The sequence below is a fragment of the Chelonoidis abingdonii genome, chromosome 6 (assembly GCF_003597395.2).
Source record: "Chelonoidis abingdonii isolate Lonesome George chromosome 6, CheloAbing_2.0, whole genome shotgun sequence".
NCBI lineage: Eukaryota > Metazoa > Chordata > Testudines > Testudinidae > Chelonoidis > Chelonoidis abingdonii.
In genome coordinates, this window is record NC_133774.1 from 88,935,775 (window position 1) to 89,007,863 (window position 72,089).

Sequence of the window (72,089 nt, forward strand, 5' to 3'; positions counted from 1 at the left end):
AACTATCCTTTTTAGTTAGAAAGTTTTTCCTAATATATAACTTAAATCTCTTTTGCTGCAAACACCTTGGAGCCCGGATGAATTCATCCTTTCTGTAGGATAAGCATATTAAATTATGTAATGAAGATCCCAAAGTAGAAACTCTCTATGATTACAGAGTCAGGCAACTTAGATTAGAGTCTGAGCAAATGGTTTTCCACCTTTCTGTTTATTGCTTTGAATAATTGTAGAGACAGTCACAGAACAAAGTTGTGCCCTATAAATAACGTCCTTTGCCATCCCGTTGTTTAATATGTATGTAACAAATGTTTTTGTCTTGTATGAGATTTTATATGATTTGCTCTGCTTTGTAATTATGCAGAGTAATGTAGCTTGAATGAAAAACTAAATTGACTGCATCCACTTGAAAGGAAACAGTTCCAGTGGCTGAGTATGTTTGTCATAACATCAACGGAATGATTCCTCTTATCTGCCAAGCTATTTCACTCTGAACTGCACAACCTATGGTTTGAAGTCAATACCACAATATAGATATGCAGAATATGGAATCGAGAATGATTGGGTGTTGGTTTTCTTAAGAGCTTCAGATGAGTGGAAAGCAGTTTCCCTTGAGCTTAAGTCACAAAACAGCATAATTCCCTTCCAGATGGTCTCTATGTTTATTTAAAGGAGAACAGTTATTTTAAGCAGCATACCTACTTTAACTATATTCCTTTTTTTCATAAGGTTTGGTAGTGCTGTTATTTTAAAACATTATTATAATTTGTTATATGTGGTTACGGTATGGTTTTGTAATGCATCTCAGAAATTATAACTTGTCAAGTGTAAGCAGAGGCTACACAATCTATGTTGCTCATGGGGATAACTCAGATGGAAAGGAATGTGAAAGAAAAAAGGCTTCTATATGCAATACTTTTAGAAAGAAATAATGTGCACTTACTGTCTGACTATCTAAACTGATTCAGCAGTAATTTAAGATAATTAAAAGCAAGAGTTTTTTGCAGTCCAAAAGTTTGTACATTTGAAACAGTAGTTAGCTGCACTTTTGGACTGACTGCAATATTAGAATTGGTAGCTGCAGAAAATAAAGTTAGTGATGTGTAACCTTTTGCGGCAGGAGGCAAATGTGGCCTTTAACATTCTAGAGATGCATACTGTACCAAAAAGAGTCAGAAGAGACTTGCTGATGGCACAAGAGGTACTTTCAGATGCTAAAATACATTATGAAGTGCTGGTCGCAAAACCACAGTTAATGTTCAGTTGTATTTTACAGTTAAAGTAGGAACTCAATCTCTTATGTATGAAAAGATTACAGCATTTCCTCCACAATACTTGCTATTTGAGTACAGAATGAATTTTCTGAGAATTTACCAGTGAATCTGTATTAAATTAAAAGATTAATTAAAAACTGAGTTCTTTATGAAGTTTAGCATCTGTGCCAATTTTTTTATATGCGAGTTATCTTGATAATGAAACAACATAGACTAATCAAAATTTACATATAGCTAAAATTAAATGACAAATTGGTGACACCACAAGGAGAGGGAATATGAAAAATCCTAATGTGTCTTTAAAAAACAGTTTAACCCAAGGCCACAGACACTAAGATGGGGTTGTCATAAACAGATAGCTAAGGGTTAATGTTTCTTTTACCTGTAAAGGGTTAACAAAGGGAACCACACACCTGACCAGAGGACCAATCAGGAAACCGGATTTTTCAAATCTCAGGGAAGGAATTTTGGGGTGTGTGTCTTTTGTCTGTTGCTCTCGGCTCTGAGAGTGAACTTTCTCTCTTCAAGCTTCTGTAATCTTCTGTTTCCAAGTTGTAAGTACAAAGGTAGAAAGAAAAGACATAAAAATGGTCTCTGTATCAAGATAACAATATACAGGGTCAATTGCTTAAAAGAAAAATATAAATAAACAGCCTTATTCAAAAAGAAATACAATTTAAACATCCCAGCAACTACACACATGTAAATACAAAAAAAAACAATAAAAGCCTATTGTTTTTCTACCTTTGTACTCACATATTGGAAACTGAAGATTGTAAGCTTGAAGATAGAAAGATCCCTCTCATAGCCAAGAGACAGACAAAAGACACACACCCCAAAATTCCCTCCCTGAGCTTTGAAAAATCCGGTTTCCTGATTGGTCCTCTGGTCAGGTGTGTGGTTCCCTTTGTTAACCCTTTACAGGTAAAAGAAACATTAACCCTTAGCTATCTGTTTATGACAGGGGTAATCGTGATCATCTTGTTATCACATGGCATCACTTCAGGGCAAATTTAAGATTGAATAGTTAAAGTACCCAGACATTTACATAAAAGAAATGCACATATTTTAACTCTGAATCTCCTGAGTTTGCACTGCTTGCTCTTGGGATATTTACAATATTCTTGTAATGCTTTTTACCCTTATGTTACTGATATATACTTATATCCTGCAGTCTGTTTTAATGTAGGTATTTTGTTGTTGTTTTGTTTTGTTTTTAGGTTTGGATTTCAGTTTAGAAGAATGAGTACAAGAAATAGTAGTGCTGCCTTGCTAGGCTGGTTATACAGCAAGGTAACATGAGATATGATCCCTCCCTGTAGGAAAATACAGTAAGATCAGGAAGTGGTTAAAAACTGGTAGGCCTTTGTCAAATAAAACTTGTCAGTTAGCTTGAAAGATGCATTCGCAGAATGGTTAAAGACATGCATTTTGAGCCTTATGGTAAACACGCTTGTGATGAGTGTAGAAAGCCAAAGATAGTTAGATCAAAGGTGTTGAAGACCAGAGGTGGATTAAAGTTTCTTGGGACCCTGGGCCAGAGCAAGTGGGGACCCCTGCTCCACCTGCTGTCCTGCTCCTGTTCTGCCCCCTCCACCTGTGGCCTCGTCCACAGCCCCATCCCTTTCTGCCCCTTCCCCCGGGGCCCTGCCTCTTTCCTACCCAGCATACATCAGATCTCCAGCCCAACTAAGCTGTAGTTACTTTCAAGTAATAAATCATCTGAACTCTACCTCAAAGGATATTCCAAAGATTCAGGTACAATAGTCAGAGCTCTGAGATCTCCATACACCACTTCTAGGAAAAGTACCATAGAACAAGAGGCCTGTTTAGGTGATTGTGGGATCACCTCAAAGAGGAAACCAGAGCCAAAACAAATGGAACATCTGAAAAATAACTGCAGAAATAGAGCCCAAGCATACTGTAGTCAAATAAAACTGATGTAGTTTGGACTGAGACTGGAAAATCCATAAACCTCACCCGGACCTAGGTCAAATCCAGATTAAGAAAAGGTGACTGCTTTAGCTGAGCATTGCAGAGGTAGATTATAGACAACATCCAATTTTTATGAAATATTTTCTGGCAAAGGGGCTAACAGCTTGCATATTCAAGGCCATTAGTGTGTAAGCATTCAGGAAGAAACTCTCCATAGAAAGAGTTAAAGATGCCACCCATTGACCATACTCCAAGACTCATTAAGGCCATTATGATTAAAGCACTCTTGTCTGGTCTGTAAAACTTTTTCAGATAATTCTTTATGTTGTGGAACAACTTCACAAAGAGGGATTTCAATACCATGTGATCCTAAATGAAGAACCTTAGACTGGGGTCTCCCAAAGTGAAAGCCCAAAGATTTACAGCAAGAACAAGGAAAAAATTAGCAGTTGGATTTGAGTGAGTCTCAAAGGAAAACCGGTGCAGCTGCACTGCTGCAGCGTTGCTAGTGCAGAGACTTTAAGTTGGTAGGAGAGAGCTCTCTCGTTGATTTAATTACTCCAGTCCCTGTGAGCGGTGGCAGCCACGTCAGTGGGAGAAGCTCTCCTGCCAACATAGCGCTGTCCACACTGGCTTACATCGCTGTGGTGGGAGACTTATTCACATCCCTGAGTGACATAATTTATACCAACCTAAGCTGTAGTGTGTACAAAACCTAAGAAAGTGTGGTAGTGTCTTGGCTAAGGTTTCTACAAGAGGGAATTGACTGGTCTGGCTTCTGTGTTTCAGGAAATAGGAATTGTGTACATTCTGTAAATAAACACATTACTCTATCATACCCTGAATCTGTCTCATTGATTTCTGCTTTAATAGAAAACTGACCTGCATGGTACTGAATTCTGCTACTGTCATCAGTGAGAAATCACCATAACTTGCTCCTATCCCAAGCACATGAGAAAACTCTGCTCACCCCAGATATCCCTTATATGGGAACTGTTAGCAAATGCAAAGCATTTAATGTCAACCGCTGCAAAACTAGCACTATAAAAATTAGTGTTTTTCCATCTTTCCCTTTGAACCTAATCTTTCATTTAGATATCATAGGGACCAACATCTGAGAAATGTCAACCTAGCACCATTTTAAGGAGCTCTGTAATAAAATCCAGCCCCCTAAAATGTGGAGGATTGGGGGAATTTGTAATATAAACTGTCCTGTACTTGTTGGTTATAACAAGGCTGAATGAATAATAACAAATTAGAGTCTGTACATTTGCTTTAATATTCTGAATAAAACCTAGCTTTTATCATTGTTCTTTGGAAACATGGAAAGCTAACAATTGCCTGAACAGTACAGAGAAGGCATCATTTATGATAAAAAGGATGATCACATACACACTACACATGGGGAATAAGATTAGACATAATGTTTGGCTATGAATATCTCTTCGGGCCTCATGGAAATTTAATTTCAGCTGTGTGATACTCTGAGGTCTAATGGCTCTACAAGGGATTTGGGCTTTTAGGAAAAAATATAAAAAACCTAAACCAGACAGCAGATAAATACAAATTCTAGATTTAGTCATTTTTTATTATAAAAGTCAAAAAGCAGGACTTTCTGTCCATTAGCAGTATAACATGACATTGACTGAGTGCTTAAACTTGTCCCTCACAGGATAAAAGTTTATAATGTATCTGGGATGCAAGGTGTCTTCAGAGTGGATGGACTGTTTTGTTCCAATAAATATGAAAATATCAGTGTTCTTGTCCAATTGCAGGTTTTAGGGTGGCTCACTTAGGGCAGGTCTACACTGGGGGAAATCGATATAAGATACACAACTTCAGCTATGAGAATAGTGTAGCTGAAGTCAATGTATCTTAGATCGACTTAGAATCACTTACTTCACGTCCTCATGGCGCGGGACCGACGGCTGCCGCTTCCCCGTCAACTTTGCTTCCACCTCTCACAGAGCTGGAGCTCAGCAGTCGACATGTGAGCGATCAGGGATCGATTTATTGCATCTACACTACAAGCAATAAATCGATCCCCAATATATTGATCACTACCTGCCGATCCGGCAGGTAGTGTAGACATACCCTTACATTATTTTTATTAATTTGATTTTAAATACAATTATTTTATCTGATTTAAATGCACTGTTTGAGTCAAATACTTTGGTTAAATGCCAAAAGAGACTTTTTAAAAAATACTAAGTCCAACAGCATCAATGCAAAAGGAAAAGCCCATCTTTATAGTTTTAAGGGGGAAAAAATCAGTAAAAGTTAACGGCTGAAGACCTTACAATAAAGTGTAGCATGAAACATTTATGAATGTTCATTCACCGCATGAGCTAAGTAAGAGACAAATCACCAGGTCAGGTCAAGGAATGGCTATAAGCCACATTTTCACTTGCTCAGTCTGTGGCCCAAGCCCTGGCATAATTTGTAGCAGTTCCCTGGCTACAGCAGTCTTGGAAAGACCGCTCTGCTAGTTGGGAATGGCTGAGGCAAAGACACTTCAGTCTTTCATCTTTCTGTCCCTGAAAACATTCTCAACCCACCTAAGGCAGAGCACTATGTAATGGTGGGGCAACAGGTGATGAAGAACTAGTTTAGTGTAGCTCTGTGTCAGCCAGGGATTCTCTTTATGTCAGGGGAAGTCACAGACAGCTTTTTAGAACAGCTCTCCATCCATCACCTGTGCATTATCAGAGCAACAAATGATAAGGCAAAATGCCAGAATTTGACCTGAAATATTCATAATCTTAGACTTTATAGAAGAGAGGGTGCATTGTACAATGGAACAATGGTTTGTTTCATTATAATTGCTCCAGCATGGAAATAGGAAGCATTTTCTAAATTAAGTTGAACCAATGACTTTATAATAAACGTAAAACTTTGTGCTGAAGGTTGAGAGTCTCTCAAACAATAGTGTGTTCCTGTCATCCCATTTTGGGCATCAGAAATAACAGTTTAGCTTTTATTTAATCAGCAAACTTAGCACTTGATCCAAACAGACACATTATCTTTCTAACAGAAGTACTCTCAGGATAACACATTCATAGCAAAAGAACCTATACAATATTACGAAGTAATATCCAAACACGTTATAATTTAACAGCTATGTTAGCCCGATATATGGGAAAATAAGGCCAAAGAAAGTTCAGATAAGATCCAATACATAAATACCAGTGACAAATCAGCAAATACTTTTTAGATCTATGGCAATAGGAAACCATTTATTTTTTGACATATGGCAAAAATATGGTTTCTGTGATTGCTATCTCAAGTGTATTTTAGAACTTCAGAGAGATGGGGGAAGAGTCTGTGCCCTGGTAAACTACTCTTCTTTAAGACAGAAGGAAATAAATATCTCCAGATACTGGGAATGGAGCAGCCAAGGATCATTAAGCCATCCAAATGATGATAGCTGGACCCAGCATTTTCTTGGGATTGGAATAATGGTCTGGAGCATGGAGAAGGAGGTAGTAACTGCACCTCCTTCCCACCAATATACTCACAGCCAAATCTTGGGCAATATATTAACAAAGTTGTCACCTGAAAGCCCTTAAATCAATAGAAATTGAGCTTTGTAAGGAAAACAGCGACGCAGACAGATGCCTGGGAGTGGTAGAAAAAGAAGCAAGATGCTGTCTTGTCTCACTGGTGGAATAGGCTGAGGTTTGCCTCCTATGGCCTTGTGAAAACTTCATTGGTAATTCTCCTCTCCCCCCACCATCAAAAATGAGACACCCTGTGTAGTTTAATTTATAGAATCTTAGCATTAGAAGGGACCACACAGGCCACATAATCTACCCCCCTGCCAAGATGCAGGATTTGTTGTGTCTAAACCATCTAAGATCAATGGCTATCCAGCCTCCTTTTGAAAACCTCCAGTGAAGGAACTTCCACAACCTCCACTCCTCTAGGTTTATCAAGGATAAACTTAGATATGGGGTGTTTTTAATGGCAGTTCAGCCGCATTTCTCCATTGTTTAGATCTTTAATAAAACTTTTTCTTAAAGTCCTGCTGGCTGTTTGGGGAATTCATTAAGTCTTGGAGAAGAACAACCACACAGGTACTTTCACATACAGAGCCTGTCAGATTCAGAAGCTTGTAGACCTAGAGGCTCTTGTTCTAACTGAAAGATGAAAGACTGGGAGACCCTCTCCCAGGAAAGCCTATGGTAGACGGCTAAGGTGAGTAATACATGGTGAGACACCAAGTGCCAGGAAGAGTGAGAGTTATAGGTAGCATGTAAAAGGTCTCAATTTTGACCCATGTAAAAGGAGAAAGAACTTAGAGAAGGTTTTATTTTATAGTGGCTGAATATCATGAGCATAAGAGACAGAAAGGACAAATGGACCCCACACTTTGCAGTAGAGGAGAGCAAAGAATGGTCCAAAATTATGGAAGGATGATATCCCTCCCTATGAACCCACAGAATCTTCTGTGTGTAAGTTATACGGGTTTGAGTTTCACAGGTTTTCCAGGGCATGTGGAGGTCCCAGAATGACAGAAGAGCCCCTCAATGTAGCATGTTCCCTTGCAATCTTTGGTGGGGAGAGGAAATCACTGGAACATGGACTGAACTTGTGTCTCCCAAGTGAGCACTGTAAGCATTGGGTTACAGTCATTCTTTCTCTGGCCCAAGGACCCTGCCTCTGTGAGTTTTTTAAAGAGCTTAGCAACCAAACTCCAGGAGAGGATTCACAACAGTGAATTCCAAGTGGAGATAGACACTTCTCTTCTGTACAGACTTAGGCATCTAACTCCCTTTGAGGGTGGGGCTTAGGACATCTCTCTCTCCTTGGAATTTCCTAGTGGCTAGCTTAGACAGCTCCCCCTCAGCATGCTGGCTTTTGTGGATTCCATTCCTGGGCACATGTCTCTCCCCATGTATTGCATGAAGAGTCTGGGCACCTAACTCAGAACTGTACAGTGCTCCAGGGGGCAGAGTGCCTAAATATTAGGTACTGCAATGCTGAGTCTAAGTTATCTTAGTAAATCTAGCCCCATATGTTGTTGTAATATTTCCTACAAAAGTAAAATATTAGACACTTTAGACTTGGTATTTTTCAGTTATTTCCAAAGTACAGTGTAAGGAGTATATTTTCAAACATGCTAAAAGTGATTTAGAAGCCCAAGTCCCATTGGGTTTTCTTAGGCACTTTTGAAAAATTGCCCCCCTAAAGCCTGGATCCTGCTCCCATAGAAGTTAATGGTTAGAGTCCCATGAATTTCAGTGGGAGCAGAATTTGGCACTGTTTATATGCAGACCTTTGTATGTATTGGCTTCAGTGAAAGTTTCATTTACAGAGAGTATAAAAGATCAGGATCTACCCAAGAATTCTCCCCCAACTCCCACCATTACCATATTTGTCTTGACAAAATCATGCACACTTTTGGCACTGTACAAATTAACAGCATCATAATCTATTTTCATATGCGCAACACTAGTAACTCAGGCTGTATTATTTTTTTATTTAGTTAGCTAAAAATAAAAGTATTATTCCATCCACTATTAGGAAAGTAAAATAGTTGACCATTTTAAAATAATTTTCTGTAAGAGATGAGAATAAGTTGATTGGCTTTCACTCCTGGTCTGCATTTCTACCATTATATATGCTGACACATGATTGATAGTATTTCAACCCAAGCTCACAGAGTGTACTGATCATCTTAAATCACAGACAAGTAAACAACTATATATCTCTGCTGCAAGAGTCCCAAGGAACTCCGCAAAATTTATGAACTAATTTTACAGACATATCTTCTAGGACAAACTGCAGAACTCAAGTGTCTACATTTTGGCTCTTAAACCTATATTTAGGCTCCTATGTAAAGCCAGCTGGTTTTCAGATGTGCTTAATACATCTGCAGTCTATATGAGCTGCATGTGCACATTGTATGTGAAAACCAGTTTATTTATTAAGGAGCCTATATGTGGAATAGAAGTTAGTCAGGTTTGGAAATTATGGTTTACTTTATTACCACAATAGGCTATGTAGACAGCTTATAAAAGCAAACCAAAAGGTGACAATTTCCATTTTCAATTACCTATCAGTTAACATTACTTGTGAATGCTACTATCAAAACCTAAGTAAATACACTGCATTCATATGTATAGCTGTAAAACGGATTTGACATAGTGGTGGTATCTGCATATGACTTACTTCTCCCTATCCAGCTACATGGTCTTGCCTCAGTTTCATCATAGGAGACGATCTCCCTCTGGCACATTGGAAGCTTGGCACTCTAGCCAAATTACAAGTCCTCCGTTTACAGGATAAACAAAAGCCCAGACAAACAAAACAGGCCTTCCACAACCAAGGTTCCTAGGGATCACAAAATGAAATTAATAGGCAGCAGGTTTAAAACAAACAAAAGGAACTGTTTTTTCACACAACACATAGTCAGTCTGTGGAACTCTTTGCCAGAGGATGTTGTGAAGTCCAAGACTATAACAGGGTTCAAAAAAGAACTAGATATGTTCATGGAGAATAAGTCCATCAGTGTCTATTAGCCAGGATGGGCAGGGATGGTGTCTCTAGCCTCTGTTTGCCAGAAGCTGGGAATGGATACCAGGGGATGCTTACCAGTTTGTTCATTCATTTGGGAGCATTTGGCATTGACCACTGTCCGAAGATAGGATACTGGGCTAGATGGACCTTTGGTCTGACCAGTATGTCAGTTCTTATGTTCTTAAGCCCTTTAGATTTGGGGGTTACATAATCCTTTGCCTTCTCAAGTTAAACAGACTTTTTACTCCCTAGGTAACAGATTTCCCAAAGTCCTTCACCATTTGGTCACCCAGGTGGCACAATAGGGGTGTCTGGGCCCTCCCTCTATCCCAGGCTTCCATCCAAGGACCCTAAACCAGGAAATAGTTGTCAACTTCATTTAAAAACTCACCCTACTTCACTGTTCCCCAGACTACGTTCTATGTTCTCCCTGTTTACATTTTCTCCCCAGCTCTTCCTATCAGTCCTCCATGAAGTGCCTCTTTTTCTTCTTCTCTGGAGCCTAATATTTACTACTGTTCTCTTAGGGAAAATTGCCAGCCCTGTCCCTGTTCCCAGTTCCTGGAATAAGACTCTGACCCCAGTTCTTTACTGAGCGAGCTGCTACTCTTTCCACAGGCCTCTTCCCTATCCTTCATAGTGAAACTTTCAGAAACTTAATGCTATTTCTGATCTCCAGCTTAGCTCAGCTTTGCAGATGAGCACAACTGATCCTTCCCCCATCACTACAAAGTATCCTAAAACATTGTTATTCCTGTCAAGTAGCCCCTCTAACTGAAGCAGGGGAGCTGTCTTTCATCCTGCTTTTCTCTTCCCCAAAGGCCTTGCTCTCAACTTCCTGTCACTGGATTTAGTGGTTTTCCAGACTACAAGTAGGAAGAAATCAGGAACAGGTGGGATCTAAACCAAGACTGTTCTCAACCTGATATGTAATTTAAACACACTTTTTCATTTTATATGATCCTATCATGAGAATTGTTCTAGGACTACAGTTAAATGGTTTTGGTGCTTTCAATATGAAATTAAATATGATCCTATTTAACCTACTTATCAAGACATAAATATTACAATATATTATATTAGTAGACAAAAGATTGAGTTAAATAGGAGATAATGTTGAAAATATACACCCATGGTGGGGGCAGGGGACAATAATAGAAAGCTTTTTAAGATACTAGCTCAGTAACACCTTGAAAGATATTATTGACTTAGAGCTTTGTGGTGGTTGATACACAGTTTGGAATCTTCATGTTGTTGGGTCTTAGGTCTGCTATCTTTCAGTGAGGCACGAGGTTCTCTACATTCCTTTAATTCCGGAACTCACATTCCACCAAGTCAGAGCTATTGCTTCTCATGTTTCCTTCAGATCTGTGCAGCCAGGTCTGTAGCAGGCAGATGATGAGAGGGTTTCACTTGGTCCTCCACTTTTTCTCTTGACCATACTCCCTTTCTGATGCTCCATATTGAAGCATACAGATGTCTACATTTATAATGCACTTAACACCACTGCATGCATTAGGTACACAATTAAAAGAAATATCTAGTCCAGTAGAATCTGCTTCTTCTGTGGATCCTAATATCTGTTACTCTGCTCATATAGAATACACAATGAGGGGTAAGAGGTAAGTGACATGGGCTGGGTAGCTTGTTCTCTATTCTTTTAGGTATTGTTGATCGAGGAAGTATCCAAAAAATTACCATCATATCAAATGCATGTAGTATAATGTTAAGTGACTTTCTTAGAAAATGCACCATTAACACATTTGCTCCTTATTCAGTCATACTTACTCAGTTTAGTGACAAAAATAAGTCATTACTTTTCAGACCCAATATAGGAATGGGAGAATATCCTTGAAGGCATCATCAACAAGTTGGTTGACTAAGTTCTACCCACCATTACTTATGGAGTAAGTCTAGGGCTTGGAATTTCATACCTATTTAAATACCACTTACACATATAGCTCTACTTAAATGCATCGTATTAAACAGAATTTATGCTGTTCAGCTGTGGGTTTGCACAGGTATAAATGAGAGTAGAGTTTAAGTCTGCAGTTAGAAAGTAGTTAGTTCTTTTGTTGATAATGCACTTCCAGTTTATGTTCACATAGATACATTGGCTCTGCAGTGCTTTTAGTTGTTGTTGTTACTATACAAAGCAGCTATAACTTAATATGGAACTTAGAATTTTGCACTGATTTAACAATTAGATAAATACAAAATGCATCCCCACTCAACAAAACTTATGCCAATACCATCCCATTTATGTGGTAGTCACTACCATTCACTACCAATAGTACACTACCAATATTCACTACAGTTCCCACCTGGTGAAGTGAAGAAACAGATTGACAGAGCCCGAAGGGTACCCAGAAGTCACTTACTACAGGACAGGCCCAAAAAAGAAAGCAACAGAATGCCACTAGCTATCACCTACAGCTCCCAACTAAAATCTCTCCAGTGCATAATCAAGGATCTACAAGCTATTCTGAAGGATGATCCCTCATTCTCACAGACCTTGGGAGACAGGCCAGTCTTCGCTTACAGACAGGTCCTCCCCCCCAACCTGAAGCAAATACTCACCAGCAACTACACACCACACAACAAAAACACTAACCCAGGAATCTATCCCTGCAACAAACCCTGTTACCAACTCTGTCTGCGTATCTATTCAAGGGACACCATCATAGGACCTAACCACATCAGCCACACCATCAGGGGCTCATTCACCTGCACATCTACCAAGGTGATACATGCCATCAGGTGTCAGCAATGCCCCTCTGCCATGTACATTGGCCAAACTGGACGGTCTCTATGCTAAAGAATAAATGGACACAAATCAGATATCAGGAATTGCAACATTCAAAAACCAGTCGGAGAACACTTCAGTCTCCCTGGACACTCAATAACAGACTTAAAAGTGGCAATTCTTCAACAAAAAAAATTCAAAAACAGACTCCAACGAGAAACTGCATAACTGGAATCAATTTGCAAACTGGACACCATCAAATTAGGCCTGAATAAAGACTGGGAGTGGATGGGTCACTACTGAATTTAATTTCCCCATACTAATTTCCCCCTACTGTTACTCACACCTTCTTGTCAACTGTTCGAAATGGGCCACCCTGATTACCTTGCCCTCATTACCACTACAAAAGTGATTTTTCCTCCCTTAGTATTCTACTGTTAAGAATAGCCCACTTCCACTTTAATTGAATTGTTTTATTTGCACTGACCCCCCTACCAACTGCCATCTTTTCATATACTGTGTATATATGCCTGTCTACTGCATTTTCCACTCCATGCATCTGATGAAGTGGGTTTTAGCCCACAAAAGCTTATGCCCAAATAAATTTGTTAGTCTCTAAGGTGCCACAAGTACTTCTCGTTGTTTTTACCAATAGTTAGGCTTGGCAGAATTCATATATAATTTTGATGGATAATATTAATGTTTATTTTAAGCATTTTTTATCAATTTAAATTTTCACTGTTGCATACAATTATGGGTTGTGAATATTTAAAAAAAATATTTTTATCAATTTACATTTGCAGGAAATTATGGGGTGGGGTCAGACAATTATTTAATGACAATAGGTGTTGAGATTTTAAAAGTTGAAGCTTTATAACCATTAAAGCACATATTGTCAACATCACATCAAAATATACAAAGTAAATAACCTTAAATAAAAATCTAATAAGTCTTCAAGCAGCAATTTTCTTACTTTGTCCATCTGTACGTTTCAGTTATTATTGATAGAAATAATTTTGTTGCAGTTTGTATGTGTACTGGGAAATCAATATTTGCCCACATATATTGATAAAATTCTAACCCTTCCAAGTCTGCCAAATAGTCAAACAGTTTCCTGGAATATATCCAGTAAGGCAACCATTCATCTTCAGTGTGTCGCAATGATTATTGTAATAATATTTTACTTCTATATAGACTTGTTATTCCAAAGTACTCTAACTTTTTCACGATAAATACACATACGGCATCACCATACTGCTTCTGGTGTGGAACACAACGGACAACCAAAATACTAAAAAGAACGCAGACAATAGTGAATGAAGAGAGGGAAAACAGCCTCAGTTTTTTAAAATAATTTGAAAAATCCACAAACCATAGTTAATGTAACTAAACTTGTCTACTTTGAAGGTGGAGGGTGTGCCCAAATTCTGCCTAAACTCAAGCCTGTGGAAGATAAATGAATTATTTCAAATCTGATATTTAGACTGTTAAGCTGTATCTTCCAGCTGAGCCTCCAATATCCATTACTACTGTGTGTATTGTCTCTAGTGTTTTCTTTGAAATATTGCTCCTCTCTCTCTGCAAAAAAAAAAAAAAAAAGATCTTTGCCAAACAGTCTCTTTTCCAATCAATTCTCAGTTTACATACCCTGAGAGTATCAACACTCCCCTCCAGCATTCAGCTCTGTGAAAAGCAGTAGAAATAGCATACAAAGAAGGATTTTGATTTCTCCTGAGCAGTACTGCTCTCTGCTCAGCCAAGCTGTAGTATCATCTACTAATCATACTTACCCAGCGCTTTATATATTCGAAGCATTGTGCAAATATTGAGTAATGAATCAGTGCAGAGAAACACACAAGTAAGTTATTGCCTCTGTTTTACAGCTGGGAAACAGAGACAGCGAGATTAAAGGACTTGCTTAAGGTCAAATAGCAAGTCAACATTGGAACAAGGATGAAAACTCAGGGCTAATGACTTCCAGTTCTTGTGCCCCAAGTCACCGAGTCTCAATGTTCTCACTGCAAGGCTTCAGCACAAACACCATCTTGGTCCAACACCTGTAGGAAGATTATCTCCTTCTGTTTTTACAACAGATTACATATATATGATTATCATCCTGGGAACTGCCCAAATACACTTGGGCAGCCAGCTGAAGTAACGGATGAATTTGCACATAATGTGAGTGGTCTAACAACAGTTTTGTTTTTGTAGTGAGATGAATTCACTGTCATCCATAACTCTGCATGGTAAAATATGGGAATGACAGTAAATTGATACTCACTTTGCAGTAATCAAAAGGCTATGTAATTGGTACTTGTGTGAGGTAAGTATTATCTTATCTGGAGAAAAGATAAAAACAGATTTATGGACTGATTTTCAAAGGTGCTGAACAAAGAGAGCTCCCACGGACAAATGGAAACCATAGAGACTTAGTAACTATGAACATAGAGAAGAAGGATGGTCTTATGATTAAATCACTCTAAGGAGGATCTAGTTTCAGCTCTTGTTTCTGTTATGGACTTCCTTTGGGACCTTCTGCAAGGCAATAATCTCTAAGTGACAGGTTTCTAAGTGGTTTAGTTGCCTATTTGTAAAACAGGGATGATCATTCCTTACATGAAAGGTGTGTTGTGAAGGAGAAATTAATATTTGTGAGTTGCTCAGATACTATAGTGATGGGGACTATGGGAGACCGAGAGAGAAGACTTTTCATTGTACTATGGTACGATGGAGCAGATCCTCAAGGAATCAATTCTGAAGCACCTAGGAAAGTGATCAGGAACAGTCAGCATGGATTCATCAAAGGCAAGTCATGCATGACTAACCTAATTGCTTTCTATGATGAGATAACTGGCTCTGTGGATGAGGAGAAAGCAGTGGATATATTATTCTTTGACTTTAGCAAAGCTTTTAATACGGTCTCTCACAGTATTCTTGCCAGCAAGTTAAAGAAGTATGGGCTGGATGAATGAACTATGAGGTGGATAGAAAGCTGGCTAGATCGTCGGGCTCAATGGGTAGTGATCAATGGCTCCATGTATAGTTGGCAGCCGGTATCAAGTGGAGTGGCCCAAGGGTCGGTCCTGGAGCCAGTTTTGTTCAATATCTTCATTAATGATCTGGAGGATGGCGTGGACTGCACCCTCAGCAAGTTTGCAGATGACACTAAACTGAGAGAAGTGATAGATATGCTGGAGGGTAGGGATAGGATACAGAGAGACCTAGACAAATTAGAGGATTGGGCCAAAAGAAATCTGATGAGGTTCAACAAGGACAAGTGTAGAGTCGTGCACTTAGGACAGAAGAATCCCATGCACTGCTATAGACTAGGGACCGAATGGCTACGCATCGGTTCTGCAGAAAAGGACCTATGGGGTTATAGTGGACAAGGAGCTGGATATGAGTCAACAGTGTGCCCTTGTTGCCAAGAAGGCTAATGGCATTTGGGGCTGTATAAGTAGGGGCATTGCCAGCAGATTGAGGGATGTGATCACTCCCCTCTATTTGACATTCATCTGGAGTACTGTGTCCAGTTTTGGGCCCCAGACTCCAAGAAGGATATGGAAAATTTGGAAGGAGTCCAGTGGAGGGCAACAAAAATGATTAGGGGGCTGGAGCACATCACTTATGAGGAGAGGCTGAGGGAACTGGAATTGTTTAGTCTGCAGAAGAGAAAGCTGCTTTCAACTACTGAAAGCAGGTTCCAAAGAGGATGGATCTAGACTGTTCTCAGTGGCACCAGATGACAGAAAAAGGAGTAATGGTCTCAAGTTGCAGTGGGGGAGGTTTAGGTTGGATATTAGGAAAAACTTTTTCACCAGGCGAGAGGTGAAGAACTGGAATAGTTTAGCTAGATAGTGGTGGAATGTTCTTCCTTAGAGGTTTTTAAGGTCAGACTTGACAAAGCCCTGGCTGGTATGATTTAGTTGGGGATTGGTCCTGCTTTGAGTAGGGGGTTTGACTAGCCTTTCCAGCCTTGATATTCTATGATGCATAAATCCAGGTCCAGAAAATCTGAGCTCTCCTCTCCCATTTCAAAGGCCTTCAAAATTGATGAGCTATCTCCCCAATACAACACCCAAGTCATATTTTCCAAACCAGTTTGCAATGCCAGTTGGGGAACACAGGTTGGGAGGAGAGAAGGGGAACAAAAAGGAATGGATCCATCTAAGAATCCAAATGGAACAAGTAATTATCTGCATTTCCTGTTGGTCCTTAGCAATCAGTGATCCAAGAAGAATGACACAATTGTTTTTCTTCAACATTTTAATGAAGAGATTACTAAAAGTCCATTACATGCATAATTTATTTCACATTTTGAAGCTCTGTAGTTCAGACCTAAGATCAGGACCAAGTCCCAATGTTACCCGGTGTTCTTTCAACCCAAAGCTCTTGGTAACTTTTACTCTGTGTGAGGTGGTGTCAGAAAATAAATCAGAGGAGACACAGCCATCTGACCGATAGATGGCTGGCACAAACAGGACAACACAAGAGTGCTTTCACATAAAGCTAACTTTACTTAGTCTCAAGCACTTACACACATCCGCAACAAGTTAGTAAAACATCCTCAACCCTTGATAATTACCTAAGTTGAGTGTGGCTCTCAAGTGACACAGCGGCAGGCTTCAGGTAGCCAAATCTTCTTTCTGTTGGTGAGGACCACAAGATGTATCCAGAGGGAGAGTCCAAAAAGAGTCCAAAAGAGTCCCCAAATGAGTCCAACTATCTCAATTTTTTCCCCTTATTTATACATTAGTAATAGAATGACATGTCCCTTAAAGAAAACTTGTTAAGTAAGCAGTTCCAACGGTGAAGCAAGAGGTTCCTTCCGATTATTGATTAACAGGTGTGGGTTTCTCCAGAGTTTGCAGCCTTGAGACCCCAATAGACATTCCTGGGGCACATACTGCTCTTTTAAAATACATGTATCAGCAACTTCAACACAATTCTTATCAGGAAGGACGAGAGGTCAAGCTGCCCTTACTGTGGCACCCCAACCCCCCACCCCTCCTGCTTTGGTCAAGCTGAGACTGCTTAATAGGTTGCTTTTAACAATAAGCCGTAGTGGTTTCAGGCACTTTACTGGTTTGCCAAAATCTCCCCATACACCAAGTGTTATCATAAAAGTAAAAGTGATGGTACCTGAAGACAGAATGCACGAGTCACATTGTTTGAAACAAAAAGACAACAAGATGATATAAATGATCATTTTGATTTAAGGAGAAATATATTGTTGATTTAATTATCCAATGCAAATTTTGCAACAAAAAGAAATGAAGAGTTTCTGAATGAAAAATGTCTTTGAGGCTAACTCATGAAACCAATATGGACTTTTTGGAGAGAGTAACCACAGGGAGCTGAATCAGAAGGTCTGTGTTTATTAAAAGGCCAAACAATTTGCTGGATAGCCCAAAAGGAGATTTAAAATGAATAGAGGGAAGGAATAAGCGACACCGAGGTGAACTACTAAAAAAGTTTTTTGTTTGAAAAGCATTATTATGATATAAAGGAACCCAAAGCTATAGTGACTTTAAATGTTGTTGAGTTACTCCCAAAAGGGATTTGCATTCTGAACTGTAAGCATATGGTGACTAATGTACTCAGAGCCTTTAGCTACGATTTCTCTTGGTGTTGGAATCCTCTTCTGCAATCTGTCACAGTTCAGAAATCATTTTGGTTTTTAATTCTCATCTTAAAAAGTAAATTTTTAGTTTTAAAGAACAGTCATTTCCAGCAAAACACTTTTGGGATACAATACTGTTCGTGAAAAGATCTGCAAATATTTTAGGTGGTTGACTGTGGCTATCAGATACTACAAATTTCCCTGGCACATAATAATGGAGAAGCCCCAAGAGAGAATCATGATGAGGGAACAAGGGTTTGGATTGATTTGGATTATATGAGGTTGATTGTGGCAGGAAGAGATCACATGCACTGAAGAAGTGTGCTCTTCCCTGCAGGGAATTGCTGCCAATCTTCTAAAAAATGTGGCAATGTAATGTGCTGTTTTCTGCTTCAGATGTGATGGGTCTTCAGCATTGGAAGAAGTGATTTTTCTCCACATATGATTTGTAAACTGCTTGGAAATCCTTCCAGCTGAAAGGCGCTATATAAAAGATATTTGTATTAATGAATCTTTATTGTCTTGCAGAACAGACCCCAAATCCTGTAGTGTTCTATTCAGACCTACCAAATGACTACAGCATGAATAATATACTTAACTTCAATGGTGCATGTCAAGAGCAGACACCAAAGAGAGAGGTACCCAGCTCCAGAGACCACTGAATTATTTTTTCCTAATGATAAACTTTGAAACATTTCCAAAGCGATTCTTTAAAACTTAGACTGAGCATCCTAACATTTACAATTGCTTATGAGACATAATATTACAAATTCTTTCAGACTTGTTAAACAGGCAGACTTAACATACGTCATTAAAAATGCATTTGTTTTGTTTTGTTTTTCCTCCTCAGGAGTGAGACAGCCTTAATTTTATGGTTTTGCAATTAGAGCTATACTAAGCCATATTTTGTGGGAAAAATATCATACTTATATTTTAGTTGCCTAAGAATTTCATCTGTTTTTGATAAACAAACCACATATGAAAAAGACTGGAAAGAGTGAGCTTTGATGCCTTGATGGTGCTTATGCAATGCAATTCTTCCCAAAAAATCCCCATGTAATCTACAGAACTGATTCCTCATAAAGTAGTATTGCTATGTACTGTGGATTTGGTGAAGACATATTGAAGAAGTCCTTTGAGAAATTAAGTAAAGCACCTTTAAACTGGTAGTCCAGAGGGATGACAGGGCTAAAGTGGCTTTAAGCCACTTCTGCATGCTCCAATCCTGGGCTGTTCCAGGGACTACTGAGGCTCCTGGCATCAGTTCATCAGTGCTGGGAGCCTGTCTTAGTTACGGAAGCATCCCTGGGGTGCTCTATGGGCTTCAGAACTTTGTATCCCTGCATGATGCTGCCCCATCCTGCTATTCCTCTCTTGCTCCCAGATCTACTGCCGGCAGGGTCCTTATCTGCTTGAACTTGCTATGGAATCCGTGGACGTCAACCTTATGGCTATCAACTGCAGTATCTTGTTGGGAGACTCCTCCTCTACTCACTCCTGGGGATTTTAGGGCCTCTTTGTGCTGCTCCCCACTTTTCAGCCAGCGTAAAGTGCCCAGTGTGGGCTGAGAATCTCAACCCAAACATTGATTTTAAAGTTCTGAATAATAGATCTCTGTTCTTCTGAGATCAGCTGGCTGTATAAACAAACAATAGTTTTGAGTAATATGAAGCAACAGGATAACTAACAGGGTAACTAGATACTGGAGAAGAAACACACATATTAGTGCTGTGCAAAAGTGGCACAAATATTTCAGTGGAACTTTCACAACACAAATAATGTTCCCATTAATTCCATGATAGTCTGCCCATGAAATTTGGCCTGCGTGCCTGAGACTTTGATTATGAGTATTTTGTGATGACAAGAACATGAAGAAAAGAACATGGAATTTCTTATATTGGGGCCTTAGCATAAATTTAGAAGCAAACAGACTTCAGTCCAATTACTTCCCTGGTCATCTGAGATAATTACAAATGACAGTGGCCTAAATATACTATATGCTGTTTGTATTTATGTGCTAGGCTGCAGTTTTGGACTTCAGCTAACACCCCACCATTTAATCTGCTAGCCCAAGTCCCTGCGCTCGTATAGAGACTTATTTACTGTAATACAGTTTTCACAGGTTGAAGATGTTACAGTATTGAGCCCAGGTCGCTATAAAGATGTAGGCACATCAGAAGAAATTCTCAGAGAAAAATTGCCCATGGAATATAACTGCTGAGAAATATAAAATACTGTCAATAACAGGAAAATGCAAGAGCTCTCTGGTTATATTAGCCTTGAGGGGTATACGGCTCTTTGATCTTTCTTTGAGACTATAATAGCTGCTTTCCTCTTGTAAAACTGTAAATAATCAAAATCAACAGGAGGCTTATGGATTCTCCAAGAACCTGAACAACAAATAGTTCCCAGAATGTGCATTATTTTAATAGGAAATTCAAGACAAACAATACTTTTCTGTCTACCTTGCAGATGGTAGCTTAACTAAAAACTTTCTCTGTTACATAATTATTTTGTTTTAAACAAAATCCCTCTTCGGAGCACAAAGGGGGATATTCAGCTTGACAGAGAAGCCGGACCAATATCATGTGTCTAGTCCCAACCAAACCCAAATCAAACTAAAAAAAAATGCACTCAAAAATCTGTCTTGAAATTTTTGTAGCCATCCAGTGCAGAATTTTTGCTGCTCTAGAAACTTCTACAGAAAACGCTGTGCTTTTATGGAAGGACCACAAATTTGTAAAGGGACAAATTTAAAATGTCTTAATTATCCTGATAAATAAATGTAGCTTTTTCCACAAAAATAGTCATTGATTAGATGTTCTATCTAGTTAATAACTCCAACATCTAATGAGATTCCTCAGAGCAAGTGAGAGTGCTTATTTACTGCTCCATTGACACACGTTCTCCTGGTGATACCCTACTGCCCTTATCTGTTGCCAGCACTCTGTCTTCAATGTTCAGACACAGTAATGTTCCTGAGCCTTCAAGACTGATTGGTCAAACTTTGCTATTCTATTGGCAGCCAAAAAGATGGTAGACTTGGAATCATAGAATATTAGGATTGGAAGGTACCTCAGGAGATAGACTCATAGACTCATAGACTCATAGGTCGGAAGGGACCAATATGATCATCTAGTCTGACCTCCTGCACAAGGCAGGCCACAGAACCCTACCCATCCACTTTTATAAAACCCTACACATGACTGAGTTATTGAAATCCTCAGAATTGTGGTTTGAAGACCTCAAGCTGCAGAGAATCCACCAGCCAAGTGACCCATGCCCACGCTGCAGAGGAAGGCGAAAACCTCCAGGCCTCCTGCATCCGCCCTGGAGAAAATTCCTTCCTGACCCCAATAGTGGCGATCAGCTACCTGAAGCATGTGGCAACGACTCACCAGCAGACCCAAGAAGAATTCCTATGACAGTACTCAGTTTCCCATCCCACCAACGAGCTCCCTCACAGACATTGAGAGACCTTATCTGCTGATAAATCACAGATCAATGGCCAAATACTATCCCATCATAACATCCGCTCGCATAACTTATCAGCTTAGTTTAAAGCCAAGATAGTCTTTTGCCGTCCACTATTTCCACTCGGAAGAGCTGTTCCAGAACTTCACGTCCCTAATGGTTAGAAACTTCGTCGTTAATTTCAAGTCTAAACTTCCTAATATCCAGTTTTGTACCCATTCGTCCTTGTGCCTTACATAGTAGCTAAATCTTAAATAATTCCTCTCCCTCCTAACGTTAATACCCCTGATATATTTATATAGAGCAAGCATATCCCCCGCAGCCTTCTTTTGGCAGGCTATAACAAAGCCAAGCTCTTTGAGTCTCTTTCATAAGGCGAGATTTTCCATTCCTCGGATTCATGCACAGAGCCGCGTCCTCTGAACCTGTTCAGTTTGAATTCATCCTTCCTTAAAACATGGGACACCAAACTGCACACAATATTCCAGGTGGGGCTCACCAGCGCCTTATATAACGGTAACTAACACATTCTTAATCCTTGCTGGAAATACCTCGCCTGATGCATCCTAAAACCGACATTTGCTTTTTTAACAGCCATATCAACATTGGCGGCTCATAGTCATCCTGCTATCACAATACCCAAGGTCTCTCTCCTCCTTGTCGCTTCCACTGATCGGTCCGCAACAGTATATGCTAAATTCTTATTATTAATCCTAAGTGGACTGACCTTGCACTATTTCACTAATTGATATTTCATCCTATTCTTTACTCCAGTTTACAGATGTACATGATCTCCTGAATAGTATCCGGTCCTCCCGTGTTAGCAACTACCCTCAGCTTTGGTGTCATCCGCAACTTTATTAGCAATTCCCCGCTCTTTGTGCCAAGGTCAGTAATAAAAGGTTAAATAAGATCGTCCCCAAACGATCTTGAGGGACTCCACTACGTACGCTCCTTCCAGCCTGACAGCTTCACCCTTAGTAGCGACCCGCTGGCAATCTCCTTTAAACAGTCTCCTATCCACCTACAATTTCATATCATCCCATTTTTCCAATTTAAGCTAACAGTTCCCCATGCGGAAACCAGTGTCAAACGCTTACTGAAATCGAGGTAATTTAGATCTCGCATTTCCTTTATCTAAGTAATCCCGTCACCTCTCAAAGAAGGAGGATCAGGTTGTTTGGCACGACCCCCCCCCCCCCCGCCCCTACCTTAGTAAATCATGTTGCAATTCGTCCCAATTACATTGACCTCTATGTCCTTAAACTACTTTCTCCCTTAAATTTTTTTCCAGAACCCTTTCATAACTACTGGACGTCAGCTAACGGCCTATATTACCCGATCACTTTTATTTCCCTTTCTTAAATAGGAACTACGTTAGCAATTCCCCCCTCCAGTCCCCCGACGGTCCCAACCCCGAGTTTATCGATTGCTAAAAATTCTCGCTAACGGGCTGCAATTTCACGCGCAGTTTCCTTTCAATATCCTCGGATGGACGATTGTCCGGGCCCCCGATTTTGTCCCATTAAGCCTGTCAAGTTGGCCTCTACCTCAGATGTGGTCATATCCCCTCCATATCCACATTCTGTTTTATCATCCCTCCATCATCCTAAACTCCTAAACTAGTCGTATTAAAAACTGAGGCAAAGTTCATTATTTAGATATTGGGCCATGCCTAGGTTATCTATAACCTCCTATTCCATCCTCAAGGTGTATAGTGGCTCCCACTCTTCTTTCTTTGTTTTCTTCTTATTTATGTGGCTGTAGACCTTTTACTATGTTTTGATTCCTTTGCAAGGTCCAGGCTTTTAGCCCTTCTCACTTTATCCTACATGTTCTGACCTCATAAGGTAAGCTTCCCTTGCTAATCCCGCTTTCTTCCACTTCCCTGTAAGCTTTCTGCTTTTTCCTATCCCTCTCTGAGTTGCTTAACTCATCCTGCTTGGACCTACAACTCCTGCCACTTGGTTTTTTCCCCTTTCTTGGTGCAGGCTCTCGACAGTTTTCCGCAGCTGCGACTTAAAGTAATTCAGGCCTCCTCCCGCATTTAAATCCACAGTTCCTCCGTCCAATCCATTCCTAACTAATTTCCTATACATCTTTAAATTAGCCCTCGAGAAGTCGACAAACCCCTAATCCCAGATTACGTTTGTCTATCCTTCCATCTAGTTTGAATGAATCAGCTATGCATCACTCGAACCAAGGTTGTCCTAACCACCATTATCTTCAGAGGCTCCTCTGTCACCAAACCAATCTAAAAATGCATCCCCTCTCGTAGGTACTTCACTACGTTGGTGAAGAAATCCTCGTATCACATCCAGAAAAATCTGACCCCTATTATTCTTGCAAGCACTCGTCCTCCAGTCTATATCCGGGAAGTTGAAGTCTCCCATAATCACACATTTCCCTTTTGTGTTTACTTCGTTAAAGACATCTCTATCCATATCCGATCCCGGCGGTCTGTAGCACACCCCAAGCACTATCTCAGGGGAAGCTCTAGTCCAACCCCCTGCTCAAAGCAGGACCAATCCCTAAATGGGCCCCTCAAGGATTGAACTCACAACCATGGGTTTAGCAGGCCAATGCTCAAACCACTGAGCTATCCCTCCCCCTTTATAGAGGCCTGTACCTATTGGGTTCCGGGCTGAATAGGGGCCTGTAGTGAGGCAGACACCCCGCTCCCTGGCTAAGAGGGGATAAAGCTGGGCTGATTGGGAGAAGCAGCCATAGCTGGAGCCACGCCCCAATGAGGCCACAGCTGGTCCTATAAAAGGCCAGTGGAGATGGCTGGGCCTAGCTGCTTGGGAGCTCACAGGGTACCTAGAGTGGAGCAGGGCTGGGAAAAGGCCAGGGGAGCTGGGGAGCTCCAGGCTGGAAAGCCCCCAAGGTGCAGGCCTCAGTAAAGGCTGGGAAGGGTACTAAAATCTACCTCCCAGCTAACAGATGTTTATATAAAAAATAACTACCAAACTCATGGAAAACCATGACCCTGGCAACCTAGATACTTCATAGGAAATAAATTCCAGTATGCACACAAAGTTGCTCAATTTGTTTAAATACAAAAAGGTGGCACTTTGAAAATTATGCCTACGGGAAAGGCACAACTGGTTTCCTGAAGCTGCCAAAAATGAAAAGAATAAAAGCTGTTGAAGAAAATACGAGATAGAACTAATGGGTTTGAGCTTCCATTGATTCATAATTAAAATGTAAATCTTAAATAAATTAAAGTCTTCATAATTTATCTACAATCAGATGATTGTCTCAAAACAGAAGGGTGATGATGATATTGCCAAGTTCTCATAGTGTGCACAATACAAAACAGAACTTTTCTTCATTACATACAATAATATGTGAGATCACCCTTTACATCTGGTATCAGCCTATATACACCTACCAGCCATCCAGTATATCCTGTCTCACTGGGTAAATACTACCACATATGTTTGGAATCCCCTGTTTGACCCAGTCTTCTGTGTCCTCACATATTCTCCATTAAAAAAACGGTTTTCACAAAGCTCTATAATAACCAGCCTTCCCTCATTGACGTGTTAAGTATACTGATGTTAGAAAATCAATTACAATCAAACAGTCCTGGAACTACCATGACACATGCTAAAATTCTCTCTGCAATTTTTCTGCTTTCTGTTGCCTCCTTTCCCAAGTCTTTTGTCTGTTTATTGTTTATTTAGACTTCTATCTCCTTGGGGCATGAATGTTGTCCCTTTGTCTCCAATTAGGGTGACCAGATGTCCCGATTTTATAGGGACAGTCTGGATATTCAAGGCTTTTTCTTATATAGGGGCCTATTACCCCATAACCCCATCCCAATTTTTCACACTTTCTATCTGGTCACCCTCTCTCCAATATACCTAGCACACTTTAGCACATGTTAAATAATGAAATTAAGCAAAACAGATCAGCATGGGCTGTGTTACAAAAAGTTTGCTTTTTATATAACATGAATATAATATCTGAAGAGAGACCTTTTTGGCCTGAGAGCTTGGGAGTTTGAATTTTCTGTTTGGTCTAATAAAAAGGGGATCCCATTATCTGCCTTTCCCAGTTCTTCTTGAGACATAAGCACTATGGTGATTAAAACTTTCTGCATATCAAATAGTTCCAGGTACTTATGATTAACAGAAGGTTAATTCTCCCTCATACTAAACTAATTTAAAATCAAACCTATATATACACACCTGTGTTTTTAGCCTCTCACCTAAGTGGCAGCACTTATAACATTAAGTTGCCCTGGAAGACTGTCTTCATGCTAGAATCTACTGAAAATGAATATCCTGTACAGCATTTGGAGATTAGTGGTTCATTGAACACATTTTCGCCCAACCACAGTTGTTTAATAAAGTCATTTGGTTAATCTTCTGAAGTTATTTTACTGCCATCAAATTATTAAGAGGAATTTCAGTCCAGTGGCAGGGACCTAAATGCAACTATTTGGGGAGGGATGACACTCCAGCCTGGGAATTATCTGTGACTGTCTCAGATAAAAATAAAGTTTAATCTAAAGATGAAAAAATTTACCCACTCTGGACTGTAATATTTTTCATTTTGTAAAAGTTACAGCCTCAGCCAGTATCCAAACGGGTGTTTTCTTCCTTACTTACACAGAATCTAGTTTTGTTGTTAGTGGTAATTAGATATTTTTGATCCTATCCCCAAGGTCTCCCAATGAGTCCATCCACCATTTATAGTACTCTCCTGAATAACTACAAATCCAAGAAAATCCCTCTTAATCTAAATACATGGTAGAAAGTGTAGAACATGCTTATTATAAGTATTAAAACACGCCTGAGCAGTGTTGTTAAGCTGACTTATGTCCCCACGTAGAGAGTGCTAGCCTACAAGAGAATTCTTCTGTCAACCTATATCATCTCTCAGAGAGATGGATTACCTATGCTGATAGGAGAACCCTTCCAACTGATATAGGTAGTCTCTACACCACGGGTGGGCAGACTACAGCTTGCGGGCCACAGCCGGCCCGCGGGACCATCCTGCCCAGCCCCTGAGCTCATGGCCCAGGAGGCTAGCCCTCGACTCCTCCCCTACACCCTCAACTTGCTCACTCTGCTGCCGATGCAATGCTCTGGGCAGTGGGGCTGTGAGCTCCTGGGGCAGTACAACTGCAGACCCAGGCCTGACCTAGTCTCTGTGCTGCGTGGTGGTGCCAGCAGCATGGCCTGGCTCCAGTCGAGTGGTGCGGCTGTAGTACCACCAGCCACTGGTGCTCCAGGCAGCACGGTAAGGGGCCAGGGAGTGGGGTGGGGAGTAGGACAGAGGGCAGATGAGTTTGAGGTGGTGGTCAGGGGGGAAACGGGGTTGAATGGGGGCAGGAGTCCCGGGGGCAGTCAGGAAGGAGGGGGGGTGGATGGGGCAGCAAGGGGGAGTCAGGGGCAGAGGTTCTGGGGAAGTAAGGGGACAGAGAGCAGGGGGGTGTGGATGGGGCAGGGGTCCCAGAGGGGCCATCAGGGCACGGGGGGCTGGGAGGGTTGGATGAGGCAGGAGTCCTGAGGGGGGGGTTGGATGGGGCAGGAGTCCCGGGGTGGGGCAGATGGGAGCTGGGCCATAACCTCCTCCCCTAACCGACCCTCCATACAATTTATGAAACCTAATGCGGTCCTCATGCCAAAAAGTTTGCCTGCCCCTGCTCTACAATGATGGTCTATAGCAGTGCAGCTCACTGTAGTGTTTTGAGCGTAGACAAGCCCTAAGACTGTGATTTATCAATGTACTTAAGTACATGTCTAGCTTTAAGCCTGTATACATGAAGTCAATGGAACTATGTACATGCTTAAAGTTAAGCATGTCTGTAAGTACCTTGATAAAGCAGGGACTAAGGGGATTGGATATAACACTATACAAATATCTGAAGGGTGTAAACCCAAAGAAATTAGAGTAACTCATTTAGTGTAGTCTAGGGAGTGGAATAGTCTCCCAAAATGGAATTTTTAAAAATTACTCATCTGCACACCCCAAAATTTTTGTGATTTTTGACTTTTGGTCCTAAATTAGGATGATTTTTTCCCCAAAATTTTCCATGGGATGGATATTCCATTTCCCAGTTAGCTCTAAATAAAGTCTTATTATGTGAATCATTTTAAACTAGACTACATTAGGTGGGCATGGATAAGGTCATCTGAAAGGTAGCTTTCTTGATTTCTCATGTATTCCAAGGCAGGCCTGTACCAGGTTCTAATTTCAACTGCCTTTTCCCTAACAATTATTTTTCCTTTGAGCCCACAAGAACAAATTAATAACCACTAAAGAAGCCTTTCTTATATATATTTCAATAATATATCACCGGCTGTGGGTCATGATCAATTAATATGAAATTATTTGAAGTAATAATACAGTAGCTGCTACTGTAGATGAAAGGTACGCTGTCATAATTGAGAATGAAAACATAAGTATCATTTGAAAATTGTCTTTGATATGGGGACTGTAAAAAAAAAAAAATAAACAATCTATCCATGGCATAATATGTTTCCATACCAATAGAGGCAAACAGCAGAAAGGACCCAAGTAACAATGTCTCTCATTTATTTTCTCCCCATTATATTAAACGACAGAACAATCAAAATATTATATTGATTTAATTGTTTTTCTAAGCCTTGGTCTTCTTCAGTCAATGTGCCAAATTCAGCACCAATCATAGTGATAAAACTCTACTGAAGTCAGCAAAATAGATTAGGAAACAGAAATTAATTAAGAAAGAATATTCTGAGTCCATAGGATATTATTCAGGATAAAAGAAATTTTGTGTGGTAGAAAAATTAAAGGATAAAAAGAGGAAGTATGGGCACAGGATAGCTGAGTTTATCATCACGTAGCTTTGGGTCAAATTAGCACTAATATATGTGATACAGCATGGCCAGAGGGCAGCATAAGAGTGTTAGCAGGGGGCCTTATTCCCTGCCAAGGGAGGAAGGTTTGCTTTAGATTAACTAGAACAGCTGTGGCCAATTAGAGCACCTGACTTCCAATTAGAGGCACCTGCACTTCGAGTGAGAGCACCTGACCCAGCTTAGAGCACCTGACTCCATCATGGGTATAAAACCCTGCTTCAGTCAGACGGAATGGGGGTAGTTGAAGGAGAAAGGTTGGATTGGAGCAGAGTGCAGGATTGCAGAAGAGAAAGAGTTTGTCCAGAGAGAAATAGAAGGTTTGGAGGAGTGCTGCGGTGGATTGGGAAGCCCAACAGAAACCCTAGGTAAGGGGCACCAGGCTTGTATAGAAGAGAGGCGAGAAGCCCTTCACAAGCTGACGGGTATGAGAGGGAAGTAACCCAGGGGAAAGAAACCGCTAGTCAAGTGGTTCACCACAACCCCAGGGCCCCTGGTTGGGACTGGAGTAGAGGCGGGCCCAGGTCCCTCCCTCTCACTCCCCTCCTCCAAGGACCACTAGGGAGTGATTAAGAACTGGTTCAGAGGCAAGCAATATCGCCCTGAACCTACCCCAGAAGAAAGAGAAAGCGTGACCCAGAGAATAGTACCGGCAATTTGCACACGTGGTGTCAGGAGTGGGATCTGCGTGCTGGGGACATACTCCATGGCGGGAGACATAACCCTCCCACCTTTAAGATGGACGACGTGGTCAAGGCCTTTTACATGCCACCTGTGCGGCCCAGCAGGAGGCTACCAGGGTCCAGGCAACCGCCCAACAAGAGGCGACTAGATTGCAGCAAGAGACTAATCAGCTGCTGCTGAGTCAGGCTGCTCAGGACCGAGCCCTGCTGAGAGACCTAATAAGCCAGATGAAGACCCTTATGGAACAGAATCACCACGGGGAAGGGACCCGACCATACGGGCTAGCCATTACTTACAAAAAATGACCAGGGAGGATGATGTGGAAGCATACCTCCTGGCTTTTAAGAGAACAGCCCTGCGGGAGGCCTGAACCCGAGAACAATGTCCCTGTGGGGAAGCCCAGAAGGGTCTATTACATATGTTCTGGCAGAAGCTGCAGCAAACTATTCCCAGCTAAAGCTAGAGATCCTGGCCAGGTCGGAGTGACAACGGCACTACAAGCCCAGAGGTTCCATGAATGGGCGATATATGGAGGACAAGACACCCCGACGGCAGTTGTTTGACTTGATCCACCTGACCCGGAAATGGCTGCGCCTGAAGCCCATAGCTCTGAGGAGATGATGGAGGTACTAAATTGGACACCGGTATATGCGGGGTTTACCACCAGTGGACTCAGGACTTTGGGTGGGTCAGAATGACCCCTTACCTATGAAGTTGGTCTCCCTCGTGGAAAGACAACTGCAGCCCGCGAACCTGTTCCAGACTCCAAGCGGGGAGACACGGCATGCACCCCAGGAAGACAACCCAAACCCAAACCCAAGAGGCCCCGGACTGTCGAGACCTCTAGAAAAACTATAACGTGCAAGGAACGACAGTGAGGAATCGCTCTGAGGCCAGAAAGGGACCTGGGTTTGGGAAGAGTGGTGGGGGGCCGGCCAACTAGCCCCAGGCAGGGGGTGATAACCAGAAGAGGGGACGGTGTTATGAATGTGGGGAATTTGGGGCATATAGCAGCCAATGTCCCCAACAAGGAGGTGCCTATGCAGTGTATCTGGGGCGTTATGGGGAAGCAATGTGGCCTGATCAACCTGGTAGGGTTTGTGGTACAGCCTCCTGTCCAGATCTGGACTTTAGCAACAAAATCTGGTGCTTACCTGAAAACTCCCAAGCTCACTACCTGCTTGGTGCTCGCTGCGTCAACTAGGACATTGGGGTTCCTTCTTACCCCCCCCGAGTACCCCCAACTTCCCCTGGGGACCCCCAAGACCCAGAGCTGGGTCTCGCCTCTTCTTTCTCTCCAGCTTCCCCCCTTCCCTGGGTTAGCCGTGCGAGACTAGACTTCATCTTTGAAATACATAACCGGAGTAGGCATCTAGCGTCCCCGAGGTTATCGGCATTCACAGCTATCACAGCTAGCATGAACAAGGAGATTCCCTCCCTGGTCTCATAGCAGTAATTATGAGAAAAACTTGAAACACAAGAGAAGGTAGTAGATTGCCACATTCTTTTCCTGGTTCCCGTAGCCTGCTCTTGAGCCTGGAAACAATAGGAAAATATGCCCACAGCCTGGCTTTTTCCTTCCTTTGCGGGCTCACTAGGAAAAGAAATCCACCAGTTTTCAAAAGGACTTTATATACAAAGAAAGAAAATACAAAAATAATCTTGCATTTAGAAAACTTCAATAGGCTCTTGCTTATAAGAAAATAAGAATAAACCGTCTGATTTAAAAGATAGCCCATTAAACCAGTCCCGCAAATCAACATACATGTAAATACAACACAAAGCTCATCATAGCGCGAATTACTTTGCTTTCCTTTGTACTCACAGATGGATTTGGAGAAACTTTGAGATAAGATCGTTAGGAAGATACTTGTATTACCCATAGCGAATTGGAACAAAAAAGACCTCCGATAGTACAAATTCCCTGGCCCTGACTTTAAAAATCAGTTCTCTGATTTTGTCCTCTGGTCAGGTGTTTGGTTCTCTTTGTTCCCCCTTTGAAAAGACACTATTAATCGCCTTACATTACCTATTCTTTATGACACCGGGAATTTTACATTGACCTCACATGGATTACGGATACCAGTAACAGAAAAAATGAATGGTATAAAACATAGCATTAATAGATACATTCGGGGAGTTGCTGTCACGTTGGTCTCGGGAAAAGCTGGTGGAACAGACCAACTAACTCGGGCCAAAGCACAGGGTGGTAACATGCGTACATGCACCGGTGAATTTTTACCCTACAATTCCAGTACGGATTGAAATCCAGGGGAATACCACAGAGCTTTCTGCAGGAGTAGTCCCCAAGCTCCTTTATCCTGTTTTGATTCAGGAGAGACTTCCCTGGTTTGAGAACTTACTGACCCGATAGAGGCAGGAGAGGGTAGCAAACCCCAGGTTGAGACAGAGGCAACTAAGATAGCCTCGCCCCAATGTTTGCTGAATTTGCTCCAGATTGTTCTCATCCCCTGGAAAACCCCCGCAGAGGCTATGGCGAGAACGAAGGGCGGCTAAAAAGTTAGGGACTGTGCAGGATTTCTGGCAGCTAATCAAAAGACTTCCTTGTGGTAGGCGAACCCGCCCAGGAGACAAGGAGAAGGTTCGGGTCACGGAGGACTCAGAGGAGGTTCCTGGCCCAAGTGGGAGCCACCCCAGGGGGAAGAGTTGAAATAGGCCCCCTGGAATTAGTCAGTTCAGCACTGCACGTGAGACCTTTGGGCAGGACCAGGCCGAAGATCCATTATATGCAAACGTGAGGGAGGAGGTAGTGGAAGTAAATGGAGTGCCTGTAGAAGGAAAAGTCAAAGGCCAAGGCCCATATTACGTGCTCAAACGTGATCTGTTGTACAGAATAGAGCAAATACGAGGGGAAGAAGTAGAGCAACTCCTAGTCCCACGGAAACACATAAGGGCCGTACTAGAGTTAGCTCACAGTCATTTATTTGGGGACATCTAGGGGTAGACAAGACGCTGGATAGAATACTAAGAAGGTTTTATTGGCCAGGATACGAGCAGAAGTCCAGCGTTATTGTGCCTCCTGCCTGAATGCCAGCTGCATAGCCCCGACCCTCACTTGCGGGCCCCACTAGTACCTTTACCTATTATTGATGTCCGTTCGAGAGGATAGCTATGGACATAGTGGGCCACTAGAAAAGTCGGCACGGGGCCACCGAAACGTACTAGTCATACCTTGACTATGCCACATGATATCCAGAGGCCATCCCTTTAAGAAACCCCACGTCTAAGGCAATAGCTAAAGAACTACTACAGGTTTTCGCCAGAGTGGGCATCCCTAAGGAGATCCTGACAGACCAGGGAACCCCTTTACGTCAAAACTAATGAAAGACTTATGTGCCCTGCTCCGTATACACAGCCATTCGGACCTCCGTCTACCATCCACAAACAGACGGACTAGTCGAAAGATTCATCGAACCCTCAAAAGTATGATCCGGAAGTGTGGTAGCACAGGATGGAAAGGACTGGGACACTCTTTTGCCGTATCTAATGTTCGCTATACGGGAAGTTCCCAGGCGTCCCACGGGTTTTTTCTCCCTTTGAACTCTTATATGGACGCCCCCACGTGGGATATTGATATCGCCAAGGAGGATTGGGAGGAACAACCACCCAGGAAAGAATATTATTGAGCATGTGACACAGATGCGAGAGCGGATAACTCGAGTAACCCCGATAGTACGGAGCATTAGAAAAAGCACAAGAGGCACAGCGGACATACTACAACCGTCGGGCGAAAATGCGAAGATTTCAGCGGGGAACGGGTGATGGTGTTAGTGCCGACCACAGAAAGCAAACTCCTAGCCAGTTGCACGGACCATATGAGATAGTGGAAGCCATTGGAGAAGTGAATTATAAGGTTAGACAACCAGACGCGCGGAAGCCAGAGCAATGATACCACATCAACTTTACTGAAGCCCTGGCATGACAGAGAGACGTGTCTGGTCACTCGAGGAGCTCTACCTCAGGCAGACGGCTCGCAGGAGCAGGGTAAAGATATCTCTCCTGACTTAACCCCAGAACAACGGATGGAAGTCATTGAAATGATCCACCGGAACCAGGACGTATTTTGTACCCAACCAGGTCGAAGGCACTAGTCCAACATCATATATGTCACCAGCCCCGGAGTAAGGGTGACGATAAGACCATATCGAATACCAGAAGCTAAAAGGGAAGAAATTAGGATGGAAGTGCGAAAGATGCTGGAACTCGGGGGTCATTGAAGAATCCCACAGCCATGGTGGTCCAGTTCCGATCTACTAGTCCCCAAGCCTGATTGGCACCCTGAGGTTTTGTAACGACTTCCGGAAATTAAATGAAGTATCCCACTCGATGCCTACCATACCAGGCATTGACGAGCTGGTGTTGATCAGTTAGGCAAGGCCAATACCTAAACCACCCTAGATCTGACAAAAAAAAAAAAAGGATATTGGCAATACCCCTGGCAAGGATGCCAGGGAAAAGACTGCTTTTTCTACACCGATGGCCTGTTCCAGTACACTGTCCTCCCTTTCGGACTCCATGGGGCCCCTGCCACATTCCAAAAGACTGATGGATAAGTTATACGACCCCATGCCAACTATGCCGCCGCCTATCTAGATGACATAGTTATACATAGCCTGATGGGAGACACACCTGGACAAAGTGGAAGAGCAGTGCTGGACGCTTTGCGAAAGGCTGGTCTCACCGCTAATCCTCTGAAATGCGTGTTAAGTGGACTAGCTGAGGCCAAATACCTTCGGGCATGTCGTAGAGAAGGGGTGGTGAAGCCCCAATGGAACAAGGTGGAGGCAATACAAGATTGGCAGCTCGACCCAATCCGCAAGAAGCAGGTCAGAGCATTTTTGGGTATATAGTTGGATACTATCGGAGATTGATCCCTCATTTTGCCACAAGAGCGGGCCATTGACGGATCTGATAAAAGCTCGGGCCCGAGATAGTGATGTGAGGTGACAGATGCTAGACGTCCCAGGAGCAGCATTTGCAGCTAAGCTATTTGCGGACAGCCCTATCTGCCATCCGGTACTCATGGCCCCAGACTATTCGAGAAGGATTCATCTCTGCATGACGGACATTGCCTCGGTAGGTGGGAGTTGGTGCCGTCCTTTCCCAGATGGTTAGGGGAGGAGGAGCCACTACCCATCTTGTACCTCAGCCGAAGCTCTCCCCAGGAAAAAATACGCTGTTTGTTGATAAAGTGGAATGTCTGGCGATAAAATGGGCTATGGAGACTCTCCGCTACTATCTCCTGAGGTTGGGCGGTTTACCCTATTGGTGACTGATCACAGCCTCGCTCCAGTGGATGCATAGGAACAAGGAAAGAAACGCCATGAGTGACGAGGTGGTTTCCTCTCTTTGCAACTTTCCATTTTCGGGGTCCAGCATAGGGCTGGAAGTCACACGAGAGGACGTTTCAACAACGCTGATGGCCTCTCACGCCAACCACTGCCCTCTCGTCCCGAGTATTGAGCCCAACCCCTTGGGTGTTGAGCTAGGGGGGGATATGTGATTACAGCATGGCCAGAGGGCAGCATAAGAGTGTTAGCAGGGGGCCTTATTCCTGCCAAGGGAGGAAGGTTTTGCTTTAGATTAACTAGAACAGCTGCTTGGCCAATTAGAGCACCTGACTCCAATTAGAGCACCTGACTCCAATTAGAGCACCTGACTTCACTTAGAGCACCTGACTCCAGTTAGAGCACCTGACTCCAGTCATGGGATATAAACCCCTGCTTCAGTCAGACAGGGGTGTATGGTAGTTGAAGGAGAAAGGTTGGATTGGAGCAGGAGAGTGCAGATTGCAGAAGAGAAAGAGTTTGTCCAGAGAGAAATAGAAGGTTGGAGGAGTGCTGCGGTGGATTGGGAAGCCCAACAGAACCTAGGTAAGGGCACCAGGCTTGTATAGAAGAGAGGCGAGAAGCCCTTTCACAAGCTAACGGGTATGAGAGAGAAGTAACCCAGGGGAAGAAACCGCTAGTCAAGTGGTTCACCACAACCCCAGGGCCCCTGGGTGACCTGGAGTAGAGGGCGGGCCCAGGTCCCTCCCTCTCCACTCCCCTCCTCCAAGGACACTAGGGGAGTGATTAAGAACTGGTTCAGAGGCAAGCAATATCGCCCTGAACCTACCCCAGAGAAGAGAAAAGCGCGAGACCCAGAGAACAGTACCGGCAATTTGCCACATATACTTGAGTTTAAGCATCAATAGACTGATCTCTGACACGAGGAAAAATCTGCCAGCGTGAAGAAGGGGCAGAGGATTGCTGTCACATGGATCCTCCCACCCTATTTCCCCAGTTATGATGAGGACACAGAAGGGCAGCAGTGACTACTGCAGCTGAAGAGATCCAGGAGTGCATGCACAGTTGCTCCAACACCTCCTGGGAAGTGTTCCTCCCATGCTTCACAAAGATAGCCCTGATTTCCCCCTCCTCTCCTCCCTGCCAAAAAAGTCAGACAAACATCAAAACTTAGACAAAATTACCACATTCAGAGCCCAAGCGAAACACTGTCCCTTCTATAAGATCAAAGGGACTCTACATTCACACACAAACTATCACTAACAGTCATACAAAACATATGCATCTTAATCCCAACCCCCTAGATAAATTCCCAGAATTATTGTTTTCTGCTCTGGAGCAGAGACCATTAAATGAAATTTAGCAGATAGCAAACTGTCGCTGTTTAAAAACATAGGTGTCCATCTGGTGACTGATGAGTGGTATCTGAGTATCTCTGAGAATTTGCTTTCAAATCACCAAGTGTCAGTGGGCTTTCCTTCCAAAGTACTGAATCCGATGACCTTTGTGAAGGCTATCTGTAATTTCCACTTTTCTTTAGCCAGAAGATGGGTCCTTTGGAGAGCTGTAAGAAGTATACAGGATGGCCAAGAACATTTGTGAAATCTTTAAAATTTTATCTATAATACTTTAAAATAGTTGTTCAGCAGTCTGAAGGTATCTCCATTGATCTGAGAGGAAGAAACCAGTCAGGTGAATAATAACTGCATCTGCTGCAACATTTACCTAACATCTTCATTTATTGCATGAATGCATCTTTCTATTAAATTCTCCTATCTCTTCCCTTCACAAAGCAGTGAACACTACACCACCTTTTAAGTTATCATTTCTAAAGCTAACTTCAGTTAATTCTTATCAAAGATGGTTGTATCCCAATACAGGCTATCTCTAAAGACTCTAGTGCCACATTTCGTGTGTACTGGCTAGATCAGTGTGGGTATTGCAAATAAGTTCTATTTTTCTTTCAGTGTGGAAATTATATACTTCCATTTTATAGAGAAATAATATGCCATTCTCATTATATGAACAGAGTTTACTTCAAAATAAAAAAGTTTAGTAAACATGATGTATTCAAATTTTCTATACTAAACACAATAACAGCATAAATATCTGTAAAGCTGTAGTCTTCTTGTGAGATTGTTTTCTTGTAGAAGTAATAGCTATTTAAAAACAAAGCGGAGGCATAATTTTCATATGAGGAAAAATAACCTAGTCTGAGTCTTACAATAGTCCCAGCAGATCTTTGTGCTTCTTTATTATGTTCAAAACTCCAACATTGAGATTTTCAAAGATAACTTGGAGTTAAATTTTCAATAAATGTCTAGCCATCACAGTAAGTACCTGCCCCTCCTTTGAAGCTTAGTTTTAATGGGAATTTTCTTGCAAAATCCCCTAGTTAGATTTGAAAATTTCAATAGAAGTAAATATGCCTAAGTGTATATTTGTGTTACTGTCTTTGTGAATACTGAACCTGAAACCTCTTCTGAGCCTCATACAAAAACTTCAGTTACATTGTTTTTTAGTGGTCTCATATCTTTGCAATTTTTGTTTTTAGCTATGACTAGAAACAAAAGTAGCAAAATATACATTAAGGACGGTTGTTGAAAAAAGTTCTAGTCCAACTGAAAACAAATATAAAGGAAATCTGAAGGAAAGATATCCTTGGAGATTTCCAGCCCAATTTCCAAACCAAACAGATAATGCCTAGACTTCCTGGAACTAGAGATACAAATCTTGTCAGGATCAGCCTAGTCTTTCATCCTTCTGAGGTAGATAGAATACTTTAGTTCATTGGTGTGGGTCCCTTTTGAATGAGATCTTGAACTGAAATCCTTCTACTTTGTTTAACAATAACGTGCCAGATTCAGAGGTAATCTTTATAGTGGTATAATTTTCACTTCACTAACTGGTTGTAAATAGGTGTAATTTATACAGAGGGGACCAAAAAAGATAGTTCCAGAATGGGTTAAAAGAAGGTATAAAAAGCATACAATAAAAGAGAGTGTATTTGTTAATTGTTTTCCTGGCCTGTACTTTAGACTAAATTTATGAAGAGTAAATTATACCACCTTGTGTATCACTTCTGAATTTGGCACTGAAGACCACGCACCAGATTTTTAAAGGTATTTAGGCACCTAAAGATGCAGAGTGGCACCTAAATACCTTTAAACATCTAACCCTAAGTCCCAAAACAAGAGTCCAGAATCTGTTCTCATCTACATTTTAGATCTCATTTACCATGCTCCTGTGTTCAAACAGCTGCTTCGCCACCTAAGTAGCTACTTATGCGCTCAGTGTTGTTGTGATCAGAATATCAAAGGCTGTTTTTTTCTTTAAAGTACAACCTCATTTTGAATTTCCTTGTTTATAACTCTAGTATGCTTGCAAGCTTTTAACTCCTCACTGATTTCTACTTTCAATCTTTAGTTTAGTAGAGATTTTTGTCTGGGAGTTCCCTTAATTTTTTAAATTAGATTGGGAAATAGATACAATACCTCATCATTGTTATAGAAAATGTAAACAAAACTAATTATATATGTATTTTCTAGCTAATACAGAGGGGGGAAGCATTAGAAGCATTTTCTAGAGCTAACAGATACTGATTTTTACAATGTGCTATTTAAGCAAGTGGTTGGTTCAATTAATTTCAATGATAGTGAGATATTTCTTCATTGATCAAAGATCATACCTACCTAATTTCTATCTGGAATTCCATTACTTGTAGATTTTACAGGGGTGGAGAGAGGAAGGGAAACCAAATTAGGTTTAATATTGGTATGTACAATTATAATTATGGTCTGGCTATTGTGGCTGCCGCATTATATATTGCAGTTTGAGAAGTACTTTGAGGATGCTTCAAATCTTTTTTTTTCTTTTATTATTAATTTAATTAAACCACTAAAATTAATATATTTTCCTATCAAAATTACACTGTGCTTTTTAAAAAAGAAGATATTTTGGAATTAGAACAGCATGTCATGCGCAAGTTGATATACAATGGCTAGTCTTCACTACAAGGAGACAGACAGTGCTGCAATCAATGTAGTAAGGGTCAATTTTATGGGTCTAGTGAAGACTCCTAAATCGACTGCAGAGTGCTCTCTGGTTGACTCCGGTACTCCAGCTTCCTGAGAAGATTAAGGAAGTCAATGGGAGAGCATCTCCCGTCGATCCAGCACAGCGAAGTCAACCTAAATTACATTGACTCCAGTTATGCTATTCATGTACCTGGAACAGCGTAATTTAGGTCGACTTACCCTACTCATGCTATTTCCATTCTGTCAAGAGAAAAAAGAAAAAGAAGAACATATATAGTCTATTATATGGTCTACTTCAAAATTTAAAATTCTAGCTAAGAAATAAATGTCACTACACTGCTGTGTTTGCATCTTTAATTTCTAAAAGACAATTTAAAAGTAATGGGCTGTCCCTAAACTCTACGTACACCATTCTGCGTAACTGTGCAGCATATACGAGTTTGAAAGCAAAATGAGTTGCCAGAAATTAATCAGGAGCATAAAATGAGGACAGGCAGCTCCATCCCTCTACAGCCTTCTCACCTGCTTCCAGCAATAATATTACTGCAGGACATTGGACATGGCTTCAATCATATATGGTATGTTGCAAAATAACTACCTTAAATATGTGTTGGTAGGCAAATTGCTTCTGTATAAATAGTGTTGTAAAAATTACATTTATGCAGGGCTTTCCTTCCACCTCAGGGTGGTTCAGGTAGCTGTAAAGATGGGGTGCCCATCAAAGTCTCTAAGTTTGTTATTTTGCAACCTACTGTGTGGAATAAAGCTCTGTTCAAAATCCTGCAAAAATATCATTCCTGTGAGCAACAGAAAATTCTATAGAGCAATGAAGCTGCCTGCCCTCATTATTTTATGCTCCTGATTAACTTCTGGCAACTATTTTGAAATAAAATAAATTCTTAAAAAGGTATCTCAATACAGCAGCAAGGTAAAATGAGAAGATGTCTTATTAAAGTATAATGCCCATATCTCTCAATCAGCCAATGTGGGACAAAATGTGGGCGAAATACCTAAACAGGACACACTGCTTTTTAAATTATGTAAAATAGAACAATATTTCACACACTGTACAATTACTTAGTCTCAATAAAATGACTTTTAAAAAACCTCGCAATACATCCTTTATGTTTGTTCTCTCCTCTACCTTTGTTTTTCTCTCTTTCTGTTCCATGTTTTCTTCATTTTTGCAAGTAAATTATACCAACAGACCATTAGTGTCCTTTTTTGCCTACCTACCTGCCAGTTCATCAGTATAATTCACCATTTTGCTAGAGCCAGCTGCCCAGTGTTTTGTCTCTGGTGTTTGTCATCCTACCCTCTTAAGTCCTGCCTGAAGCTTTGTCTTGCTCTTCAACTTTCTCCACAAGGGGGAGTTAATTTCATTAAAGTGGATTCTTCCTTCACTGTTTCATGAAGTTAGGCAGCAGGGGAGGAAGAGCTGGAGTCCAGCTTGCAGCCAAAGAGCAGGGAAGGCAAAAGTATAGCATAATGGGGCCTTTCAGGTTTTCTAGGTTATTCTAAGCTCTGAAAGCTTTCGGGAAGGCAGGAATTCACCAAGGATTCACCCCAGCACACAGATCTATGCCAACATCTTTATTAACATGTACAGGGCTCTGGTTTCATTGAAAAGAACAATTAGCAGGTATAGGGTATAGATCCAAGATACCTAAAAGGCATCTACCTCCATCAGTTGCAGTCTCAAGCGTCCTTTCAGCTTTGGCTCCTTAGTCTCAGATTCAGGCACCTCCTTCCCTTTGGGCTGTGGCTGATTCTTTCATGTGAGTGGAATCTCATAGGGACCACGTGTTCAGGTTGCTTCTTGGGCCTGTCTCTAACATCAAGCCATTTGGGCTCACTGTGTATCTACAGTTGCAACACATGCAGTCTCCTGCAGCATGTGCAGTCCTGTCTCAGATGGCATCAACATGCCCCAATCAGAGGAGACCTGGCAGAAGGAAGCAAGGGTGGGAGTTCCTTCCAAATGTCCAGCCAACCAGGTTTCGAAGGAGACAGAATAGCCAGCTTCTCCTTTCTGGCAATCAGGGCTCTGGGGGCAGGGTCAGTCTTCACAGTAGTATGCTCGTTTGTTGGGTTGGGGGTCCACAGTAGCCAGCTGAACGAGGCAGCCTGGAGAAAAGAGTTCTTCCTGAGGACCTGTGGAGACAAGCTGCTGAAGCTGCCTACAAGCTGGCTACCCACCTACCAGGTCACACCTGGGGAGAAGGAAGTTATGTCTGTATGTCACCATGGGAGCTGAGGCTCAGGGAGTAGAACTGAAGTGCCCAAAGAACATAACATAAAGCTCATCTTTGAAAATTATCAACAAGTTTTACATCAAGGATATATTCAACTATGAACCACAGTTGTATGTGTGTTTTTGCTGGAAATGAAGGATATTGCACAGTGATGAAAAAATTAATGCTGTTGTGGGCTTTGATAGCTGCTCCCACAGAATTTGGTCCCATTGTTTCACAAAGCACCCAGAGACCCCAGATATAATCATTAGCTATAATATAGTTTATAAGAAATGACATTTCATCACAGCATGGGACACAACATCAGTAGAGTGAGAAGGTAGCAAATTATCAGTCTTACCTGGAAGTTGGTAGACAGTTTCATATTCAGGTATATAGTGACAGTCATCACACAGTCTTTATAACATCTGTACTTCTGTATTCCCATAAACAGTTGCATCCATAATACAGTGTGTCACAGCCAGCCAAACAACTCTCAAATATAAGCAATAAACACAGAATTGTTTGCACAGAATGTAGGTACTATTAGCAGTGAACATCTATCAATGAGGATAAAGTGCCTCTTTCTTTCAAATGCTAACAAAATATGCATTGGAATATATGCAATGTAATGTAAACCTTTCCATACTCGCTTCATTCTCATCTGCTCAGTCAGTCACTGCATGTGAAATCCTGCTCCCACTGAAGGCAAAGGAAGTTTTTCCACTGACTTCAATGGGTACAGGATTTCACCTTGCACGTTCACTGTGGCAGAAATCTTTTTGAGGTGGACAGAAGGTTCATGCTGGCCAATTCCTACATCTGGCTTGGAAGAGCCCATGCTTTGGAAGCCCATCTAGACCCCAAAGAACATGAATTCTTGGAGTCAATTCACAAAGTGAATGAAAGGACTGGATACTTATCTGTGGTCAGTTATAAAATACCTAGAGTGGGGTAGGAGGAGAACTTTGGGATCAGAAAGCTGGTTTAAGGGTCTGCCATTATGACCGCAATACGCAATCTCCTCATAGACTGCACTCACTTCTAATGAAGTGATGGCCTGAGTCCAACATGTTTCTATTGGTTGGTCTAATATATTCTTTAATGCTATACAGTTTGCCTAGGTTATACAGAAAGAACTATAGAGGATCCTGTATTGGTAACACTTCTATTAGTAATGATAGGCAAGTAGGAGGTAATATACTGTATCTTATGTTTTTGATCAGTGCATCAGGAGATCTGTGAGCAAAGGTAGTAGAGCTGAGAGACTGGCAACTCACACCAAATAAATCAATAAAAGGAAAAGGAAAGAAACAAAGCAACCATGCTGCTGACTTCAGGAGCAGGAAGATTTGTGAACATGATCTAGTGCTCAGCTGCTGTAGTATATGAACCACATGAATTCGTGCTCAAAGGACCCATTGTCCACGTGTATGGTTGTGGATGGTATGTCCACTTGTCCCCTCACTGCCACATTCCCATTCATAAACCTGCTACTAAGGAAATATCTATGGAAAGTATGGAAATGCAACGTGTCCTATACAGGTTCTTCATTTCTTTACCCAGCAGCAAAGATGATACACAGCATTTCTGCTGCTTTTAACCATAAACTGTCTGCATAAGGCCATTCAGTTTTGTATCCTGTAGTAGAAGCACTGTCCTGGAACAACTCCATGTGGTGTAAGCCAGCATTTCAGTGATTCTGACTCAACTCTCTTCTTCTGGACTTCAGTGGTCTTATATGGTGGTGATTTGGCCCAGTAAAACACTATAGTTCTACAGCTTCTGTGATATCGATGGCCCAGACAAATAATGTCCAACAAAATAATGGTAATCAACACAATTTCCTCACTTTTTTCCCAGATCAGTGGCTCCCAGAGCTTCTCTTTGGAATCCCTAATCCAACTCCCTCCCCCTCCAAATATATATATGCATGGGATGTACCATCGACAGATAGCTGAGGTGGCTATTGGGAAATCCTGACATTGGGAAATCCTACCAGTGGCTGGAACGAGCTGGACTAAAAGACAGCACTGAGGCACTGATCATAGCGGCACAGGAACAGGCACTGAGCACCAGATCCATTGAAGCAGGGGTCTACCACACTAGAGAGGACCCAAGGTGCAGACTGTGCAGAGAGGCCTCAGAGACAGTCCAACACATAGTGGCAGGATGTAAGATGCAGGCAGGAACAGCATACACTGAACGGCACAACCAAGTGGCTGGCATTGTGTACAGGAACATCTGCACAGCGTATGGGCTAGACCCTCCCAAGACCAGATGGGAGATTCCACAGAAGGTTGTGGAGAATAGCAGGGCTAAGATTCTGTGGGACTTCCAGATCCAGACGGACAGGCAGGTACTGGCCAATCAACCAGACATCGTGGTAATAGACAAGGAGCAGAAGACAGCGGTGGTGATAGATATAGCAGTGCCAAGTGACAGCAACATCAGGAAGAAGGAATATGAGAAGCTGGAGAAGTACCAGGGCCTGAAAGAGGAACTAGAGAGGATGTGGAAAGTGAAGGCCAAAGTGGTCCCAGTGGTGGTAGGAGCACTCGGGGCTGTGACTCCTAAGCTGGGTGAGTGGCTCCAACAGATCCCAGGAACAACATCAGAGCTCTCTGTCCAGAAGAGTGCAGTGCTAGGAACAGCTAAGATACTGCGCAGAACCCTCAAACTCCCAGGCCTCTGGTAGAGGACCCGAGGTTGAGGAAGACACATATCACCCATAGGGGTGAGAGGGGAATTTTTATTTTTATATATATATTTATATAAACTAACTTCCAAACCTGTCAAGCCTGAGCTCTTAGTCCATCTTAAGTTTACTCCAGTTCACCACTCTTCTATAGAATACTAATGGTACGTCTGCTTTTCCATCTCCTTTTTCAAAGTCCACCACCGGAGTTAACTCTACTTCTGTGGACTTCCCATGGGTCTCCATCTGCCAAGTTCGCATTAGGCCAGTCCCACAGAGATAGAACTACAGACCACCTTTCTCCTGGGTCCCCTTCTTCCATCTGATCTGAATTTCTTCCTTTTAACACTTTCCTGAGCCAGAAAAACCCTCCAGGTGTAACAAGATGGTGCTGATAGAACTCACAAGTTTCAGTGAACACTTCTTGGCCAGTAGAGTTTATATAACCCAGAACATGTCCATATTTTATTTACTGCACAGAAAGAGTATAGATTTTTCAGAACAATTCTATAAAAAATGTTCATTAATATTATACACACACACATCTATCTATCTATCTATAAATAAAACAATCTATGTGCATAGTACTTTGAGGACAAATAAAAGACAATGATCTAGATTCAATCATTATCGAACCCGATCTTTCATCTACTAGTGGCCATAAATTGGGAAATGGCAGTGAAAACTGTGTTTTTAGAAGAGACTTGGAGGTTCACATATTTTCCATGGATAATGAGTTTCATATAAGTCTAAGAATCAAGGAATAGAATGCTCACAAAAGTTAATACATGCCCTCATGTATGGAAATTGCTTTCAAAGACTTGAGTAATTTTTCCATTATGTGGCATGGCTGATTGCATCCAATGAGATTTATTAAGGCAGTTTAAAAAAAAAATACAATGTTCCTGACTATAACAGAGTAGCAGCGGGAATAATATCACCATTCCAAAAAGTACCATATTGCTGTTGGCAAGGCATGAGGGTTGTTGGCTGTAAGGAAAATGTGACCAATGCGCCTCCTATAAATGTAAGCAAACTGGAGTAATAAGTTGTGTGAAGGTGAAGCCTAGATTCTGCCTTCCCCCAATCCACCAGGCAGTGGAGAAATAAGGTGTACCTTTTAACAACTTATTCCCTGCACACACACCTCCCCGCCGCAAAGGAACAAGGGTGGAGAAGCAGGGGAGAATTGTGACTGCCACCTCTTGGGGCGGCACAACTACATACCATTCTTTATTCAAAGCAAAGCCTTCCATCTCAGTCTAGCCTCTTAACATTTATCTCTGCCGTTCCTCAGTCATTTTCATCTTCTTTTCTTCTCTTCCTTTTTATGATGTGCCAGAATATTTAATTTCATTTTTGTGTCGCTTTTATCCTCTTGCACTTCATTGTTTTCCTTACTGAACAGTCATTACTATGGAGATTTTCTTTAATCTTTCACTTTCTTTGCATTTTATTTCTACTCTTGGTTTTTTCCTCTCTGTTTCACTCGTTTATTTCATTCAGTTTACAAAAGAATGAAGATTTTTTTTTAAAAAATCAACTATTTATTTTTCTTCATCTTGTTTGCATTTTTATTTTATCATTAAATTATTTTAGTTTGCTCTTTCTCCATTTTCATTATTTTCAATGGTGTTTCATCATTTTATTCTGCTTCGTTCACTAGATCCACATCCCCTAAATGAATCAGCTAGCTGGCCACCTTTATGGCACATTACATGGCTATCTAACATAAATGGCTCGTTACATCTGAACCAGCAGCATAGCAATACAACAGTAAGGGGTGTATAATTGCTTAGCAGCTACTGTTCTTCTCAGATGAAGCTAAATCTGTCCCCTGTAGAATTCACAGAAATTTCAGGATCTAAAAAAAAGAAGAAAAATCCCATGTTCCCTTTCCCATCAGGCCAGATACTTGTCACTATTTTTCTGTTTATTAGCTGGATTTATGGGCCTGGAAATGATCAAGATACAAGTGCTTAAGAAAGGCTGCAAAAACTATATCACTTAATGCCATGTTATTTTCATCATTTCCTGTGTGTACATCAGCAAGAGTGTTTTAATGGCCAAAACTCCTCGTTGACTTCTGCATGAGATACTGAAAGTTCCTGGAGGAGATTAATTCAACCATAACATTTTACTTACAGGATTAAAACTAATGCAATCAGTCAGTGGCAGTGGGGAAGTCAATATGAAGGACATGCCAAGTAAAGAAACTATACAGAAGTTGAGAATATTCCATTTAGGAATAATTCCTAACAGCACTAACCTTATAATAGTAAAAGGCGAAAGATTTATACGAACTGAAGAGAAAGCAGAGTACATAAACACAAACCACTGAAATGAAAAAGGTCCTGTGTAAGTAACCTTTGCTTTCTTAATGAAGCTACACAAGCAAGGACAGTAGCAATTAAGATTATTTGGCCTGTCAGAGTTTTGTCCGACCAAAAAGTGCTGGATTGATCCAATAGCAATATGAAAATCCAAAAGGATACTATCTTAAGTAGCTACATCAACCAAATGTTTTTCTCAGGGTACAAAATGCATCTGGAAAAAGCTAGTTAAAAGCAAAAAAAGTTTGTTTTTAAAATTATTTTTCATTTGTTAAAATGCTTGGTAAGAAGTAGACTGATCAGGTCTCTTATTTATATAAACTCAGGTAATTAAATCAATTTTCATGTCCATTAAATTCAGTTCATACTAAAATCACATGAAAAAAGATTGACAGCACAGGAAATGTACTAGAGTTGCAAAAGAATTCACTAGGTTGAATATTTAAATGCACTGTTTGCAAAAACTGAATGACATTTTCAAGTACAATTAGATTGAACTTCAACAAGAATATTTTCAAAAAGTCTTTGAAATGGAAATGGTCACTTCTTCAGCAATAAGTAGATTGTATAAGCAAAACTAAGATAAAAATAAAATAGCAGAAGGCAAAAGCTCTACCTAAGGTCATTGTGCTGAATTCTTATTCTTTACTGTAAAAGCCAAGGGAGATTCATTTCAGAGAAGTTGTGTAGGTCTAAGAGGGGAAAAAAGGACAAGGTGACTAAAGTCTAAGGTTCTCCCATTAGTTTTAATGGATTTTTCAAACCAATTATGTATGGTTGAGTTGAGAAAGGAGGTGATTATTAAACAGGTGAAGCTGTATTGATTTAACAGCTATTCCACTGGAGTTTTGAGCTTTCACCAACAGCACAGTGGCAAAAAATTAGTCAGTTGAAGGATTGACAAAAAGGGAAAGCCGCAGACCTAGAAGTCAGTAGGAAAATGTTATGAGTTCACTGCTCCAGCAGAGTGAGCTTTAGAGCCCTACATTGCACAAGCCCTGTGTTCTTGAGAAAAAAAATCTCTCTCCAGATACACCACAGTAGCAATTGAGATTAGTTAAAGTGCTCAAGATAATAGTCTTTAGATTTTAAACATCTGGGACTGGGGACAGTGTTCTCAGTAGCGTTTCCCCCTGTGACACTGAAATTTGTTATCACTCCCTTACCAGACAAAGGCTGATTCTACTGAGCTTCAGGGAAGAGTGCCAGGTTGATCAAATTTCTCAAGCATCTGCTTGATGGAGTAGTTTGAGTGGACAGAATTTTTTTGGTCTATTTGGTTTGGTTTTGCTTCTTGAAAAAAAATGGGGGGGAGAGGGATTATAAATTTTCTACCCAATTCTACACAGATAGCACAGATACTATAAATCATAACCAAAAAAAAAAAAGCTCTATCACAATGGTATCCGAGTACCAGCTGGCTGGTGATGGAGGCATTTGAATCCACATCTCCAGAGGAAATTGTTTTCTTAATGAAGCTCCTTAGACTACTCACAAAGTTAGCCCATTTGTTCTAATGGCCTCAGTGGCAGATGCAAGTACTGTTTGGGCAGGCTTGGGTAACAATTATTTTGGGAATAGAACTCCAGTTCTGGCTCATTTTTCTCTCTGTTAGCTGCACTCATCAGGCAAACTGCTGCTTCTTTTCTTTGAGAACAAACTTGCTGAACAAACAAGAAGAAAAGTGTGGGAACAAAGATCTGAACTAGATTTCAGCTTAAGCCACAAACTTTCCCAAAATGAATAGGCATTCTTGACTGAGCTCCATTTCAGAGCCATCAATGCTCTCTCACAGTCAACCAGGAAGCCTGAGTCAGAAAGATGGATTCCAGAACTCCTTCTGACCCTGGGAAGATGATTTCCCTGCTGTCTTTTCCTAATCCTCGATTGCCATATAGGCAGTTGTTTGGGAGAGAGATCTGTAAACAGCTCCTGGGAAGGGTGAGGATTTGCGAAGCTGTGAAGTGTGTGTGTGTGTGTGTGTGTGTGTGTATATATATTCAATGACCACCTTAAGGAGAGGATATAGGGACAGACATAGGCAACTGCTAGGTGAGCAATAGCTTCTGTATCTGTAAAGCTCAGGCATGTCAAAGAGCTCGTGAGGTCTATGTGCCATTACAGTAGGACTGGGCCATTATTGTAAATATCTAAATGACGATTTGAAATCTCTAAACTAATATTTTGAAACTACCTATGTTACTATTTTGATATCTGAAATCAAATGTGTTCCTGTCTTGCAGTCTCAGTAATTGTGCATAAAGGTTGAAGGAAAAAGCTTTTCATGCTTAAAAATCCTCACTTCCTACCGTTGGTGAGATTCTCATCTCTACAAGGGAAGAGTTTGGATGATAAATTAATTGTCTGAGCATCAAGAAGAGATAATACCACATGCCATATTGCTTGCTGTTTCTAGATAAAAAAGCAGAAACTCTGCAAGCATTTTACAACTTGGTAGCTTAAATGAAGTCTTACAATTGCTGGCATTCTCATCAAACCCATTGGTGCTTTTTCATCGCTATTCAGACAATGCTAGTGAACTGTTTTTAGTCTTTCGATTCAAATCAGACACTAAGTTGTGATCAAACAGAGTTACTGGCTGACTTAGGGTATAGCTCTGGAATAATGTATTGCTCTAAATATTGTGCAATACATCCAACAAAAATACAGGCTGCAGCATTATTTACTGTAAAATGAAGCTGCCTTCTGTAATGCACAATCTATGTGTTTTCATTTTTCTTTTACTGCATGCAGTATGGAATGTTTTGAGGATATTAGTAGTTTTGAATGGTAGATAATGCTGTAGTGGCATATTTCAGCTACTATTTCTCCAATGGGCTTTCGCAAAGTACCATGAAATATTGATCTCAGTCTGTGAAATACCTGGTATCTCTACACAGCATGTGTGTCTAGGAAATGCTATTTTATGCCAGTTTTTTTTTTTGAATTGTTGAAGTCTCTTATAGTTCTTCATGAGGTTTCATTGGTTTAAGTGTAGTGGAATACCAGCTGAATATTTCTATCTGTGTGGAAATACAATTTATCTTGTTGATGGTTGAGAACATTTCAACAACTTGAGTAAATGTATTGTATGCACCAAAGTGTACTGATGAATCCACTATCTCTGGTTGAAACCAGATTACTCATTGTCATCTTGCCTGATACAATTAAAAATGTTTACAAGTTCATTAACTTAGACCATGTATTCAGCTGTCAGGCAAACAGGGGCACTGGAGCAGTTTTTATAGTGGGAGTGCTGAGAACCACTGAACCAAACTGTAAACTCTCTATATAACGGAAACCACTTCAAGGAAGGGAGTGCGGCAGCACCCCCAGCACCGCTAGTTCCAGAACCTAGGGTAGCAAACTGAAAATATCCCTGTTACTTCCTAAGGGTGCTGTGAATTGTTAATATTTATAAAATGCTTTGAATTTAAAAAGCACTACACTACGTAAATGGAAAGCACAGCATTAGTTTTTCAGCCATCTTTTTTGGGGGGAATTGTAAGGATTTTGTTTTGGAACTCAAGCACCTAATTATAGAGTTCTACACTACACTACACGACAGAAGATGATATTGGGCCCTTTCAGATCTCTTCCAGAACCACAAATAGATCTCTTGGACCTGTGCAGAGAACAGAACCGGCTATCTCTTCAACAGCATCCTCAGCAACCCACAGACTTGATGGATGGCTCTCTTCAGGTGTGTGAAACAACTGAGATTTATAGTGATGGATAATTAAATTATCTATTTAGGCACAGAACAGATACAAGAATACAAAATCCCCTAACTATCCCACTAGAATGTCTTAACTGTGTTCTGGAGAGGGATTTACTCTTCATGCTTTTCAAATCCTTGAATACTGCCAGCAAAAGGGGGACAGAATAAAATTGGGCCCAATCAGGAACACACCTCCACTACCTCCCTTGATCACAGAACTACGATGGGGAGAACCCTCCACTTTGGGGGACCAGGACCCAGGAGATGCCTTCCTTTCCCCCCAGACATGTTGCCTGGGAAAAACTGCAGCTGCAGGTCCAGGATACATATAAGGGAAAGGCAGATGGAGCAATGGATGGCAGGATTATAAGCAGAAACTATCACTTTTCTGTAGCTTTCCCTCTGAGGATTCTGTGAGATATCACTAACTAGTGATGTTTAGGTAACACAGCTCCTTTTCAGTCATGTTGCTGTGGGGGGTGCCCAAGGGCTAGAGCTGGAAAGCAGTCTCCATATAGAAGTACATAACCTCCTGCAGCTCCTAGGAATATATAGTCCAAATCAGCAGCCTGCTCTGCAGGGTAGAAGTGGGGAGGGAAGGGAAGGGAAGAAATCCCATCCTAATGGAAGAATCTGGAAAATCTGTGTGGGGAATTTCACCAAGATTTATTCCCACTTAGCCTCATGCAAGAGATATTTCTTCTGCAAGGGGATGATCAGGCCTACTGTTATTAGCTTTTTAGATATGGAAAGATTTCCAAATATTTTCAGAGAGAAACCACTGGTATTGATGTGTGTATAAACAACAGTTTCTATTAACTGCATTGATTTATGCATTATCCTCTAGAAGACAAGCCATCCCACACACTGTGGGCAGCAAAAGGCACCTTATCTAAACTTTTGCATGCAAAGATGGGACTGTGACAGCCTTAAGAGGATACTGAGAAGATTATTTGAAGGAATATTAAAAAAATATAGACGGTTATTTTTAATTAGTGAATTTGTGAGTTGCTAACATGGGAGGCAGATTTAAGTGATCTAGGTCACCACATGGCAAGAGCGATTTTGAACAGCAGGACAATTCCAGAAGTAGAGGTAATCAATTAGAGTCAGCCATTTTTTTTTCCTGCAGTATGGTAATTAGAGTCAGCCACTTTTTTTTCCTGCAGTATGGTAATATGGGGATAATTAAACCAAATATCTAGCTCCAAACCATTTTAATATTACTGATGAGCATTTGATAGGTACCATTGAGACAAACTGTTCCTATGCAGCAGCTGATATAATAGCTCAGATCACTTACAAAAATAGAAAAATTATAACTGTCACCTACATTTATTTTAAATGTTATATTTTTATAACACTCTGACAGTTTTGAAAAGGATGAACAGTTGTTTATTATAGGAATGGGTTTTATGGCACTTTTCTCCAGCATTGAGAAATTGGACACTCAGATTTGCTATAGCTAAATATATAAAACAATTATCTGAATGCCATTTCTGAACTTGATATATACATATCTGCATCACTGTTTTTTATTCACAGTGTTGTTCAGAATATCCTTTATTCTTTAACATTTTAAAAGAAGTGTGTGTGTGAGTGAGAGAGAGAGATAGATGGATGGGATTTACAGCACTGGAGAATTAAATTCCTTATTTATTCACATAACAGACACAGCAAGAGCACAATATTCCCCAACTGTCCCTCCATGATTATCAAATCCTTGAAGACTGCCAACAAAGAGGGGAGAGGATAAAATGGGGCTCAACTAGGACCACACATCCCCAACCACCACCCAAACCTGTGCTGTGGGATCGTCCCCACACATGCCAGGTGGTGCCTCTTGTCCCTGCGATATGGTGGTGGGGGAAAACTGCAGGGAAGAACCAGCCAGAGACTCAAGCCAAAGGAACAGCTGAAGATGCTGGCAAAGCAAGGATCTCCAGACATTTAGGGAATGTTCTACAATTTTTCCTGCACTGTGTCCGCCCTTAGCTGATTGACTGTTTCCTCCAGTTCTGCCCCTCCCACACAATCTCTTCATCTCAGTTTTATTCACACCTGACCCTCTTACCCTCTTCTCCTATGCCCTATCCTCCTCCCACTCCCCCTTGCACTCCACATCCCTCTCCATTCAGTTTTCTTTCCGTTTAGCTTGTCCTCTCCTAACTAAACCCCACCCACCCCCCAAAAAATCATGGAACTAACATGATGTTTTCTGCCATCACATTGTTCACTCTGCTTGTGTGTTCTGTCACTTCTCCTACTCTGTGTCTGTCTTCTCTATTAGATTTAGATTTCAGATTGTAAGCTCTCTGGTGTGGGGACCATCTATTCTGTGTACTTAGTACAATGAAGCACCATTCTTGGCTGGTCCTTAGGAACTGCTGTAATGAACATGATTAACAATACAACATGTTTTTACCTGACCACTGTGCACTGTCTCCATTCTCCAGTGGGGGCAAACAGGTGTGAGGTGTTAAACTGAAGCATGAACCTACAGGTACTAGTACAGATGGATACAAACCTGAAGGAAAGAAAAAAAACATCTACATTTTTAGATGAAACTGTGTTGGATACCACCCTCAGCCTGCTTACTAGGGATATTTACATATTAGGAGAGTTCGTGGAATTTGCTCACTCTTTTCAGGTAATTTTAATATGTGTTGCATAGGTGACTCAAAGAAACTGAAATTCTGCCACATCTGCTTAGAGTCACTCCTACTGAGGAGAATTTGCCTGTGGCTGCTTGATAAACATTTAAATCAGTGTTTTCTGACTTAAAAAAAAACTTATTTGAACACTACCAATGGCAAGCACTGATATTAGATTCAAAATAGGGGTTTTAAAAAACAAAGCAAACAGAAAATGAAGTTTTAAAGGGGACTTTATTGAGCAAGGCTACAATTAAACTGTTCTATAAACTAGCAAGATAAATAGTATTAAAGAGCTTTGGGCTGAGGATCTAGATAATCAAATAACCAACATATTATCAAAGGAAACGTGCTCCCTTTTGGGTTTTGGGTTTCATTCCACTGCAGAATATAAGTTGTGGCTGCAAGCAATGGAAAGTGCATTGGAAACAAAGGAACAATTCTGTTGGGGGTCCAGTTCAGCCCACAAAATGAAAGGGCTGGAATTTCAGGAGCAAAGCTAAAGCATCTGGGACACGTGCTGTTTCAGTACATCTCCTGTAGAGCATCCACCAGCAGAACTCCTAGAGGCCTACATCAGGAGTTGAACGTCACAATCCCTTTAGAAAAGCAATGGCACCAGAACAAGATCCAGATTTCTTGGTGTGCCTTCTGGAGTAGAATCAATGCTAAATCACTTCAATGGGGGGCTCTTTTTACAATATTTCTAAGCAGGATGACAAGTGTCTGAAATTTTGCAAGAAAGCCTTTTGGAAAATATCCAGCCCATGTGGTAGAATTTCCAGCATTTCATAGATTTCTGAGCCTTCAATAGTATCCAATATACTGATGATTATCTGAACTAAACCCCAAACTTCTTGAAGGATTGACTAGATGAGTTCTCTGATCTTGATTTATGCAGAGAAAAGTACAAGATTTTCCAATTGTTTCTCTTTCCAAAGATCTCTCCCCAAATTATATCATGGATGATAAGTCTGAAGCTAATAAATGGACTTTCTACTTCTGGTGAACAGGTTTATGCACACAACATGAGTCTTCTGAGTTGAGCTGAAATCTTTTTAATCAATCCCATGCATTCCTAACATTTAAGCTGTGCTTTGGGTTCTGCGATAACCCATTTAAACTCAAATATTTTGGGATTTCTGTTTGTTATTGATAATTTTTCTCTTAGAAAGCCTTTTATAAAGTCATAATATTGTGCAGTCTAGTTTTCTCATGGCATTTTTCTATCCTTTAGGCAGTGGAATACTATAAGACCACCACATCATGATTTTTGCCAGACCCATAAATGATTCCCAGAAATATTTTAAAAAGCCAGTGAAAACCAAACATCAATAACTAAAACAAATTTCCACTTAGACACTACAGGGCAGAACAGTATGCTATGCTGAATCCTAAAATAGATGTATAGAACCAGCAGATATCACTACCTGCTATAGTAAATCAAAAGTAATCAAACCTGCATTTTCATTTGGTTTAAGATTCAAGCTGGACTCTAAACTTTCAAACTTCTATTCTATGTTCCTCCAGACCTAGAAAACGACAACAACAACACTCAAATATGGAAGGATTAATATTTTATTTGTAAATGCACAGTAAATATAACTCATTTTGCAGAACCGTAAGGCTCTCCTCAACATTCTGCCCAGGAAGATTAAAAACCATAGCAGAGGTATGACATTCAAGGCAATTAACTCTCATGAGAATAAAAAGAAAAGCTGATTTGCCTCCCTTTACATAGAGGCGTATCGTATTGCCATCTTCATATCAAACGCAGCTAAGTCTTATTCACACCCATTGTAGTAAAAATAGGAGGTCTAGTAGTTTCTGAATCACAGTCCTTCTAGTTTCTGAATCACTACAAAAGTCTCAAAGTATTTGTGTGGTTTATCTCAAAGGACAGCTTTCTGGCACACACTGCAAACAGTAAAATGAGGGGTCTCTCCGGTCACTGTGCAAAATTAGATTAACAAATGAAGAACTACTGTTATAATATTCATAAACAAATGTTAAGTTGAGAAGAGAATAAGCTAGGCACCAGGATTTGGTATGATGCATTATTAAAGAAGAGCACACAAAGGCAGAATTTGCGAAGTTTGTTTCTGTTTTTATGGCTGAAGCTTACTCGCATAAAGGAATATTTTTGGAACTGTCCGTATTTGTGATTATCCTAGAAAGGTGAGAAACAGAACAGCCACATGAATGGCTAAAATAGAACATGTACTTAATCCCTTTCCATTATAATGGAAAGCATGAAACCAACCACTCTTTCTTGCCAAAGTCACTAAAAGCATATGTTGTACAGCATGCCTAAGAGATTACAGTATGTTATTATGTGGGACATGTAGACCCATCAGAGCTTGCACTGTATGGAGTGATATTATGCAAACAAATACTAGCATACCGTACATTTTATAGATAATTCCAAGGATCCAAATAAGCTACTTATCTGGCTAGCCATTTTAGAGATCTCCTGTAGCAAATGTAATCATTTTATTTTAAGAGCTGACAATAATCACAGGGTACACCACCTGCTGTGTGCAAAGGAGAGACTTAAAATTGATTCAGCATTTTTCTTGACTGTTCAGCTAAGTCTTATGATAATTAATGTGTTGCATTTATGGATTACATGCTGAAGTGTCTGATCAATATTAAAGCCATAATTTCAAAGGCCATAAAAAGCACTCTTCTTATGCAGTTTTACTAAATGAAGGAATTTTCAAGCTACTGAGTGATGGTGGAATATGGCAAATAATTCACTTATGATAGCCACTGCTGTTACTTCTTGATTTTGTAATTTAGTAGATGAAGAAAGGATGTTGAGTTTGTTTACTCACTCCATTAGTTTCAGATTTGCAAGTAGATTTTTTTTCCCCTCTGGCCTTCTGATACTCCATTTAAAACCTAAAGGAGCATTTCCTTATTTTAATGTTTTATCACTTAAGGGAACTGTGTTATGAAATCTTTTGGTTCTAGCTTCTAAATTACCTAGCATGTGTACAAAGAACCTTTCATATCACTTGTTCGTGCTGCACAAGGGCCAGATATGATTGCAGTTAGAGCAATGCAGGGAGTTCTCCAAGGACCCTGACAGCAGAAGTCACTCTGAAGGAAGCAGGTGAAGGAAAGGTCATGATTACCTAGGCAGGGCCGGCTCTAGCCATTTCGCTGCCCCAAGCAGGGCGGCACACTGTGGGGGGTGCTCTGCCACTCACCGGTCCTGCGGCTCCGGTGGACCTCCCGCAGGTGTCCCTGCGGATGCTCCACTGGAGCCGCGGGACCAGCGGACCCTCCACAGGCATGCCTGCAGGAGGTCCACTGGAGCCACCTGCCGCCCTCCCGGCAACCGGCAGAGCGCCCCCTGCGGCATGCCGCCCCAAGCACGTGCTTGGCGCGCTGGGGCCTGGAGCCGGCCCTGTACCCAGGCTACCTCCTTCCACTCCAGCCCATGGATTTAGCTTGGTGAGTCAGGCTAAGCAGTCTGCAACATCCAAAAGGAGTGTTCACAGTGTGCATACTTTCCCTGAATGTGAAAGAGCCAAAAGAAGTGGGGTCACAGCATCGGTGGATGGGGGTGCAATCCCAATTATCAAATCTAGCCCACGAGTCACAAGATGATTCTGTCCAGACCCAAAGTATGTCTAGACCTGCATTACAAAATGGTGTCCTCCACACATGCAAGATTATGCTGCATGGAGGACACCATTTTGTACAGCATATATTTCTGTCGGAGCCTGTGAAGGCACTGCAGAGGGTTGCAGGACTCAATAAGTCTCAAAATGGAGTCTTGCATGCAAAATGCTAGGGAGTTGCTGTTGTGACGCCCCCATTACCACTACCACCACACCCAGGTGCAACCTGGACCTGGGGTACCACTGAGCCCTCTGATTCTCCAGCCTGGGATCCCTTTCACACTGTGGTGCTGTGACAAGCTACAATCCTCTCCATGACTTGCAATTACGCAGACACACAGGCAGGGACATGCTCAGCTGCACTTACATGTATGCTTCTCTTCAGCCACTCATGAACTAACAATAGAGAAACTACACATAGCACACACCCCCAGCCTCATCTCCACAGCCAAGGCCCCAGAGCTGTACCATCTTGTACAGGTCAAAAGCCTGACCAGTAAAGATTATTACCCAGTCCATCCTTTGTTCAGTGTGGCGAGGACAATGCACCAACAGTGGCGTAGCCAGGTTTTCAGTGTAGGGGGAGCAAAAACCATAAAAAAGGTGCCCCCCCTTGACTCCTCCTCTCCTCCCCCAGACCAGATCCTCCCCACCCCCCTGCTCACCTTTCTTCCTGCGCTGCCACCTGTCCCCAGCTCCTGTCCCAGTGCTCGGCTGCACGGGCTGGCAGGCGCAGCTTCCATGCCAGCCTGCAGCCCCACGGCTCCTCCGGCTGTGTGACTGGCGGTGCTGGCCAACAGGCGCCACTTCCGCACTGGGCTGCCGCTGCCGCCCCGCAGCTCCTCTGGGTGTGCATCTGGCAGCGCCGGCCGGCAGGTGCCGCTTCCATGCCGGGCTGTCACCCCGCGGCTCCTCCAGCCATGTGGCTGGCTTTGCCTGCCGGCAGGCACTGCTTCCGCACCAGGCTGCCAGCCTGAGGGGAAGTGGCTGCTTCCACTGAACCCTGCCAGCTACGCTACTGTGTACCAAACCCTGTTCCTGAGCAGATTTCCCTATACACTTTAAACAGTTTTAGGCAAAAAATACTAAATTTGTTTTATAACTAGAGAAAGGTAGATTTTAAGTGATTATAAGTAGAGAGTGTCCCGATCAAAGCATATTACCTAAGAAATAAAACAAAAGCGAAATCTAAGTTCTCTAAACTGGATAGGATTTGAATCAAGCAGTGTCTCACCTTTAGATAGGACAAACAATCTACCAAGCTTCCATATACAGCCAGGTTTCCTTCTTTCCCACCTGGAACCCTCCTTCCCCAGTTCAGTCCTTTTTCCTCAGGTGTTGTCTTGTAGGGGCCATGAGGCCCAGAGGAGATGTCACTTCCCCCTTTTATAGCTTCTTCCATGTGGAGGGAACTTCTTTGTTTCAAGCTATGGCCCCCAGCCAGGGCTGGATTATGACATTCTGAGGCCCTACACTATATCAAGTGTAAGAGGCCCCATACCATAAAAAAAAGAATTTATTATTTTCCCAGAAGGACATTGAATATATAAATCTGAAAGCTTTATATTTGCTTGTATACAAAGTCAAAGTTGTAAAAATAGAATAATAATCTTCATTTTCTGTAACGATGACATCATGACAAATTTTAGACAAATTCTTTGAACTAAATGCATATATAAGTAAAGTACAAGTAAACAATACAATATAAAAAAAATACAAAAAAATACAGTAAATAATTAAATTTACTAGAAGAGTTCTCAGGAATTTTTCTTCTCTGTTGGGGCATCTAATTTGTAGAATTCCTTGTTTGAATACACAGTGAGACTCTTGGAGGATATAAGATGGCAATAGAGGATACAAGAGGAATTAGAGGATACAGGATGTGGATAACCCACAAGCTAAAAGCCCAACTATTAGTTATATCGATATGACTTACACACAGGTAATAAGCAAACCATCAGCAAATTGTACGTGGGTTGTATTTTTCCAATAAATGGATTTGTTTTGTTTTTATAGAAGGTTATGCTGAATTACCTAATATTGGTACTAAAATTAGTAGCAGAAAGTTTTTATTGAAATGAGTACAATTTTATATTATAAATATATATATATATACACACAACAAAATAATATTTATATATACACAATATATGCTGAAAATCTGTGATATTTTATCAGGATATTTCTGTGAAAGTTAGTGCTATTTTATCTATGTTCTCAAGGAAAACGAGAAGATATATATATTTCTATGAATAAGAAAAATTATCCTTCTTTTCATATGAAGAAATGGAAAAAATTGATTAATTTTGTTAGGGAAATACAAAGTTTATCCGGACTATATATAAAATATATTTACAAAATGTTTATTCCAATTTAACTTTCACTACGAAACAATGAATTGTTGGGATTTTTCTTTTACCATTCTATAAAACTACAATGTATTATGCATATGACATGTGATTTATAAGTCTATACAACATTTTTTACATAGCATACTACCTATAATAAAATATTATCTTGCACTCTCCAAACCTGCAAGCAGAAAATCCCAGTCTTTTTTCTAGGCCGGCATTTGCTTCTCGATTCTCTGTCTCCCCCAGGACCACTAATTAATCTGCAGTAAACACCTTGGACACAACAAGCTATATGTGCAAAAGAGAGAGAAAGAATTTACCAGAAAAAAGACTGGTAATCTCTACACAGGAATTGAGAAAGTGAGAAAAACGAGTCTATATTCAAGCTAATATAATGAATATTATAGGCTTTAATAGTCTATAAATCATATTTGCACATAATATGAAATAACTTGTTCACCAAGAACTCACAATATTTTGATATATATGTATATCTTCATTCACTTCTCTCAAAATCTTCTATTTATCCTTTCATCAGCACTTTCTGATATTTACTATAAAGGTCCCCAAAACTGATAGAGGGAAGCCCGCACAAATTTATCGCCCTCAAGATCCACAGGACCCAAGTCTATAAGATGATCCCCTGCAAACTCATTCATGTGAAGCCTGGATAGCACATGAAGCAGAAAGCAGTGTGCGCACTAAAATACAGAGTTCTATGTATGTATAGAACAAAAGAAAGAACACATTAATATACAAGTATGAGTTTGGCAGGATTGCTTCACGACACTGCCGTATCTGACCTCACATTTTTCCTGATTTTATCGGCAGTGAGATTTATTTATTTAAATAAATTATGAAGGAACAGTCAGAATTTTATCAGTAGCAACTGACCAACAAAACACTGCCTTAGGAAACTGACAGCAGACTTACTTGTAGAAATACTCATTTTACAAGTGCAGTTATTGGTTTTTTTTCTTCAGCCCTGGCCTCCTGCCTATCAGTAATGAACAATTAGTAAAGGGTAAGTGTATTTGTGTAGCCAGATGTGTACATTGTCGTCTTATTTGAACAAAAATGTTTATATTTAGAGAGAATCTTCTTTTTCCCACATTTCTTTTATTTATCAACCGATTTTGATAAAATTTAAAATGGAGTCAGTTTTTTTTCTTTTTTAGAGGCTCCTCATATTGCGAGGCCTTAAGCTGTAGCGTAGTTAGTTTATATCTTAATCGGTCACTGCCCCCAGCAGTTTGTGGAAAAGTATAAGCAACAAGATGGAGACCTTTATCATGTGATCTAGTCACATGCCCTTGCATGCTTTGATAAGTCATCATGGCACCCATTACCCCTATTTTGGCTGAAGCATCCCCAGCAAAGTTTATCAGGTGAGACTAAGCTTTCCCCATATCCCATTATCTTCACTGAAGAGCCATGACCTTGGATAGCCCCTTTACAGTGTGCTGGCTAAACTGGATGTAAACAAACTTTGTGTCTGTTACCCAGGAGCAAACACGTTTGAAATACAGGTACATAGTCAATATTCATAACTCCAGATGCAAAATGGATACATGCATACAAATAGGATAATCATATTCAACAAACCATAGTTTTCCCATTGAAACCTCACGACATATTTTGTACAAGATGCATCATAATTATATTATAGCCATAATTATAATCATATCACTATGGTGAATATAGGATGCAGAGTGTCACAGCAGTGTTAAGGCATTCACTCAGATTACCTCTTAAAATGAAAATAGGGCTGTGGGTTTCCTTTTAGAAATTAATGTGAGACTTGGGGAGAGGGGCAGAATTCAGCAGTACATTATCTATGGGCTAGATTCAATCATAGTCCCTCATAATTTTCACTAGTGTAACTCCATTGAGTACAATGTAACTATTCTAGATTTACCCCAACACAGATGAAAAATTAAACATAATATAGATAATTGGAATATCCACAGTTACATTAAAATATAGGAATATAAATCCTCAGGCATTGGAGTATAAATTATCACTAATGTATGTATTTAGGAAGAAATATCCTATTGCAGACTACTGTTGAGTTATTTCTTCCATCTTGCTGCAGACCATCAGGTCTTGGCTACTGTCAGAGACTGAACTACATGGACCACTGATCTGGCTCAGATTGTCAAGTCTTATGTTCCTATATGTGGCGGAGATAAAAATTGATCATAGTGTGTCTAAACAAGTCACTACCATGAAAAGTCCTTTATGGTTCCCCTTTCAAAAAGATATTGCAACCATTTTTCTTTCCATTCTCTTTGCTTTCTATAACTGTATTTTAATTGTCTTTCATCACCTCAGATTTATTCATTGCCCCATAATTACCCTTCCAACAATAAATTATCAATTGAAAAAAAATTGTGCTGTTACTTTCATAAGATAATTTCTTATCATTATGGAAGGTGTTTCTAATGGGAAAGGCAGAAAAAAACCCTCACCCATATAGTTTTTAATACCTTAATTTATATTAATTCAGAACTTAAAACATAGCAAATAGAGTATAACATCTTGCCAGAGGACACCTAAAAATAAATATCTTTAAGCTTCTATAAAATAAGTATACGTTTCTGCCAGGAGAAAACTTAGAGGTCCCAAAGGAACATTATCCAAAAATAGCAATTACAAAGTAAACAATACAAAATAATTTCAAAAGAATAGCTAGTGCATGTCAAAAGAAATCTCCCTCTTTCACAAATACAGTAATACAGTTTTTTGGAAAATTATATTGTATGTATAGTAATGCTTGCAAGACAGCCAGACAAAGAAAAGATTATAGACACAGCAATTAGCAGAACATTTTCATGTCTCCTTTTTCCATCAAATGTGTAATAATATTTTGCTAGTGATGCTTTAACTAACTGTCAGGTTTTGCTGCAGAAAACACATATCTACATATACGCATTCATTAAACGTAGGGTACGACTACACTGCAATGTAAGCCCAGGGTCAGTAGAGCTTGACCCTGAATTTGTTAACTGAGGGCTTCAACATCTACACTCATTTGTAACCCCAGGTTAAGAATTGCTGAACCTTGGGTCCAAGCATGGGGATCCAGTGTCTATACTGCATGACCCGAGTCCAACCATCCATATCCTAGACTTCCTAGTGCCCTTCCAAAATGTGGCCACTCTTGCCCTTTGTTTGTGTTGCAGTGTTGGAAAACTTTACTGTCCAAACTAGCGAAACCTGCTGATTTTCAGCTTACCAGTAGCATCATGAGATTTTTTACAAGAGTATAAAAGCATACAGACAGCTTAAAATAAAGACTATCACAACTTCCGAACACCCAGTAACATCAACTCCAATGACAACACTGGCATGACAATGGCCTCAACAGTCAATCTCCCCTTTCCAAACTGGATGGGTATGGACTGTTAATAGTCAGGTGTGACCAGCTTCCAGATAGCGATGGCAATCTATTTCTCAGCAGGCATGAGAATCTGCATGTTAGAACACTGCCTTTGCAGCTTCAGGACTAGTTCAGTACATGTCTCCAGAAAGGTTGCCGTCACCATCCTGAAATTCTTTTGACACCGCTGATCATCCCAGGTCTGCAGAATGATTCTTTTCCACCAACTGATACTGGTTTCCTGAGCTCAAAAACAATGCTTCATGTGTGATCCTGCTTCAGGAACAGCTTATATAGTAGCAGTTACTCAGTATCCTCCTCCCCCCATTGCTGCTGCTGGAGGAGATGCTGTGGTAGTCACATTAGCTGCTTAGTTGTGCAGTGGCTGAAACCCCAAGATGAAGCCACCCTGCACCAAGAGGGCAAATAGAACCCCAACAGCATCTGCATATTTGCAATTGCCAACATCACAACGTGGTACATGGTTCCATCCATGCTGACCAACAGCAATTTGAAAATGGCATTAGCCCAGCTAGAAAAAGAGAAACCATGGGATGGAGGGAACAGAATTATGGGATTTTTGGAGTTTAAACCCAAATCCCAGAATTTCACTGACTTCTGCTAGGTATCTATTCACAGCAAGCAAAATCGTAGACTGCACAGAGCTCAACAATGAAGCAAAAGACTGTGGGATATACACCCAGAATACCAAGCACTTAGTGCATCTCAAGTTCCTGCCATGTGTATACAATGATGAGAATTGAAACAGGACACAGCTTTCCTCTGTGCACGCTATTGCTGCAGCTTTAGTACTATGCACAAGCTAGTGAACATCAACTCACTGTGAATTAAACTCTCCCTGTAGGTAAGCCCTGAGAAAGACCTATCCCAGAGTATCCTATAGCCCAGTGGGTAGGCTACTCATCTACAAGATGACAGACCTGGTTTCACATCTCTGCTCCATCAGGCAGAGTATGGATTTGAACCCAGGCCTCCCACATCCTGGGCCATTGGGCTATTAGGTGTAAGGATGGGGAGCACCAGAACCACCTTCCTTTCCTCCTCTTTTTGTAAGAAAAGGTTGACCTGGCTTAGGCACCTAACTCTAAGGAGAGGGTTCACAGCTGTGAAACCAAAGAAGGCATAGGTACCTCCCTCTGACCCAGAAGGTAGGCGTCTAACTCCTTGAGGGGGCATGGTTTAGGCAACACTACTTTCTTTAGCATTTCCTATTGGCGAATTTAGGTGGATTCTCACTTACCATGCTGGCTTTTGTGGATCCCATTCTTTGGCCCTCAACTCTCCCCATTAATTATATAGGGAGCCTGGATGCTAACTCAGACCAGATGATTCTGCTGCGTATCAGGGTACCTAAACTTGGGTGTTGCAAAACCAAGCCTAAATCTTCTGTGGGTCTATCCCATTCTATCTAATTTATGGATAGAAGATTTTGGTTACCATGACTATCAATCCATCATTAATTAAAGTACTAAATTCACTTTTAAAATTAATATTAACCTGAAGCCTCTAAGCATAATTCAACAGTAGATAAACTATTCCTTGTGAACACTAGCTGCCACTGTGCACACAGGGTGAGCATAATCTAGTTTCTACCCCTGGCCAAGCCACTGATTTACTGAATGACTTTGGACACAATTTAGTATGTCTACCTCATTTTCTCTATCTGCTATTAGTAGTAGTAAACAGAACTGGATGATTTTTTTAAATCATTTTTTTAAATTGAGAAATGGCTTTTAAATAACAAAAAATAATTTTAACCAAAAAATCCATTCTGGTCAAAATTTTCCAGTTTTCCAAAGAAAAAAACAGATATTGAATATTTTTAGTCAAATGTTTCGGGTTTCAGTAAAAACAAAATAAAAAAATCTTTGGGGGTTTTGATTTAGTATTTTCATAAAACAAAAAACATTTCAATAAGCAATTAAAATAACAGAAAATGATTATGTTAAAAATTTCCCACGGAAAAAAAGTAGTGTTTTTCAACTAGCTCTATCAGTAAATATCTATATTATGGTATTGCCTAAACTTACTAACAGGAAATAGAGGCATTATTGTGCTGGGTGGTATACAAACACATAAAAGCAACAATCTCTGCCATGTCTCTGAAATTAGCATAATGAAGCCATCCTTCACAGGGATGTTTTGAAACTTATTTTATTATTTGGAAAGTGCTTTGAGATCCTCATATGGAAGGTGTGAACGAGCTACTATGAGTTGACATCCAATTAAAATTTGTTTTTTATTCATCATACTTCAGGAACTATGAATTGTCCAAACATGGAGAGAATACATACTGACTGTGAGAATCTGTTCTCAAGGTGTTTCTCGTTCAAATTAAAACCACAAATACCAAGGGTCCTAGTTCTCCAATCTCTACTTCAGTTTAGCAGATCTAAGATGTCTGGATATACTGAAGAGCATCCAAACTCTTTAGTGCTGATTAAAACTGAATACACTCACTGAACCGTTTGAAATTCACTTGCAACTAATTCTGTTCTTGAAGAAGTTTTCTGAGTCACTAACTTTGTCTTTGATACTGAAGTCCTGGTGCAAGTAAAACTCCCATATTTCAACTTTCACAGTCCCCCTTTTGATTTCAATCAGTTTTGCACTCCCAAGGACTGCAGGATTGGGCCCATAGCATAGCAAATGCTGGCTAGGTGGCAGGGGAAGCCTTTAATCGGCCACAAATGACCTTAATTTTAGTCAAGCAAAGAAAGCAGGAAAATAATAATAAATGGGCATAAATTGGAGTTTTACTGAAATCTCGCACTCTCAAGAGATCCCTTACAAATAGAAAAGTGCCTTCATGACAGCAACTGGTTTAGTTACGGTATCTTTTTCTATTGCCTTTACATGGAAGGCATAATAAAACATACTTGATTTTACCTGTAATTAGACTTGCTCAATATCCACAACAGTGAACATTTGGCTCCTTGCAGATATATGAATGCATTACACGTTGTTCCGTTTAGGTTTGCCCTAGTGTAACTTGTTAATAATGTTCTATTTGTTTTCCTCTACGTATGTGTGTTTTGTTTTATCTTTTAATTACTGGCAAACCAAAGGCCTTGGTGTTCTATCATTATTCTCTTAGAATTTCTGTTACTTTTGTTTCTACTCTTTCCCCCCTAAATTTATTTTATTTGCAGCCTGTTTCCTTTATGGCTTCTGAATGCCTGGAGTACTTGTTGCTGATTAATTATTTCACTGAGCCATAATAGCAGCTGTTCTGTCTCTGATGCATACAGCCTTCAAGAGGTGCCAGAATACACAACATATGCAATCAGCCTGGTGGGCATGCAGATTGAAAAGCACACATTGAGTGGCTGCACTGCTGTTTTCCTGGAAATTCAAAATCTCCAGCAGGTATAGAGAGAAAACATGAAGGACTGGTTTAATGCATAAAATGTGTAAGTTGGCCAGAGGTGTAGGACTATGGGAATAATGGATGCAGCCAGTTAGTGACACATTCCTTTAGTATGGATGAACTGCTGAATTGGTTAGGCAGTTGCTGTGTTGCAACCACTTCTTATCTCACTGTTCATAAATGGCTCAGTGGTCCCATGTGTTCCCTCATCCGTTTGCTGTATCCACTGGTTGGCTCTTAAACTTAGATTGGAAGGTATTTTGGTCAGGGATCATCCTTTTGCAATATGTTTGCACAGTCCCCAGCACAATGCAGCTCTTGCATCTAGGTGCTACTGCAATAAATCATCATCATCATATTAGTCCACAAAAACTGAAAATCATTTCCATCATGTCACATTTGTTCTCACTATCACTAAATATTTCTCTGAGTTATGTTGCATGTTGTGGAACAGGCAGTGGTGAGCTGGAGCTGGTTCCCACAGGTTCCCAAGAGCCGGTTGCTAAAATTAGACCTCTGTGGAGAACCAGTTGTTAAAGGGCCAAGGAGTAGGCAAAGAACTCCAGTCCATGGGCCGTACTATTCTGTTGCTCCCAGGATTCCCAGCTGGGGAGGCTGAGGCTCCCCTGGCCCTTTCCGCCAGTTGCAGTGTGGCCAGCCGCGAGCATCAGCTGGGCAGCTCAGCTGAGCTCTGGAGTCATCCTGCTGCCGCTTTTTGAGAGGCCTGGTAAGGTGTGTGTGGGTGGTCCTGCTGCAAGCTCCAGGGCTGGCTAGAAGGGAGGGGAGGGGGCAAGTGGGGCAATTGGCCCGGGCCCTGCAGGAGCCCCCGGCCTCACGAGGATGTCTCTGCCGGGCCCTCCCCCGCTTCTCCCACCCTGAAGAGCCACAGCATGGCCAGCAGCTGGGCAGCTCAGCTGAGCTCTGGGCTGCTGGCAAGGTAAGGGGGCTGCAAGCTCCAGGGTCGTGGGAGGGGGAGGCAAGTGGGGCAATTTGCCCTGGGCCCCTGGCCCCATGAGGATGTCTCCCCCCAGCCACCTCTGCAGAGCTGCAGCATGGCCAGCAGCTGTGCAGCTCAGCTGAGCTCCTGAGTAGTCCTGCTGCTTTGAGCTGCCGGCAAGGTAACGGAGGAGGGGGCTGAAAGCTCTAGGGTTGCCGGGGGGGGGGGCAACTGGGGCAATTTGCCCCAGGCCCTGCAGGGGTCCCCAGTGCCACGGATATGTCTCCCCCGGCCTTGGCCCCTCCCCCCTGCAATCAGAACTTTTTATAGGGAACCAGTTGTTAAGATTTTGGCAGCTCATCCCTGGGAACAGGGACAGTTTTTTTCTGAATTTCATCCCAGTACTCCTACGTATCATGTGTTCACAAGAAATTATTAGATTCATTGGGTCATTTATTTACATTAGGGGTGGCAAACTAGTTCATGTACACTAAGAAATAACCTTTTTCTCAGAATGAGAATCAACCCCAATTCCAGTATTGTTTGGGGGGGATTGGAAATGATTGGTTAAGTTTTTGGTTTGTTTGACTCAAATGGTCTTTTTCCATACATTGAATGAGCAGTAGGCTTTCTTTACTGCCCCTCTCAGTCTCTGAGAACAGGCGTGGGCCAGACCCACTACTCAAGAAGTTTTCCTAGAATTGAAGGAGTGTTTGAGGTTGGCCTGAAGTTGGCCCAAGTTTATTCTGAAGTTAAGACAAATTTCCTCAGTTTTGCAGGTACCTGTAGAAATTTCAAGCTAAACTAAAAACAGACTTGAGTCTTCATACAAAACCTAAACCTTCACACAAAACCTTTTGGAGAATTCTTAGAAATTTGGCTGACTTCTTTCCTCCCTCAATTATTTTTCATATTTTCACATCCATGTATTTCCAGGTTTGAGCCTGCACTAGGAAAAGGAGTGCTAAAACCATAATGAGATAAGCATCCAAATCAACCCACAAAATGGTTTGAGGTTCATCATTTACCATGCTCGCAAGTGTGCCATTTGTTTCCTCTGTTAGTCTACTAATCAAAAATATAACATTCAGAACAGTAAAGAAAAAATAGTCAACTATGAATAGAATTCTAAATGACATTAAGTTTTCTCTACTTAGAGGCAAAGTCACCTTTTTTATGCATGATGCATAGTTGAGAGAAAATATATAAAGAGTAAAGTTTAACTTATTCTCCATAAGTATGCAAATTTCCTGCTCAGCCTGAACACAAAGATCTTTAAAGATACTCTTCTTAGGAACAAGCATTCGTAAGCAAGTGCTAGTCTACACAAGAAGTGCTACATTGGCACAACTGCACTGATGCAGCTGTGCCACTCAAGCATGTCTAGTGAAGACAGTCTATGCTGATGGGAGAGAGTTCTCCAGTCAGCATAATAAAACCACCTCCATGAGAGGCGGGAGCTATATCAGCAGGAGAAGCTCTTCTGCTGACATAGTGCTGTCCACACTGCCACTTGGGTCAGTGTAACTTACACTGCTCAGGGGGGTGGCTTATTCACACCTCTGCACAGCATCAGTTATACCAAAGTAAGTGGTACTGTAGGCCTGGCCTTAGCATTTTGATTTTTCAGGGCACGGTTACAATAGCTGCCACATTTGACCCCAGAGGATAGCCAACAAAGGAAAATCTCCAACATCCATCATCATTGTCTAAACGAATCAAAGACCACCACTATACCATCTTTCAAAGTAGGCAGTGGGGCAAAAGCAGGGGATGGTCTGGCCTTGAAGGAAGGGGTGGGGTAGGCTCAGCGCTGGGCCACAGTGAAGGATGACTTGACCCTGAAGGAAGAGGTGGGGAGGGCTATGCTGGAGTAGCAGGAAGAGGTGGGGTGACTGGGGTCAGCTCTGACCTCATACCTCCGCAGAGTGCTATCCCTGCTGCCACCCTGGTCCAGGGCCTTTACGAAGCCACACCCCTCCAACTCTCTGAGTCCTCTTGTCCATTCGAGGGCAGGGCTCAGAGGGGAGGCATTGAGGCAGCACATGCTGGAGGGGGTCAGAGGAGGCATGTCCCATGGGTAGGGCCCTGAGGGGGGCTTGGGCTTCACAACTGCTCATTGGTTGCTTGCTCCTGTTAGCACCATGGGGACAGGTGCTGCAGGCTCTAGGAGCTGTCCACAAAATCACCTAGGCAGCAGGGCCCACAGCTGGTAGAGTCCCAGCCAGAGGATCAGAGAGGTGGGGGCAGGGCTCAGGCAGAGTTGTATGTGTGAAGTGGCTCAGTGGGCAGAGCGGGAGTCAGCCCAAAGGGGAGGAATTAGACTGGCACAAAGAGTAGCATGAGCTGCTGGTTGGCCCAGGCCAAAGGGCCAAGGTAGCTCCAGTGATGTAGCAGGCAGCACTGAGGTGGCACATGGGGGAGCGGGGTAGAAGCTGTTGAAGCATCTCTACTGGACTGTGGAATGAATTGAGTGGCAAGTGGCTAGGGAAGGGGAGGGTGAGGTGAGGAACTGCAGGAGCCAGAATTGCCAGATTCCCCCGACCTGCAGCATCAGTGGCTGAGGATGGAAACAGTTTCACAATGATGCTAAAAGAAGTCTTAGAGTTAGAACTGCAGGCGCATACTCGAGGGAAACAAGGCCACGTCCCTAGTTCGTGCTCAGTTTGCATTGTGTACATGGCATTTGCTGCGCTGTGTCCTCAAGCTGTCTTAACTTCTCTCTCCAGCGCCTCCAATGAAGAGAAAAGGACAAATTCAATTTGACAATATTGATTAACATGGAAAAGTGGGGGGAGACACAGGTTCACTTAAATTGCTTTAGTAAATAAATCTTTAAAAGGGATTCACTATAGTATAAAAATAAATGTCTCGTATCATCCTTGCTGCCAATGAGTTGGGTCTAATGCAGAAATGTGAAGTTTGAATGAAAAATAACTATCCAAAATCATTTTAAAATGATCTGTAAAATCTATTGAATTAATGTGTGTTCTGGCTGCATTAATTTGGAAAGCTTCATCCTTGGCCGAGGTCCAGGAGTGAACAAATCCCCCAACTTTCTTATCTAAATTGAGTGTTATCTGATTTTCCTAAAGTTGGATTGTTACTTTCTCTAGCTCAGCATGAAGAATAGTGTTAATCTTACTAGTCTCCTCATCAGATAGCAGCAATATAGTGTCATCAGTTTACATGTAAATAAAATATTTATCAATGTGAGAGAGAGAGAAATTATACATACACTGGAAAAGGAGAGAGTGAACACTTGAACAATTTAAATATTGACTATGGTATTTGAAAAACAATCCATGTATAGTTTCAACTTGTTGCTTCTCTTTTTAAAACAAGATTGTGATCATTAGAATATTCGGTTATTAATATCTAACAGAGAGCTGCCTTAGCAGAAATTGTGATGAACTCTTCTACATAAAACAGTTCTCGAATGAAGTATCAAAGTTCTGTATTTCAATCTCTTATCTAAAGAGGAAAATATTTCATTTGTAGTGAAAGAACTAAAAAGTCATTCATGCTATGAGCAGCGGCCATTAAATGAATGTGATTGAGCTATGGAAAAAATTCCAGTTTGGGTTTTATCTATGTTAAAGAGAGGTGAAACACATTAACTGATAGATAATTTCAAGGAATGTGAAAGATGGATTCCTCCACCTGTCTGTATGTGGGACAGTCTTTTTTTCTATTAATACTTTTCACCTCTGACAGTCACTGGTAAAATTAAAAGGAAAATGTACTACCTTTCCCACCCACAGCAAGTATCTGGAAGGGCACGAAAAAGACTGATTATTGTTAATAACACTGTGGATATGATACAGCAGGCTTCATGGAACAGGTGGTTATTATACAGAACTTAAAAAAAATATTTATTATTCATCCTATAGTCCCAAAGAATCTATAATTATGATGGGCTGTCATGGGAACTGGTGCTGTGCAGAGGAATCACTTCAGCAATTTCTAAAAATATACCATATCTGCCACCAAGCAGTACTGATTTTTTATTTTATTTTGACGGCTGCCATATGTCACTTTTGATGTTTTCATCAGTCTATCACAGATATTTATAGAGGATAAATATTTTCTGGAGTATTTGAAAATCCAGAAAGGAGATTAAAGCAACACGAATTATACAGGAATAATGATGAAACAGAATGCATTCATAAAATCCACCACACAACTGTGCCAACGTGCAAATCAATGATTCTAGAAAAATATAAATAGCTCCCCAGTTGCAAGACAGCACTGACAATTATTGATTTAGGAGTACTGTAAAATATTTGAGAAAGATCTATAGTCTGAGCGAAGTATAAGTACATAGTATCAGAAGGGTAGCCGTGTTAGTCTGGATCTGTAAAAAGCAACAAAGAGTCCTGTGGCACCTTATAGATTAAGGTCGCTTTTTGTAAGTACATAGTTTCACACTGATGTTAACTCCCTTGATTTCTGAGGTTTCATTTACTGCTTTGACATATCAGTGTTTTGAGATTATATTTTGTGTTCTGTTATAAAGTTACTTTATCTCAAGAGCTTATGTGAAACTATACTTATTTATTTTGGACAGATTATGATACCTTTATTCACAACAAATAGCATCTTGCTCTATGAGTAGCTACAGTGAAGTCAATGGGAGTGTTTTCCAAGTAACTTACTGCTCACTAAGTGCATATATTTTCTTTGATTCCAAAATGTTAATAATTGGAAGATTTTAAACTCAAAGGGTCAAATTTTAAATTTATTTATAGCCAGAGCAACTCTGCAGGCCTTATGAGATGTAAAGCAGCACATTGTTTAGTGTAAACAGCTAGCAGCTGAAACAAATTAAAAGCAAAATTATAGTATTAATAAAAAGAAACACTGAGGAAAACATTTCATGAACCTGGAAAAGAACTGGGTATAATGCTTAAATCTTCTGCTGTTTCTTTATACACCAGCATCAGAGAGTAGTGTTTACCAAAGAGGATAACTCTTTAAACACTGGGATATTTACCCAATCCATAATCTGTTTGAAAATATTGTCAGTTAGCTAGATATATCTGTTCTTGATGCTGTTGGCATAAATATGTAAGGAAAGCTTTGCGCATAATATTTTACTTTGAGGAATCAACCATGCGAGCTAGAATGGCACAATACATATATACTTTACAGGAATCAAAAAGTGATCTCTTTGTCTATATATGTCAAATTAATAACATTGCATGGGACTTCAGAAAGGAGAAATCTTCAGAAATTGGGTTTGCTGCTTTAAGTTGTTTTCAGTCTTTCACTTCGCACTCAGATAAACTTTAAGTCAATTTTATTCAAATTGACTTTGCATAGATCATACTAAAGTTTATCTAGGGAGTAGATGAAAACTATTATAAGATCAGGCATCCTTTTTATGGGAGAAGAGGGCTGATCAATGATTATTGAGCTATATATGATGCATACTAATATATGGCCCAAGACATAACACCTTACGACCCTTAAAGTTTCAAGAAAAAAAACACAAACAGAAAATGTAGATCAATCAATCAATGCGAAAAGTTAATGTAACCTTGGTCAATACAATAATCACTTCTGTTGTATATACAATTGTAGAGGGTCATCATACCAAAGACTACATACACATTTTGCTTTATATAGTCACATATAAACTTACACTAAGAATATGATCTTTAATGACATTTAATTAACAATCTAGCAGCATTAGCATTAGTACTGGGAAAATGTCCTTTTCCTTTACTATTCAGGTGTCAGCCTAATCATTCTGCTCACATGTGGTGTCTAACTAAAAAAAACCATATGGACATTTACTGTAGGCAGTCAGATTTCAGTAGCTATTAAGGAGGAAGTTCAATTTTAAACATGTTTTCCAATAAGAGTCCCTCCCAAGGGAGGACGCATGAGGAATAGGATGAAAATGGTTAAGTCAATACAAGACTGACTCCATTACTCTTGCCATCTGTTTATCATGGACCTTGCTACAGCTGTTTTGCACTCTTCTATTGATTAAAGGATATTAATTATTGCTTGACAACTGCCTGATGTATGAAATAAATGATTATCTCAATTTTTGCCTAACAGCTGTTGATTCATCCATGCTAACATATTTGTGGCACATCAATCATGTATTTAGAAGGTGGACAGGTCTCATTCTATATTTGGTGGGAGAATAATGGACAATGTAGAAAGGCGGATGGTAGGAGTTAATGACAGGGCTGTACAAATAACTCCCAAAGTTTTAATAAATTACACATCACATTGCAACGATGACTTCTTCCCCAGGGTAAAGAATCCTGCAGGTGTGTAG